This window comes from Zingiber officinale, chromosome 8A, assembly GCF_018446385.1.
Source record: "Zingiber officinale cultivar Zhangliang chromosome 8A, Zo_v1.1, whole genome shotgun sequence".
Taxonomy (NCBI): Eukaryota; Viridiplantae; Streptophyta; class Magnoliopsida; order Zingiberales; family Zingiberaceae; genus Zingiber; species Zingiber officinale.
In genome coordinates, this window is record NC_056000.1 from 8434360 (window position 1) to 8506448 (window position 72089).

At 39.7% G+C, this 72089-nt stretch overlaps 3 protein-coding genes and 1 pseudogene across 3 annotated transcripts in view; 2 read left to right on the forward strand and 2 right to left on the reverse strand.

Moving 5' to 3' along the window:
- Positions 1-6933: 6933 nt before the first annotated feature.
- On the forward strand, positions 6934-9106 carry LOC122010484 (annotated as a pseudogene).
- A 1854-nt stretch (positions 9107-10960) lies between these two features.
- LOC122008134 lies at positions 10961-15552 on the reverse strand. The gene is made up of 5 exons (XM_042563737.1): positions 15280-15552; positions 14412-14473; positions 12219-14336; positions 11778-11886; positions 10961-11652 (listed from the first exon to the last, which is right to left on the reverse strand). Exons 1-5 carry the CDS (start codon positions 15398-15400, stop codon positions 11042-11044), a joined length of 3021 nt encoding a protein of 1006 aa, XP_042419671.1. The 5' UTR covers positions 15401-15552; the 3' UTR covers positions 10961-11041.
- Positions 15553-18173: 2621 nt separating this feature from the next.
- On the forward strand, positions 18174-19962 carry LOC122012900 (60S ribosomal protein L18a-like). Its single transcript, XM_042569566.1, has 4 exons — positions 18174-18327; positions 18601-18716; positions 18826-18889; positions 19455-19962. Exons 1-4 carry the CDS (start codon positions 18235-18237, stop codon positions 19794-19796), a joined length of 615 nt encoding a protein of 204 aa, XP_042425500.1. The 5' UTR covers positions 18174-18234; the 3' UTR covers positions 19797-19962.
- Positions 19963-70688: 50726 nt separating this feature from the next.
- Positions 70689-72089, reverse strand: part of LOC122007953 (L-lactate dehydrogenase B-like) — a 1530-nt gene continuing 129 nt past the window's right edge. The window contains exons 1-2 of the mRNA XM_042563490.1: positions 71538-72089; positions 70689-71325 (exon numbers count right to left, since the gene is read on the reverse strand). The exon at positions 71538-72089 is cut by the window's right edge and continues 129 nt beyond it. Of these exons, the coding sequence (XP_042419424.1) occupies positions 70861-71325; positions 71538-72089 (1017 nt within the window). The 3' untranslated portion in view covers positions 70689-70860. The remainder of the gene's footprint in view (positions 71326-71537) is intronic.

Sequence of the window (72089 nt, forward strand, 5' to 3'; positions counted from 1 at the left end):
CAATTTTGCAAAGGATGGTGCTTGGCAATAAATTGACCAAAAGCTTGGTCACTTTGTCATTTGCCTCGCACCTTTGGACTTGCTCCGAGCTCCATTTGCTTTTCTTGAGAAGCTTGCCCTTGGAGTTTGTTGGCGCTTCAAATCCTTCCATTAGAGCAAACCATTGCTCTATCTCCATCATAAGAAAATTTTCGATTCTTGATTTCCAAGAATCGAAGCTCATGGAAGTGTATGGTGGAGCCACCCTTGTGTCAAATCCAAGTCCATCTTGGAATTGCATCTTGAAGTTGAGCTTCTTGAAATCTTTGACTTTTGATGAATTTGCTTCAACTTCTTCACCCTCTAGCTTTTCTTGTTATGCTTGACCCTTCCGGCGAAGATTCTGGTGAAGAGCAACCTCGCTCTGATACCACTTGTTAGGACCAAAAGTAGCTAGAGGGGGGGTGAATAGCTCGTTGCGTTCGCTCGGTGCTCGGCGTTGCTTGTTCCTTCAAAGATGTGCAGCGGAAATACAAAGAAACAAATCACACAACGCTAACAAGGTTGGTTTACTTGGTATCCACCTCACAAGAGGTGACTAGTCCAAGGATCCACACCTACGCACGCACCCTCCACTAATAAAACTCTCCTTTATGGTAACTACCAAGGGCGGAGAAGCCCTACAAGACTCAGTACACGAAGAGAGGGAAAGGATACAAGAAATACAAGCTTACAAGCTTACAATGAGTACAAACCCTAACCCTAGCTTCTCTTCTTGACTTTGATCCGCCTCTTGACTTGGAAACCTTCCAAGATCCTTCAAGAACTGGCGATCTGAGCTTTGCAAGTGCTGTGGAGAAGCTGGCGAGAGATCTGGAGTGAATCGGTGAAGAGATGCTGCAGCCAAGGCACGCCTGCAGCTCAAATACGACGCAACGGTCGGATCCCGATCGATTCGAATATTCCCAATCGATCGGGGAGGCTTTGGATCGATCCACGGATCGATCCAGAGCGCCTCTGTGCTATGGAAAAACGCCTGGATCGATCCACGGATCGATCCAGCGCTTATCGCGCAAAGCAGCCGCGTCCCAATCGATCCACTGATCGATTTGGACATCTGGATCGATCCACGAATCGATCCAGAGGCTCTCTGTTCGCTAGGAAAGGCCTGGATCGATCCACTGATCGATCCAGCACTTGGTTTTTGCCCAAAACCAAGTCCCAAGCCTCTCAAACCAACATCCGGTCAACCTTGACCTGTTGATACATCATGCCTAGCATCTGGTCACTCCTTTGACCTGCTAGGACTTCCCACCAAGTGTCTGGTCAATCCCTTTGACCCACTTGGACTTTACTCGTCGTGCCAAGTATCCGGTCACTCTCTTGTCCTACTTGGACTTCCACCAGATGTCTGATCATCCTTGATCCATCTGGATTTTCCCTTGCCTGGCTTCACTCACCAGGACTTTCACCTGGCTTCACTCACCAGGATTTCCTTTTGCCTAGCTTCACTCACTAGGACTTTCACCTGGCTTCACTCACCAGGATTTCCAATCTGCCTAGCTTCACTCACTAGGACTTTCACCTGGCTTCACTCACCAGGACTTTCACCTGCCTAGCTTCACTCACTAGGGCTTTCCTTCTGCCTGGCTTCACTCACCAGGACTTTCACTTCTGTTGCCTAACATACCAGTTAGGACTTCCTAGTCAGGTATCCGGTCACTCTTGACCTACTTGACTCTCCTTCAATCACACTGATCAATCCCTGATCAGAATCTCCCCGCATGAACAACTGCACCTGCATTGTCCATGTGTCTACATGTATTGTCAAACATCGAAACTATGACCAAGACCCAAGCTTGGTCAACTCAGTCAACCTTGACCTAAAGGATATTGCACCAACAAAAGACTGGACTAGCCGGGAAGCGGATGTCCAGTAGAAAGTCCGGAAACGTCAAGTGCTAAGCAAAAGTCCAGTTGATCTGGAGGATCGCACTGGCAGCAGGTAAATCTCCTGAGTGGAGTAGGTGAGGACGCGTTCCCCGTAGAGGGAACAGAAGGCGTCGGGTCGACCTAGGATTTCCAGACGGAAATCCGAAGTCAGACCCGGACAATCTGGAGACTGTCATTACTCTGTTATCATATTTTCTATTGTATTGTGCTAACTTTGGTGTTGCAGGATATTGTTTGGGACTAACATGTCTTGCAGGTACAAAATAATGAAGTTTTCCCTCGGATGAACAGTGTCTGAGGCGCCTCCATGGAGCTTGGAGGCGCCTCGGGTGCAAAACCTGAGCTGGCTGTGAAGCAAGCTTAGAGGCCCCCTGAAGGAAGCCAAGGCGCCTTGGACAGCTTGATGAAGGCGCCTTGGAGAGGTTGGAGGCGCCTTAAACCTGATAAGGTTCGACCAGTTTAGCACTTATCTCCGCGGCTGACTCGGCTCATTCAAGGCGCCTTGGTGAACAGTAGAAGACGCCTTGAACACCCTTTATAAGGGATCTAGACCAGCAGCTCAGGACATCAAGTTCCAGGCTTTCCTTCTTCGACGTGCTGCTAACAAGATCATTCCGAAGTACTGCTGCGACATTCCGACGACCCGGAGCTCCGTAACTTGTGATTTCAATACTGTTGTCGGTATAATCGTAGTTCTTTCTATTGTACTTATTTGCAATACTTGTACTCTATTCGAAATTATAATTGTTGCCCACGGAAAGCGAACAAGGATCGCGGGACTTCGAGTAGGAGTCGCCTTAGGCTCAGAACGAAGTAATTCCTTGTGTCTCTGTGTTTCTTTATTTTATTTTCGCTTATTCCGCTGCACGTTTTCACTCCGATAGTTTTGCGATCCGAAAAATGAAATAGCCGCGAGCGCTATTCACCCCCCCCCCCCCTCTAGTGCTTTCTCGATCCAACAACCAGGACTTCTCCTTTCCTAACCTCCAGTTAGGACTAGTCATTTAGTAGACTTCTCTGATGTCTATCCTTCGGTTATGACTTACCCTTGCTAGTTATCTAATCCTAACTAGACTTCTCTCTTACAAACATCAAGTCCTGTTTGGATTCAACCCTTAATTAAACTGACCACACACTTATGTACATTGTCAAACATCGAAACCCTAGAGGTCAACATCAACTCCTTTAACTTCGATCCTTGTATTATTTTCCACATATAGCCATTTGTTACCAGCTACTACCCGACGGTACTTCACGTATATAGCTCGATCGTGAGCTACGTAGTTCGTTGCTCCTGAATCTATAATCCACAAAGGATAAAAATCAGCTAACAACACTAAACTAGCAACATAATGCTCATGAAAAGAAGTTAAACATGGATCTACCTTTTTTGACTCAGTACAACCCCGAGTAAAGTGGCCCTTCTTGCCACAATTACAGCAAGTCATCTTGCTTTTAGGCTTCTTTCTATACTTATTTCCTTTCTTCTTGATTGGGGCCTTGCCTAGCACCATCACTAGCTTCTTTTCCCTTTCCTTTTCTATTCTTAAACCATCTTTTTCTTATTTTAGGATCCAGAACTTTCAGCTACAAAAGTTTAACCAGATATCCTTGTGAATTCTATTCTCTCTGCCCCCAGTTCAACTAACGTGAGACATTAGTGAAAATCTTGATACTTTCACTATAAGTCAGATTCTATTTCATTATTTTCTAAGAATCAAGAAGGGAATAGATAACTACTTGAACTTGTTGTTCATTAGTCAACTCATGACCAACAATTTTTAGCTCTCAAATTATATTAGCCATTTTCCTCATATATTGAGAAATGGTTTTTGTAGCTGTTAAACTTTATTGTCAACTTACGAAGCTTACTTAAACTAACTCCACTGTACTTCTTTCTAAGGGCTACCTAGGCAGCATGAGCTGATGGAAATGACTCATACTTATAGACCAAGTTATCTACCATTGAACTAATCAATATTTCTTTAGCAGTGGAGTCCTTTTTCTTCCATGCCTTATAAGCATTAAGATCACGTTTATGCTATGACGTAGAACCATCGACAAGTTCTTCCATAAACTAATGAATAGTCTCTAGAACTTCTTGTTCCTAAAAAAAAAGTATATTCATTAAATTGAATTTGTTAACACATAACATAACTTTTTATAAAATAACTCTATTCGTACATAACAATAGAATTATTACACGACTAAAAAATAAAATAGACTAATACTGTTAGTACATAATGAGTGTAATAATAATGGAACTCTAATAAACTAGATAAACAACACCACTCCCATTATGACAAACACCAATGCAATGGTCAACTCAATCCCTTTCATCCTAGGCTCATTTAGGGCAATCTCAGATAGACCAACTTTAAGATTTTCCATTTGGTCTAAAATCGAACTTTCTTTAGAATCATCCTTAGATTCTTCAAGATCTTTTTTTGGATCCTCATATGGTTTTTCAGAATCCTTCTCAGATTCTTTAGAATCCTCCTTTGGATAGTTATGGTGAAGTAGCTCTACACACAATTCTACATATGAGATGCGTCATTCAAAGCACCCTCATATATGGTGTGCAACCACCTTTGGACATCCGGACAATGATTGAGTCAAAGTCCAGATCCTATAATTATCCAAGATTGAAAACTTTTCCTGTTCAAGTTTCCAGAACAATCGATCAAGTCGTCCAATATGTCCTCTGACACCATAAACTAGGTCGTACTCGATCTCCTGAATCTTGTCTTGTAGCTCATTTCGTTACACATCGCGACACGTCATCGTGCATATCATCCGTGACATCTGGAATTAAAAAATAATAATGTCAGTACAAAACTGACAAACCAGTAATAAAACTGATTTATTTCAATTCACACATATGCATAGAAAAATATACAAAATCTGTAAGAAAATAAGAAAAACTAATTTTTCTTTATTTGAGGAGCTTCAGTGGACTAACACACTGATCTAGTCGATTGAGAATCTTGATCCTAATCTTGGTTCATTGTCCACGTTAAAAATAATCTAATTGGACAAAGATATCTTACCTATGTTGTTCTTGTTAATACCTATGCCCATTTAACCAAATGGGGTCAATCTCATACTTTTTGATCAAACTCAGATCTATTTGATCAAATCAATGCACATTGGATTAAGTCTAACCTATCAGAATAAATTTAATCCATTTGATCCAATAGAACAAATCTGATTATGTGATCAAATCTAGTCCAAGCCCAATTAATTGCCCAGCCAGGTTTGATTAGACCAATCTGATGTAGCCCATTTAAGTTCAACAATCAATCATGAACCGTGAATTAATTGAACTTATTTTCTAATTAATTACCACACGCATTAAAAAGATAGACTAATTCTACTGTATGTGTTGCCATTAATTTCAATATGCATGAGTTTCAAACGTTTTTTTTTTTTTTTCATGCATTAATAAACCTTAGTTTAATGCAAAAAAAAACTTTTTCTTTCTGCCGAAACTTACATACGAAACCTACTGCTTCGGTACGAAACCTAATGCCGCTTTTCTTTTATCTATGGGTAACACCCATGCCATCATCACCTCCAACTCCTTTCGCCCGTCAAAATTGGAGGACTAACCTCCTAAACGTCCTTCGGCCAGAAATGGAGACAAACTTCGTGCGTATCGGGGTTCGACGATGACCGTAGATCATGACTGTACCTAGTGATGGACCTGGCAATGGTGGAACTCGACAGAGACTCTGTCGGTGATTCCTCCGGTGATGAACATGTGCAATCACAATAGATTATTCTCATGCATTTAGAACCTAAGATGCCCTGATGTCATTATTATTTTGAAATGCATGATATATACAGTATAAAGCCTGTAAAAACTTACAGTGATCTTTCACAAATCTTCTTCCTTGTTGTCGAAAGGACAATCATGATATGAAATCAAAAAGCCCTCCTTGGTTCACAAATAAAATCCTTGTCTGCCGTTCTTCTTTTCTTTCTGTATTTCTCTCTTGCTTTTCTCTTTCTCGATCCTCAATCCCCAAGGATAAATGAGTTGAATGCTTATATAATGGGAATCTATCAAGGGTAGTATGATAATTTGCTCTCAATTAAATGTGAGCAATGTGCGCACCATGGGCACCTCCTCGTTTACATGTTCCCATTACCAACAAAGTAAACCCTAAGTTGAATATCAGAGTGGCCCTGAGATCCGTTCCTCGCCCAATTTAACCTTCTTTTGGAGTGTCTTTTTAAGACCTTTCATTCTCTTCGACGATCTTTGAAGAGAAGTGGACATTAGTCCATTCGTTGATCGGTAACTTGACTATCTACAGTATTTGACTGAAACATTATTAATAACACTTCAAAATGAAAATCTTAGGTAGGATTTTCTTTGTCCTACATAATTTCTGTATTTGTAGTCACGCATTGCCTTTCAAGTGCTGCATGAAAATTATGTCATTTTTTTTTTTGGAAAAAATAAAATATTTCAACGAGAGTTAGATGAAACGGCATGATGACATAGATGGAGTGGCAGCTGGGGAAGCAGTTAACCACAAGTCCCAGATTAGACACGGAACAACTAACATTGGAAATCCAGGTCACCTGTAGATCTCTGCAGTGTTGCTTTTGCCCTTTTCCTCTGCCCAGTTCTGTTTCTTGGTTCGTTTCTCTCTAACTCCATCCTTTTGGTCTTGGCTGGCTCCTTTGAGAATACTCTCCCGATATATAGGATTCTAGAGGATTGGAGAGACATGGTGTTTGGAGGAAGCCAAACGCTCCATGCACCCTCTTTGAACTATTCTCCTCAATTTCCTTGCATCACTAAATCGTGAAACAAAGGTAGAAGACTGAAGTTTTCTTATGATCAAAGTAGAGGTGATATAAGATCCTTATGTCCATTCCTTTTGTTCATATTTTTTTTTCTCTTTGTAGGTATTTATCGTATGCTGCATTGTCTGAGACTATAGAGTTTGAGGAAGAGCAGTGAATTACAATTCATCTGGGAGAAAAATGTTCTCTCCACCACCAGATAATTCCTCATCTTCCTTTGGCGATTCATCATCCTCGTTGTCAGCTCCACCACCACCACCATCGTCACTAAATTCTCCACCTCCGTCTAATAGCAACTCCTCACTGCCGCCGCCACCACCACCACCCTTATTGTCTCCTCCACCTCCTTCAACCTCTAAGGAATTAACACCGCCATCTAAGTTAGATGATGATGATGAGTCTTCTTCACCACCGCCACCGCCACATAAGTTTTCATTGTCACCCCCCAAGGAATTAACTCTTCCTTCCAATCATGATGGTGAATCAAATCACTCTCAAGACCACCAATTTGATGTGAATATGCCGGTTCTTATAGGAATTGTGGCTGGAGTGGGACTCTTTTTTGTGCTAATGGTCATCATATGCATTTGTTGTTGCAAGAAGAAGAAGCGCCATAATCCAATTCACCACTATACAGAAGGTTCAACATATAATGGTAACTGAAGCGTGCAGATAGTTGATCGAGATTCATTCTTATTCTTGCTTTCCTTAATTACAGACATAATTTGCTTATCTATGCTTGTAGACAGCGGCGGTTTTTACAGCAGTGGGCTGCCACAGAATTGGCGCGATGAAAACAAAGGTGTAGATTATGCTGTGAAGGTTCCACTCCCACCGCCTCGAGGTTTGTCAGATGGAGTTGGGTGGCAGCCACCTTCTACCATAATGAGCACCGGTGATGCAAACTCAGCGTATTCAGGGCCACATGCCCCTTCCCTTCCTCCCCCTTCTCCTGCCATTGCACTCGGCTTCAACAAAAGCACATTCAGCTATGAGGAGCTTGCAGCTGCCACCAATGGCTTCTCCCATGCTAATCTACTAGGACAGGGAGGATTTGGATATGTGCATAAAGGAGTCCTACCTAACGGGAAGGAGATCGCGGTGAAGCAACTCAAGTCAGGGAGTGGGCAAGGAGAGAGGGAGTTCCAGGCAGAGGTTGAGATCATTAGCCGCGTACATCATCGCCACCTTGTTTCTCTAGTTGGCTACTGCAGTGCTGGTTCACAAAGGTTGCTAGTGTATGAATTCGTTCCTAACAATAATCTCGAATACCACCTCTACGGTGAGCACTCACTTGCAAAATCATTTGTTGAACGAGATGCTTATTGCCGTGGTGCTGTTCATTTTTCTGCATCTATTGTAGGAAAAGGGATTCCTGTGATGAATTGGTCCACAAGGCTCAGAATTGCTTTAGGCTCAGCAAAAGGCCTTGCCTACTTGCATGAGGATTGTGAGTGATTTGATAATGCTTCTCGTCGATTTAAATTATACTACTTTTTAATTTGTCTGGTCGAATTTCTCGGCAAGGCCATCCTCGAATTATTCATCGTGATATCAAGGCTGCCAACATTCTCCTAGACTTCAAATTTGAAGCCATGGTGAGTATTTTTGACTTGTTCATCCATTGTAGCCTAGATAACTGACTGATGAAACGTATTCAGGTTGCAGATTTTGGGTTGGCGAAGCTTTCATCTGACAATTACACTCACGTATCAACACGCGTTATGGGAACCCTTGGGTGAGCAAGATGTTTCGAAAGCGATCTTCAATCGAGCAAATTCCAAATAGCATTATTTTTCATTTCTTTCTTCTCCCCAGGTATCTTGCTCCAGAGTATGCGTCAAGCGGGAAGCTAACGGAGAAATCTGACGTCTTCTCATTCGGAGTGATGCTTCTTGAGTTGATAACCGGTAGAAGACCAGTTGACAGCTCGCACTTCGTGGAAGATAGCTTGGTTGATCGGGTCAGTACGTTCATTAAATTAAACTCTCTCGTTTCGCATGACTGACAACAGTAGGTTTGGCGAAACAGGCTCGTCCTATTCTGTCCCGAGCTTTGGCCGATGGAAACTATGATGAGTTAGCTGACCCCCGTTTAGATGGTAAATTTCATCCCACGGAGATGGCGCGCATGGTGGCAGCTGCCGCTGCCAGTGTTCGTCATTCCGCGAAGAGACGACCGAAAATGAGTCAGATTGTGCGAGCTCTGGAAGGAGATGTATCGCTCGAGGACTTGAACGACGGAGTGAGGCCTGGGCAGAGCATGCTGCTCAGGTCCTGACTATGAATCAAGCTTCTACCTGCGCCCCAAATGTGAACCACAACATCAGAAGAGTTGTAGTCGCAAGCCCTGAAAGCAGCGGCGAACATAGTGGACCGATCAAAGAAAACCAGCTCCTTCATTCTGCATCAAGAAGTGAAGATTTCTGTCCCCAAAGACAGGATCCCATCCGCATCTCTGAGGCGAGTTAATTAGTTTATTGCTTCTACGGGCTGTTCTTTGAGACAGGCATGGCGTATGTAACTTCTCGTTTGAATTTATTTATTCATGGAATTCATTCGTCCGTTAGGACTAGGGACTACTGTATTTTGTACAATTTTTTTTTTGAAATCAAGTTTAATTTGAATTGAATGGCCACTGCGCTAATTTTTACAAAGTTTATACGCTTGCTACACCGTTACTATATCTAAATTTTAAAATAAATGACTCACTTTATTAAATTTAAAGAATCATTTTACATCAATTATCTTAAAATTTACATCATCCTTAATTTTTTATTATTTTCTTCTCTTTCTTATATTTTTTATTATTATCTTTATGAAATAAGTGGGAGAAGAGAGATTGAAAATATTAAGTGGAAGGAAAGAGATTAAAAATAAATATTATTTTATTTTTAGAGTAGATGTTTCATTCCCTAAACCACTATTCATCAAATCTAAATTTAGAGAATGAATAGGATAACTGATGCAAACATTTTTTAGCTATCCTATCCAAAATTTAGAATAAAATTTTTAGATAGGGTAGCTAATATGGATGTTCTAAGGAAGTAAAAGCATTCATATATCTTATTCAAATATTTTACTTTAAATTTTGGATAGGTAGCTAAAAAACTTTTATACCCTAAATTTTGGAAACGAATTTCAATCTCTAAATATTATAAAGGAGAGAGAAGAAATAGGGAAGTTGATATATGGTGTATTGAAAAATAGATATTAAAATTTAATAAAATAACTTTTTAAACTTAAATTATGCATTTTCGATTGGAAAGCTGTTGTGGATGCTCTAAACTAGAAAACTGAGTAGCCACCATATGAGGATATTTACGTTGGCTTAGCAGGAATCAATCTTGGCCCATTTTTGTAAATTTATGTGATCAACTCGGCTATACCTAGTGGCATGGCCACTGCATCAATTATAATAAAAGGTTATTGTGTTTATCTCAGGCGTTCCATACAGTTCGCCCCTAAGTTTAGGGATGAGCAATCAGTTAAATCAAATCGACCGAATCGATTAAACCGAAAATTGAATTGATTAAACTTTTTCTGAATCAACCGAACCGACTAAACTTTTTTAAAAAATTGAATTGACCGAACCGATAAAACATTGATTAATTTGGTTTTCAACCGAAATATCCGATTTTTTTGGTTTGGTTTAGTTTGGTTCGATTCCGATTTGATTTGATTTGGCTTGATTAGGTTTGGTTTCGGTTTGATTAAGTTCAACTCATAATATTAGTTCGGTTTGGTTCCAGTTTGATTTGATTTGATTCAACTCATAATATCGATTAAATCGGTTTAATTGAAATTTGATTTTCAAAATCGAAATGGAACTGATTAATTTGATATTTTTAGGAAAAAATAAAATTTTAAATTAACCGAACTTTTAACTTCATTTAATTCAATTCAGTTTAATTGAATTTTTACTCCATCCTATATAATTATAGGAAGAGGATAAATTATATATTAATTTATAATCGACAATTAATAAATTAGATGGTGGGAATTTTTTTTTCTACAAGTGTCCCGAGAATTAAACAGACCCTTCTTGGATCATGACTCGGGACTGCGCTGTGCTTGGTCACAGATATGATGACCCTTTTACTTGTCACCAATATATCATCATGGCTATGCCTTTTTGTTATCGCTTCATATGTCTAATTTACTACCATTTGATGGTTAACACTTTTTCTAATAGATGTACACCAGCAGTAAATATTATATTGAAAACATGTGTCTTCGATATACCTAACTATTTATGAAACTTGCCCCCACATATTACAGACTTGTACCTACTTAACCTTTGTGGTTGTACTAATTAACTCTCTAGCTAACTCACTAATAAGTCCACTCAGTACATGCTTTTCTAAATCCCTTGTAATTTCATCTTTTTGGAGAGATGCAGCTATGATGCTGCTCCAACCAATGTCCCACATGCAGTTGATATCTGGCTTTCTGTTCTCAATGTCTCTCTTAAGAAGCAGATACTGAAATTCTGCGTTGTCATCACTAACTGTACTTTCGTTTGAAAATTTAAGACTCTCAAAATCGTTATTCAGCCCCTTCACTAGTGCATCAATATTAACATCTCCAGGTGAATAAAGAGGTTCCATGGCTCGAACGTTCCCTCTTCTCCCTTTCCTTCTTAATAACTCGTATCCACAGTCTAAAAGAACCTTATTTTCCTCATTCTGGCAAGCCTTGTTGCTGGTTTGAAGAACAACACCTGGAATTGTGATTTTGAGGAATGCCTGTGCCATGTCGAGGAAATGCTGATCGTTTACCAGAAGTTGCTTGAGGAGATTTTCATCCTTGGTTAGCAAACCTGGTCCATTTGCTTCACATATTTCCTGCTTCTGCCACTTTGAGTAGTTGCAATTGTTATGCTTGTTTTCAGTAGCGCCTGCTAAGGGATATTGTGAAGTTATTAAAATCTCCTCCTTCTTTTCTTGTAAATATGCTTACATACTTGAATAAATTAGATGTTTGTTAGACTGATATGTTTGTCAAAAGTGATATCTGATTTACCTTCTTGTTCCTCTTCTTCTAAATTGGATAGTCGTGGCTCTGTGTCTAAACTGAGTGAAACTTTTTGATTCTGTGATGCCACAGAATCTTCTTTAATCATATCATTAACCTGTGAAAAAGATATGAGAGCTAGCAGAACAATAAATAACATTTAATGCTAAGTGCTTCATTATGGGCCATAAGCATGATGTAGTCTCGTTTTTCATTCTAACATCACTTATTCACAGTGATTGAGCCAGGTCCAATGTTATATTCTTTCTCAATGATCATGTTTCTAATGCTCGTAAAAAACATCTAACGTTTGAAAATTTTCAAGTGTTAAACTGATTTCTTAGCGTATAGACAAATAATTAAAAAATAACAATTATGTATTTTCAGTTATCTTTGATGCAGATCAACTTAATTCCGTATACTAATTGGATAAAGGAAAGGATAACTTACATGTTCTTCTTCAACTGATATATCCTGTAGTATGTTTTTGTCTCCACCAGAATCTACTGGAGAATCAACTGAAAGCAAGTTCGATGCAGGTTTCCGTTCGTGATGTTGCTTTGAATCTGTCTCATGCAAGCTAACTGTGTGTACTTGATTTTTACTGGTTCTTTCTTTCCATCTCTTCTCCAGATCATTTAAGAAAGATGATTGAATTTTCTTACTCGGCGTTTCAATATCTGCAAAATTGTCTCCTAAGAAGACTCTCTGGCTTTTATCTCTGTAAGCCTTCACATTTGCTGCGTCTACCTTCTTTGCTGTTGGCAGTGATTTCTCTCTCTCAATTACTGGATTTTTTTGTAAGGAATTCATATTATCTGAGTTCTCATGTGTTGCAGTTCTATTTAATTCCCTGTAGTCAGATACTCTATTCACTATATTTTGCATCTCTTGTTTGCTGCTCTTTAGATGTTCTTTTGGTTGCTTTACATGCTCTTCATACCCTCCACGCCTAACTTTTGCTACGGAAGTTGCATCATCCACTTTAAGTTTGCTTAGTTTTAATGCAGATCTCTTTGATCTCCGTTCATCCTTTGTTGCTGTTGCGACCTTTACGTTGCTGTTACTCTCATGCTCTTTTCCTTCATTTTCAGAAACTGCATGTTTGGGTTTCACCATGTGGGTTATTAATTGGTGTGACTGCAGGGTTTTTATCTTGCTGCTTGCTAGACTAGACCGATCTCCCTCAGTCATCTTCTGTTTCAAAAGTTTATCCTTTTTCCCAAATATGTCATAGCGACTCCAGGACAACATTTTATGCTTGCTCTTTTCCAGGTCCTTTTCTAGTTTGGGGCTCATATCCTGATCAATCGTTTTGCTTCTCTGTTCTGTTCTTCCTACCTTCTCTTTTGTTTGGGCTGCTGGATTATAAGTCTTTGAAAATATTTGACTATGGCTCTTTTGTGCATAATCTTTTGATGTGCTCGTGCTCTGAATCTCCTTGTGAATTTTGGCCATGGTATCTCCAATGAGCTTTTCGTCTAAACATTTGTTCCCTTCATAACTTGGCATTAAGAGTGTTTGAGAAACCACCTTTCTCCCTGCTGCTGCGTCTGCTGTTATGATCTGTTTCGTACAGGCCAGGTCTTTTCCTCCAACTTTCTTCCCCTCAGCCTTTGAACTTGGAAATTCTTCAAGTCCCATTAGTTTAGCAACTACACTTGGCATTCTTACATTGCCACTTCCTTGCTTACGATCCAACTTCTGAATGTGATTTGAAGTTGAGTGTTTGCCTTTACTGGTTGAGGAGGTCTGGCGTTCAGTATTGTGGTCTTCATTGCAACCATTGCTTGGGAAAACAGGACTAGAACTCAGAGACCGTCTGTGTGCAGGAATTGTCATGGATGCAAGTGATGAGCTCTCATCATAATCTGTTGTGTTCATACCTTTTCTGATAAAAGATGGGGACAGCTCTCTCTTCCCTTGATTCATGGTATCATAATTTGCATTGAAGAAATGATCGATGGACCCATCAAAAGAAATCCTATTTTTGGAATGTGTATTCTTCCTATTTACTTTGTTTCTGGAGGATTCATCTTCTCCCTTGTCCTTTAACAATTTAATTTGCCTCCCTTGAGAGCCAACCATGAAATCTGAAGCTTCTTGTAGAGTGACAAGCATTTTCAGTGACTCCTCCAGATCCATGGCTCCTTTCAGAAGCTCCCTTCCGATTTTGATCGAATCCTTGTCAAAGTGTGAGCTGCCGGAACATGTTTCGAGGACTCTATTCAACTTCTGAACGCCTTCTGATATTTCATTGATTTGCAAGTTGGACAAGAATGGATAGTGACTGGAATGAATCTTCATATTGTTCAGCAAGTGTTCTCTGTACATTATAGGACCACTGTGGGTGATAAACTCATTGCCCAGTTTTGCTATGTAGTGAAGTTTCCCACTGTTACTCAGCACAAATGCTAGCGCCATTGATACATCGATAGAATTCTGAATGTTTCTGTTTCTTCCAACAGGAACAATATCGCGGGAAGTTAATTCTGAGACAGCTGCTTTGTTATGTTTGCTGGTGAGCCATATTTCTTTGGCTTCAGCACTGATCGAATTTCTGCTATTCTGCAGATCCCAACAAAAACAAAGTTAAAGTGGTCTGCATAGCTCAAGAAGTAGAGTTATGCTCAAAGAACTCACATAGTTTATCGTTGCTTCTCTTGTTCTCTGGTCGGTGAGCCTGAAGGAGTTTCCTTGGTATTCTGCAAACGAATTACAACCAGATGATCTATTTCAATAAGAAATATTATTTTCTGACCAGTTATACAAGCACGATCATCTTTGTTATTGTTATTTTTCTTTGTTATACAAGCAGATGAAGAGCAGGTTTCTATTCAAGTTGGCTCATGCCCCTTCCATAAGAAACTACAGGCCCGGTAGACTTTCATTTTTGCTGTGCTTTCTTCTCATGTAGGAGATTTCATAATCATGCTGGTTATTGAAGGGATTATTCAAATCAATCCATTTTTCTTCTGGGTAAATTTGAGGAATGGAAAAAATGCTTACATGAAATTAAAGGGACTGAAATTACACATTTTAACTGTCTGAGCATTCATAGCAGAAATAGTAGGGAGCTAAGCATTGATCCTGACATACTTAAGGATCGTAAATATGTGAATAACTATCTTACCTATAACTCTTATGTATTGTGAAAGGAACAAGTTACTTTATATGGCAACATATCTTGTTTAGTTAATTGATCTTCTAAATCTTGTGAATTTTTGCAAATTAATCTCGAACAATAATACTATTCCATACCACTAAATTAAGCATCAAAGAATTTGCAGTAAAGATTAATATCACATTATCCAAGGGAAGAACTATTAAAATGAGTTTCTATGATTTTCATAATAAATATCTATGATTTGATACTATATATGCTGTAGTTAGGTAGTATGCTGATAGCATAAAGACAAGTTGTTTAAAAAAAATGAGGTATTGTCAATTCTTCATCGAATCAATCACGCTCAATTTCATTTTCTTATCAAATTACAGAAGTTAAGCATACCAGGAGGAGGAGGAGGAGGATGAGTTGATTTTTGGCCTGGGGAAGTGCTGTATCCCAACTTCTCCTTCCTCAATCTCAAATCACTCAGCAGTTTCTGTGTGAAGTCCGATTGCTTCGCCATCTATATATCAAACAGCCAATGCATGCGCTCTTACTCAGTTACTCTAAAACGTTGCACTACTTAAAGGAGTTCTAAGCGTTCGCCAACTTACGAACTATAATGGAGTTCAGTTCAGAGTCGAGGCGCAAGGATGGCTATTTGTTTCCAATTGTGCAGGTAGGTGAATGCACTTCGTGCCCTCAGGTCAAGTGTCCATTTCATGGGAAAAGGAGTGGGCCTGGTTCTCGTTCTGGAAGTTTGTCTTGAACGCTAGATTTTGCAGTTGTTGCCGTCGCAGGAAGGTCTCAGACTTCTCTCCATTCTAAGCAAAGCAAAAGGTCTGCTCCCGAGACTTCTTCGCCAAGCTTCCACACGCAACGAAGCACACTTACGAAATCCTTGGAGCGCCCATCCTTGTGGATCCTTTAATGCATCAATTTGAAAAGCCTGAGCTGGTTGGAGTTGGAATTGGAATTGGAATTGGGTCACGTTTTTCTTGGATTCGAGCCGAAGGTTTTTGAGCAGCGTGAGCTCATTTAGGGTGGGAAGTCGTGGTAAAGGTGGCGCGTCTCATGATCCTTCTCAGCTAGAGCCACTTTAATTAGCGATAGAAGAAAAGGAAGAAAAAGGCTATGGATTTAGCTCACTGAGAATTCAGCGTGAAGGGCTCATCTCAACCACTTTGTGATGAACCACCAAGTTGATGGATTTGATCCTTGTTTGAAATGAACTCGGCATTTTAGAGGAGTTTGAGGTGACATAGTAAACATGATAGAGACTGACGAGTGCAGTTTAACTAGCGTGAAATGGAAATTTGGGGATACATTTTTTAAGAAAGTTTTTTTTCCCAAGCTCTCTCCAGAGTCAAGTGCGAGGACTTTGCGTCAATGGTGCCCATGTATATTGTTCCTCTTTGAGACGGCCAAAATCATCAACGAGCTGTCTTCGATATAAATCATATTGACACATTCGCCGAATAATGAGAGAAGGACGTCTGTCTGCAATGCCTGTGAGGTTGGAGAAAGAGCCCTCTCGGAAAGGTGCGGTGCGATGAGATATGAGATCTTATCGTATGAAATTTTGAAATTTTGAGATCTAAATTCGATGCATTAGAATATATCTTTCCTTATAATTTGATCATTTATATTAATGATTAATAGTCATCTGTAATTTATCTCTCCCATATTACCTAAGGACGGATTAACGAGGATGCTGGATGAGTGAATGACCTTTATCCACATGTGAGGCTGGAGAAAGAGAGAAAGAGAATTAAAATGGAGGTCGAGAGACGTCCTGATTTAGTCACTTCGATGTTTAAATAAGTTTCTGATTGGGAAGGTGGAGAAGACTAACAATAAACGAGAAGTGCTAATGGTTTGTGAGTATGTGTGCGTGTGTATGTGCCTTTATCCACGAAAGTGGGCTTCTTTTATATTCACAATGCGAAAAAAAAGAAATTATATCTCTCCAGGTATTAATTAATAAGATATCACACTTCGGTAGAGAAAATATTACATCATCGTATTAGAAAGTTATGTCGCCCAGTTTTTGAATTTTGAACTGTAGAAGATCGCGCATTATGTTGACCAAACTGCTCCACGTGTTTTGACAATTCGCGTAACATCCCACATACTAATATACTATACTAGCCCACATGTTACGTCAGCCCACATGTTATCACATTTGATATGTCAGCCCACATGATATTGAGATAGTTGGGTCAAAGAGTAAGACATGTTAAGTGGAGGAGTGTTGGATCGGCTAGAATGAGCAGTGTGTTCTGTTGGAGGGATCAAACGGGGAGTCTGATCAATTGGGGCGAGCAGTAATGAGCAGAGCGTCCAGTCCGAGGGGCCGAACAAGGCATCCAGTTAGAGGGTCCGAATAGAACGTGCAATTAGAGGGACCGAACATAGCATCCAGTTGGAGAGATTGAACTGGGCGTCCAATTAAAGGGGATGAACGAAAATGAACAGAGCATTCAGTCGAAGGAACCGAATCGGACGTCTAATCGGTGGGGGGCTAAGTGGGAATGGAAAAGCCTCTCGTCTCGAAGCAACTGAGCCAAACAATGAAACATCTCGTCTTAGGTAGGCCAAGTGGGGGTGATCCTATTAACCTATCTTGACTTTAACCTTTATCTCAACTTGACCCTTGACTTTCTTGGTAGCGGTGGAGGTTTAGGGTACTTCCATATCATATAACTACATGGATAACATCAAATCTTACCTCACGTGCGTAACCGAGTTGATACTCGGGCAAGGAGTTACCCCAATAGATTTTGGGTTCAAATTGTGAGATTTATCCTGTGCTAGATCCTCTTACTTAGGAGGCTACTTGGCTGACCAAATATCTTATAATTTATTCCCTTCAATATACTTAGGCCGGTCTTAGAGGAGCCGAGATGAGAATTATCACCTTTGCCACAGAAGGACAATATCAAATCTTTGCCAATTATGATTGTAGGATAGATTTTTTGTGAACAACTTTTGAGGGTATACAATTGTTTTAATTTCTTAGTTAAACAGAGCCTACTAATTTGATTGGTCAATTCAATCACAATGCATCTAATATTTCAATGGGCACGGATGCATTTGATTCTGGATCAAATACTTTGGCCGCTAATCCTTTGAATCTTCAAGGGATTGGAGCTTGTATTTATACGCGTATGTTTGATAATATCTGGCTCGTTAAATTGGAAGGGAACTCATCACAAAGTCGAGCGTGATCGAACAGAATTGGACTTAGTTGACTAGCTTAGTGGCGAGTTCGTAATTTTAACGCAAGTTGGTGTCAAATAAGAACGAAGGCTTGGATCTAGGGTTTTCGGCGGCCGAAATTGTCTCTGGCATTATATGAATTCATATCTGAGCATCCAAAAACGGCTTCCCGAGGGTTGCGCAGTGCGGCGTTGTAGGCAGGCGGCAGAAGCGATGGTCAAATTTAGGGTAAGTTCACGGCACTTCGCCCCATCGAACTCATTGTTTTTTTTTTTTACAGAGCACGTCTGTAAAGCGTGATTTTATTATATTTTCTACTGGATTATTCAGATCTTCCTTCATCCTAGTATTTTTCGTTTTTTTGTCGTCGTTCGTCGGAAATCTTGCAAGGGCATTTTCTTTTCTTTTCTTATATTTAATTATTGATCTTTTTGAAGTATTCAATTATGTTTTAGTGCAATATCAAGAATTTTAATTTGTTCGTGTTTTGGATGGTGGCAGTTTCATCAGTACCAGGTGGTGGGTCGAGCCCTTCCGACAGAGGGGGAGCCACACCCAAAGATCTACCGTATGAAGCTGTGGGCTACCAATGACGTCCGAGCCAAATCTAAGTTCTGGTAGTTTCTCGTAGATTTTTCCGTAATTCTATCCGCCCTTGAGCAATCCTACTGGACATTGTTGATAATTTTAGTTCTCCATCCTTTTTTTTTTTTGTGAGAATTTCAGGTACTTCTTAAGGAAGTTGAAAAAAGTGAAGAAGAGCAATGGTCAAGTTCTTTCTATCAACGAGGTTTATTTACTAGCTTCATTCTTTGTTCCCTTTGTGCTGTCCATTTATCATTCATATGAATTTTGTATCCCTTTGTCAATCATATTTATTCTAGTTTTGTGACTTTTGGTGCGATGACTAAGGGCATAGTTAAAAGGAATCGTTGTTTTAAGTATAATAAGTTAACCAAGGAGTTGATTCTGCTAACTGAAACAAAGATATACAAAGGCGGTATATCAATGCATTGGCACAGCTAACCATGGATTGATGGAAATTTAGCACATTATGATGAACGCAGAAATTAGTACTTTCTCCTTTAATAAAATAAGGTGGAAAATATGAACTATATAATTTGCTCATAACACTGTAATTTCTTGAAACACTGTAATTGGTAGTGCTTTATTTTTCAGAACACTGTATTTTTAATATGTGATTCCATCAATCTGCTCATTGAACTATAGAGCAGATTATATCTAGGAAATTCTGGTTGTAGCCATCAATTTTTTTTTTTTAAGTTCTGGCTTCTTATGACACATTCTATATTCATCTAGGATATCGAAACTTATGGGAACTGCTGTTTTGGCAGATTTTTGAGAGGAAGCCAACAAAGATCAAGAACTACGGTATCTGGCTGCGTTACCAAAGCAGAACAGGTTACCATAACATGTACAAGGAGTACAGGGACATCACACTGAACGGTGCTGTTGAGCAGATGTATGATGAAATGGCATCCCGCCACCGCGTGAGGTACCACGGCATTCAGATCATAAAGACGGCTACCATCCCTTCCAAGCTATGCAAACGTGAAAGCACCAAGCAATTCCATGACTCCAAGATCAAGTTCCCTCTCGTCTTCAAGAAAGTCAGGCCTCCCACCAGAAAGTTGAAGACCACCTTCAAGGCCTCTCGCCCTAATCTGTTTACTTAGACAAGAATAAGTTGCACAACAATTATTCGAGCTCTAATTGTTGTAATTTCAGAGTATTTTTGACGGATTAGATAAATGTCATGCTAATTAGTTATTTGCCCGTTAGAAAATTCTCAATGTTAACTGTTATTATATTTTTATTTTACACCTGTAATCTTTTAACTCACTCTTTTTTTTTTTTTTTTGTCTCTGACGGTTCAATTTTCTAGATTATCTTCAAAATTTCACTGCGCCCGTCCAGTTTTTTATTTTTTATTTCAACCTCATCCTAAAAATCTCAAACGCAGTAAGTGTTTTTTTTCACATGCCATTTTACAATTTATTTCTTCCTTATTTTGTTAAAGTAACCAAAAGGGGTAAAAAAAAAAAAACTTAACATTGTGGCATCACATCGCATTTAAACGAACCCAGCCGATTGTTTCATCCTAATCGTTCCTTGGTTCGTTCGTTTTTACCAACGTTGGTAGAAGTATACGTCATGATTTGACAAGGTGAAATCCTTGGTATTTCGCTTACGTCGTTGGACAGAAGCGCCTAAAGCTGCGTGACATCAGGGAGCATGAGTGCTATTCCAGCGAGCGAATCGATGCTTGTTTGACTCGAAGCCATGTAGTGTTCTTAGATCTTAGTTAAGGAAACTATGTCCTGTCCGAACGGCGCAATAAACTTGCTGCTCTTTCAATTTAACACGAGAATGGTCCCGAGAAGGCGATTCTGGATCCCTCTGCCCAGTCCTTTTTGCTCATGCGAATCCTTCCCTCCGAAAACAAACACAAAAACAGCACTCTTCGTCTGCTGGCTGTTCCTGTTTCCAAAGAATTAAAAATGCAGAAGGAAGACGACGACGACAATAAATCAGCATTATCCTGTTCGTCGTTAATCTTTCCTAGCTAGTTTTTAAAATCGGTTCTGTCTATATATATTTCGGTGAGGCTCCGTTGCCGCAATCCTCTCTACTACCACCGTTTCCAGATTCTTCAAAGGATGGATCCCAACGTTACTGACTGCGAGCAGCTGAATCAGTACTACGCCGATGCCGGTCTCCGCCGCACAGAGCCCGCCTGGTGGGGCTTCTCGCCGCCTTAGAGCCGCTCTTTGATTTCAATTTTTAATTAATCGCGCGGTTTCGGTCGGTTATGGCTATTGATGTCTCGATTCAATTAAGGCACGATGACGACTTGATGAAGCTGATCTGGGATCTCCAAACCGACGGCCCTGATGCAGCTGTAGATTCTCCGTTGGACGCGACTGATCCCCAGTTCATGGAGGCGGACGAGATGGCTGCGTGGCTGAGCGGCTCGGTAATCGAGGACCAGGGCGAAGCGACGCTGCAGGATCAGCCGCTGGCGGAGGCCTCGGACCTGACGCCACTAGCTGCGGTAGCGGAAGGGAAGCGGGCGATGGTGGCGGGATCTAGCCAGAGGTCGACGCCGTCTTCGTCCGTGTCGGCGGAGCGGGAGCGGAAGCGTAAGGTGCGCAAGGTTAGCCCATCGCCCCTTTTATATTTTGTTCGTGCCATGTTAAATCGAAATATATTATATGATTTTTTATAAATAAATACTTCTGCCTACATGTTGCTTTATGTCAAGTTAGAAACTCTTTAATAAGTTTGTAGATCAATATCATTTTTTTTTTGGCTTCTTCAAACATTAATAATGGTTTATTAGTTTCATAAAACAATTATAAAAATAAATATAATAAATTGTTAATATTTTTTCTGTATTAGTATCCAATTAATAGACTTATTTTTAAAATATAAAAATATGTTGAAGGAATTTTTGGGGGAAAATAGCTATGGGATTGTGCATCAAGTTAGCTTAGTTAAATGACCCATAAAGGGTTTATAAGAATCAAAGGTTGTAGAAAAGAGACTGTAGGAAATCAAAAGGAGGAAGATTAAACTTTATACATAAGATCATAAGTGACAGTTCCTTCTCTTTATACTGACTCTATAGTCCTTTCAGGATGTCTAAACGAGTATTAGCTTGTGGTCCTAAGGAGGGTAAGACATTAAAAAGATATCAGTTTAGACCCACCCTTTGGGAGGTTCAAGATGATATTTATTTTTATTCCTTACAAAGGTTAGCTTGGCAACAGCCTCTAGCCCTTTCAAGAATTATGTTTCAAATGCCCTTTAATTCCTACCAAGAGTTGAATTTTATAAATTCTCTTTGGATCAGATGAGGCTTAAACTAATGACAATCTGTGCAATTCCCATCACAAAATGAGTGATGTTGCCCTTCTTTGACTCTTCAATAACACTAGGTACTGCAAACGCCTATATATTGACATCTTTATTGCAACCACTACTTGCAAATGCTTTCACAGAGTTAAAAGTATGAGATAATAATTCGATTGAAGAAGAAAGTTCATAGTGAAAGAAAATTATTATTTAAGAGAGTAGTCAACGGGCCTCATAGATTGTGAAAGCCAAAAATATTGAAGAAATCATGCATCTATCCATCCCAAAGATCCTAATTAAAGGAGTTTTAAAAGGAAAAAAGAGGCAAAAGTTGTATCAAGATGGATAGAGGATATCAAGTGGAGAAAGATTTATTTTTATAAGCATAATCACAAGTGACCTCCCTTTACAACAACTACACAAAAACTTTCCCTCTTATAAGCATTGTGATGGAAGTATACTTTTTAAAATGTCTTAAGTTGTTGGAAGAAACAATGCTTCAATGTGTAAAAACAAGAGAGATTATTTTGATATGTTTGACTGTAGGATTTAAGTTAGGTTGATATGTGCATTAAGTGTGTAGGGATTTGACATCAGCTAGTTAACTCAATGCACTGAAATTAGTTTTTTGTTGAATGGATCTACGGGTTGGTATGAGGTGGACTTATAGTTAGCATGGAGGATAAATGGTATAAAGTGAGATCAAGAGCTTTGTGCATTGAATAGACCATAAACCTAGCACAATTTGAGCATGAAACATTGATTGATTGCAATTGGGATTGTAGAGATCATTAGATCAATAGCTTGATGACCTAGGACAAGGCGGACTCCTAGGCATAGAGGATTAGATGACATTAAGCATCAGGGTCATTGAAGATCTAGAGATATAAGATGTTAGAGATCAAGAGAGTGAATTATATTTTTGAGGTTTTGTAAATGATGTATTTAGTTATGTAGAGGTACACTACTTAATGGTTTATTATGAACCCTTTTATCAAGGGATTACCTATCCCAAGTGGTATTTATCAAACTTGGATTAGCCTCAGGACTTTGTTTAGACTTACCGTGTGTTGAAAGTCAAGTGAAGAAGGGACAATCAACTAAATTCAGTTGATTAGATGTGCTTTCAATCGATTAGACTATATTAGTTGACTAGGGAAGCCAGTTGAATGCAAGGGTTTAATGAATAAAATATTTTTATTTGAGTAATAGTTGATGGCTTCTAAACCAGTGAAGGCTTAAGCAGTCACATGGGGTATAGTTGTTGATTTCTAGTGATAATATTAACCTGATCAATCGGCCGAAGGGTATTTCAATCAACTAAAGGCACTTGAAGAGCTAATTTAAAACCTATTAGGGAGTTTCAAGCCTAAAAGGTTGCACAAAGAGATTCATAAAACTCCTCAAATCAAGTGTTAACGGTGCTCAAAGGTCTTCAAGGGTTTGGATCAAAGTTGAAAGCTTTAATTCAAGCTCTGAGGATTGAGGCAATGACTGTATTTGTAGCTCGTGGATTAGGAGTGAGGTCTTCTAACCATGTTAAATATTGTATTTTAGCATTGCACTTGTTTCTATAATATTTCCTTTGTGTCTACACTTTACCAACAATAGAACACAGATGAGAAACTTTGAGATATTAACTCTTTAAATTGTTTTTGTATTGTGTGAGAATTACAATTCATAGGTGTTCCCCTTTCACACCCTTCCCTTCTAGTTAGTCGTTTGTCGATCCTTAAATAAGCAAGCAATATCCTATGGCCTTCAAGATAGTATGACGGGTCAGTATCAGATAGACGATTTGGATGAGGCGAGGGAGAGGACGAATAGCTGAAACCTTAAAATAAAATTCTCTTGTAAAAACATAAACCCAATGCAAACTTATTAGTGGAATGAGTATGTTTGTGTATGTTTGGCTGCTAATGATAGGTATAGATTCAACAAAAATGATAATAACACAAATACAAATAATTTTAACACGTTTATTTAATGTGGTTTGAGACCTTGCCTCTAATCCAGGACATATGTCGTGTCTAATATATTTACGTCGGCAAAGGTTCTACCAAAACCACCATGGTGTCAAAACAAGAATATATATAAATAGATAATTAACTAAACTAACTATGTACATATTTTTGAAAAAACTTCGTTGGACCTATGCATAGATCTAAAAGAAAAATATAACCTAGAGGCTAAAAAATATCCATGATGTGAGCATAAAAATGTAAAATTAGTATTTAAGAAGGGTATGTATGAATTTAATCTTAATCAAGATATAAAAAAAAATTAGCTAAATTGTAATTTCAATTTAAACTTTAATCGTTATTTTTTTTTTTTTTTTGCATCTTTACATGTATATAATCAATTATTTTTCCTTCTAATATTTTTATTAATATTTAGATTTACAACTATTATTATTATCTTTTATCACGATTGATGTCTCCTTTTTTTCCATCTGTTGGGGCTCCTCCTCCTCCACAACCTTCTTCATTCGAGAGGATGATGGAATCTGAGAGGATAACACTAGTTAGAGTCGGGCCGACTCCTCTGGTGTGACTCTTTGACGCTCAAGTCAGTCATCAATCAAGAAAATAAGAGCAAAATAATAGAAGAGGGAGGGGGAGGATTTTTAGAGAAAGGAGTTGCCTCCGCTTGTTAGAAGAAGAAAACTCTCGTACCTTGGGATTACGATTACTGATGCTTATATAGCCACCAAAAAGGGAATCTTCATGTCATCTTCCTTCGTGCCCCTTTCATTCTTCCCACCAATGTCGGTGAAAATGTAGTTCTGATGATTCATTATCGGACGACCTATCCGTGACTGCCACACAAGATGAAGAAGTTTCAGAGACACCCCTTCTGACACTCTGCATCTTTTCCTTGTTCGTTGATCGCCATGTATTCTAAGCAAGGGATCGAGGGAATTGCTTCTAGCATCCTTTCCTTTGATGACCGTCTTGTGGTGATAATCAAAGGATTAATAAAGAGGCATCATCTTAATGGTATTGTCCTAGAGGATCATAGGTTATTGCCCTCTTATTATTTGACCGACCGAATGATATTATTCGACATGTCTTGAAAGATGCTACTCTGGGATTCATAAAGGAGATTGCCCGATCAATTCATAAAGAGTATTACCTAGATGGTTCATAAAGAATATTGCCGGAGGCATAATGAGAATCTGCGGAACACTAAGGATATTGCTCAGATGGTTTGTAAAGAATGTTGCCCGAAGGCTTAAGAAGAATATTGTCCTACTGCCCTTAATAAGAATTCTATCTTGTTGGCCTTAATGAGAATACTACCCCACTGACTTAATACGAATATTGTCCAGTTGGCTCATATGAATATTGCTCTAGCTTAACAAGAATATTGCCTGGCTAATCTATATGAAATATTGTCTGACTGACCTATATGAATATTGCTCTGCTGACTTAACAAGAATATTGTCTGGCTAGCTTAATACAAATATTGCTCGGCTGGTCTATATGAATATTGCTCTGCTAGCTTAACAGGAATATTGCGTGGCTAGCTTAATACAAATATTGTCCGGCTGGCCTATCTGAATATTGTCGTACTGACCTTAATAAGAATAGTGTCTGACTAACCTATATAAATATTGCCCTGCTGGTTTAACAAGAATATTGTCTGGTTAGTCTCTAACACTCCTCGAGTGAGTCTGCTTACCATCAGATGTCCTCCCTTCAAGTTAGATTGAAGAATGAAGTCGAATGAAGTTTGATTATAAAAAGAAGAATCTCAACTATCATCAGATATCTCTCCTTCAAGTCAGATTGAAAAGTGAAGCCGAATGAAGTCTGATTATAAAAAGAAGAAACCCGACTGTCATCAGATGTCTTCCCTTCAAGTCAAATTGAAGAGTGAAGTTGAATGAAGTCTAATTATAAAAAGAACCCCGACTATTGTCAATAATTTAAAATAATTTCTAGTTATCAGTTTTTATTCAATAAAGCTATCAACAATACTATATCTCTAATAAAATTATAATCAATAAATCTTAAAAAGTAAAGGGCAAAAATTAGAAGAACATTCTAATTATGCAAATCATCAAAAGAGGGTCCCTTTTCGAGAAAAAATCAAAAGGGTGGCCCACCAAATATTTTATCCCTATAATACACTTACTTCCAATGTTATTATAACAGCCATGACTAATTGCTAGAACGTGTAGAAACCACTCGATAATTATTACAATATGTAATACTTAATATATTATTATTGTAGCATTGTAGTAACTACTTAGTGTCTTTTATACTTTGTAGTAGGTACCTACTAGTTGCTTCAATTATTTTCAAGTGATTTTAATCCATTCAAAATAATTTTGATAAAGTTTAAATAATTTCAACTAAATTGGTAAATAATATTGTGATATAATAATGTTTAAACTTTATGATTTAGGGTTTAAAATTTTAAAATTTGGAATTTAGTGTTTATGATTTAAAATTTAGCTACAGCTGATTTTAAAGTGATTTTAACTAATTTAAAATGATTTTGATGAGTTTAAATAATTTTAATCAAATTGATAAAAAGTATTTTAATATAATAACAATTTGTTTGTAGCAATTTTGATTAAAGTGAAATAATTGATTTTTCATATTGCAACAACTACTAAGTAACTTCTATATGCTATAGCAGTTACTGAGTATATTCTACACATTGTAATAGCTACCTATAGTTGTTACACATTTGTACTTAAACATTAAACCTTAAAACTTTAAACTCTAATCCTAAACTTTGATTCTATTATATTAAAATACTCTTTATCAACTTAATCAAAAACTATTTAAATTTTATCAAAATTACTTTAAATTAATAAAAATTACTTTAAAATAGTTATAATACTTACTAGCTTCTACAAATTGTAATGGTTAGTCATAGATATTAGAATATCATTGGAAGTAAGGAATAACATTATAATCATTTGACGTTATAGTAATTATCAATAGCTGCTACAATAATATTGGATGAAGAGTATTCTAAGGATAAAATATCTACTTGGGTGCCTTTTAATTTTATTTTTGTAAGAAAGTGGCGTCATTTTAATAATTTGTATAATTTGAGGTGTTTTTTTTTTATTTTTACCAAAAATAAATAGTTAAAGTCAATGCCCTTAAACTATAATAATATCATTTCACGTATTAGCTAAAAATCATAAATGATGATTTACAATAATATAGTATTTTTGCACAAATAAACACTCTGTATGCGACCCCTCATTATGACACGCTCCTATTGGCTGTCAGATACTTTAATATAAGTCTAGTGTCAAAATTTGCACTTTTTAATATTTTTCTATATTTTATTCAAACAGTCCTAATAGAGTATAATTATTGAAAAAAAAAGCAAAACTTATATATGCATTCATTGACAACACAGAATTCTGAAAAAAATTATGTGAATGAATTCTAAAAAAAAATAAGATAGTAGCCTAGTATATATTCAAATAATTAAAAATATATATAATGATGTAATCATAAGAATAAAAACTCCAAATAGATTAACTAAAGTATTTTTTTTATAAAAATAGAGTTACTATAAATCAATATTTTTTTTAATACTAGTCATAGATGAATTAACTGAACTTATCTAAGATACATTATCATGAATATGTAGAACTATAAGATGGACCAACCTGGTAAGGAATGTCGGCTCATGGTAGGCTAACCATTTGGTTGGGCGAGGTGGACTAACCCGTCATCTTGGCGGGTTGGAAAATCTCCAACTCAACCCAATCCAAGACGGGTTGTGAGTTAGACGGGCCAACCCGCGAGTCCATCACAAATATTTAAAAATTTTAAAAAGATTTTATATCTTCAACATTTTACTTCGGAAAGATTTCATCAATTAAATATATTCAAAATATGATCTTTAAATGTAAATGGATACAAACGAGTACTATTTTATAAAAAATATTATTTTTATTTTAAAATTATAACAAAGAAAGATAATAAATTGACATAAAACTTAGCTTACATGTATGTCTCATCCCGCGGCCTAACCCAAGCGCGACCTGCGTAGGTTGGCCCGTGATTGGTTTGGGTTGATGAAATTTTAATCCAATCCGCTTAAATTGTTTGGTAGGGTGGGTCAACCCAATAGGTCAAATCCAAATTGACGACTCTATGCATGTGTTAGGACATGTGCAAGTTAGAGGGGGTGAATAACTTTGATCACTTTATCTTGATTGTGGTCTCGTCATTTGTATGTGCAGCAGAATACTTGAATCAAACTTGACGTCACATACAGAACACATTGGTTTTACTTTGTATTCACCTTTTAAGGTGACTAATCCAAGCTCTAGTTCTAACGATCTATCTCCACTAAACCTTTTCCTTCTCGAAAACCTTCTGGAGGAAGAGAAGGTTCTTACAACACCGGTTATTACAAAGCAACACAAAAATGAAATACAAGACAAATACACAAACACAAATGAAAGCTACAACTTTACAAGTGAACTTTGCTTTAGATTGTTGTTTGCCGCTTTGGATTTGTCTCTTGTTGGTTGGAAATGTAGCAACACTTCATTCTCAAACTTCTAAGAGCCGGCCGTGAAAATTTTCTCAAAATCCCTCTTTTTAAGCCTTTAGGTCGAGGCTAATTTCCGCTTATCACTTTTACCCATCAATTGATTGATATGGTCTCTGACACTGTTCTTGCCATTGAACGACCTTTGAACCTTCTAAAATCTATCTAATTTTGTCGATTATTTGAACATCAATCGACTGATTCATCCGATCAATAGATCGATATCAATCAATCAAATCTCACAATTGAATTAACCTACTTATGTTCAACTCCTGATCGACATCAGTCAACTGATATCAACTATCAGTCGATTGATGTAATCAGTTGAGTAAAACGGTCGAATCGACTTCCCTCTATTCGATTTCTAAAGCTATCAGTGAATTGATATCAACCATCAGTTGATTGATGACATCAATCGAGTTGAACAGTCAAATTATAAAGCTTTTGGTCGATTTTTGAAGCCATCGATTAGTCGATTGTATTGTAGTAAAATATTCACTATTACTATAGTAGTACTGCAACAACATTTTTGAGGTTTTGAGAGTTTAACATCCATTAGTCGATCGATACACCTTATCAATCGACCAATGCTCCTATTTTAGCCTTATCAAAACCGAATTCTCATCTTGTCCAGTATCCACTTGACCTCAAACTATTAGGACTTCCTTTGCCCAATATCTGGTCAACCTTGACCTGCCGAGACTTGTTGTTGCCTAATATCTAGTAAATTTTGACTTGTCGAGACTTCCTGATTGTCTAAAATTCAGTCAATCTTGACTTGTCGGGACTTTCTCATTGCCTAACTTTGGGTCAACCTTGACCTGCTGAAACTTATTCGTTGTCTAACATCTGGTCAACTTTAACCTACCAGGACTTCACGTGTCACGCCAACTTCTTGTTGGATGTTTGACCGTTAAATGTCTGGTCAACCATAATCCACTTGGACTTTCTTCTGGTGCTAACTCCATTTTGGACTTTCCATCACCCAGTATCAGGAAACCGTGATCCACTTGGACTTTCCATTTTATCAAGTATCCGATTAACTTTAACATACTTGACTCTTTCTCAACCAACTAATATATTGGTCGATTGTCAAGTATTCAGTCAACCTTGACCTACTTGATGTCTCGACCAACTAACATATTGATCAAATATCAAAACCCCAACTCGAGTCAACTCGAGCTTGGTCAATTTGGTTAACCTTGATCAGGAGTCGATTGCACCAACAACATGTTATTTATAGATGATATTATTTTGATGAGACATGTGAAGGAGTAAATGTTAAACTCGAATTTTGATAAGAAACATTGAAAGTAAATGGCTTTAGGCTTAATAGAGCAAAGATAAAATATATAAAATTTAAGTTTAGCAGTATTAAACGTAACAAAATAAATATTAAATTAGGAGATGATAAGTTACCTATAAGTGAGAGATTTAGGTATAGAAGCAGAGCTAGGATCTTGATTTAGTATAGGCAATAATATAATATAATTAATAAAGAAAAAATAATATAAAATTTTATAATAATAAAACATCACAAAATAACTACCTACAATTATTTTTTTCTTCAAATCTTCATATTTTGAAACCTTTGTACAATAATTTCATTATTAATTATTAGAAATATATCTTTCTCTACATAAACAATAAACCTATCATTCATCTAATCATCACTCATTCGATTACACAACCTTTCATAATTTTCATGACAAAAAATACTCTTTATAGTTGCAGTCGCAACCAGTAGAATTAATGTCAATGTCAAAAGCTTATAAAATAACAAGTACACTATACTTTTCTTTGACACAACAAACTTTTCTAAAAGATCACCAAGGTCTTTCAATCTTTGAAATGCCTTGTTAGAACGCATAACACATATAAATTTCTCGTTGATCATCAAGTACAAAGAGATCAAATCTTGAGAAATCTTATGGATAAAACTCAGCTAGTTGCATCAATTTTTTCTTGTCAAAAGTCAAAAATGAGTTTTGTGGACACAAACAACCTACACAAAGGAGTAACTTTGTACCCACATCTGAGAAACAATCATTAACTCTTAAAGTTGTATATCAATAACACCATAGGATAAATCAACATGATAGTGATGCAAATTTGTCACTTGTGGTGAATTATGATGGGAACAACCTTGTGGTGCCCAACATGTGAACATATCGTCCATTTTGAGAACATCAATATAATGTTGCTGACAACAATAATTAACCTTTTCTAAAATTAAATCTCAACCATCATGATAGAGTCAAAGAAAGAGAGCAACAATCTAATGATATGGATCATAGTCAACCCACTCTAGCATCTCTTCTACTTTAAAGTCGGTATTTGCATACTTAAACTAAATCTAAAAAATATTTTTTTTGTTGCCCACACTCGGCCCATGTAAGCTCCTCCAGTGTTTAGGTATATATGATCATTTTTACAAAAAGGTTAAAAAGGTTGATAGAAATGTTTAACATAGAATATACTGGGATGGTTAAAATTGAGGATGACATTATATGTTCTTTGTGATCATAAGGTACCTCTAAAACTTAAAGAGTTTTTTTATCAAATGATAGTTAGACCCGCTATACTATATGAAGCTAAATATTGAGCTATGAAGCAAGCACACGAGCAAAAGATGAAAGTCACAAAGATGAGGATGTTAAGATAAATGTGCAAATATATAAAAATATATAAGATAATTAATGAAAACATTAGAAAGAAAATTAAAATTTTATTAATTGAGAAAAATTTTGAAAGGCACGTATAAGTGTGTATGCGTATATACTTAGGTGTTTAATAAATGTCATAATTAGGCGATCTGAGATCATGACAAGTACATTCATTAATAGAACATTTTAACCTCCCTTATGTGTTAGTCACTATTCCAAAGATTAGTAGTTGCCCGTGATTTTCCTCCTCCGTGTTGGTCCTGGGACGGGTTGACGGGGGCGCTGGGGGTGAGCGTATTCGCCTTTTGCCATCATTAATAGAACATTTTAATCCCCAGTTACAACGTATTTACAGAGATTTTTTCTCCAAATGGGGCACACAACCATGAGATATTGGGCTTTTGGGCCTCCCTCCGTGAGCGCTTTCTGATTTACTCTAGCGGTCGGTGAAAATTTTCCTTGAGACATGTTCGATAGCTTCGGGTTTAGTGTTACCTATTTCAACATTAATAGATAAAAAGGAAGTCAAAAAAGACTTTATTAATAATAATAAAATTAGATAAAATTTATTTAAATATAAATAATAATATAGTGAGGAATCAAGCACGATTACATAGGAAGATTCTGATAGTCGACTTCATATAATGAGATAAAGATTTAGTTATTATATTACAATAGTATTGTTAAAGTTTTATAAGGTCATCTAACATATAGTCAAAAGTCCTCACTAGTGAATAAATATTCATTGCGGATAACCCCCCATGTTCATATTTTAATATTTTTTTCTCTATTTAAAATAATGATTGTTTTATTGTAGATCTTTACACTATATTAATTATACTCTCATTTTACATGAGATAAATTAGTTTAAACACTAACCTAGATTAATATTTTTATTATCAATTATGCTAATTTATTATATGTTAGCATGTGGTTATTGGGTATGAGGTATATATAACCTACAACACAAGTATCACATCTAAATCAACAAGTAGTAAAGGGGTCCAAACAATTTTAAAGACAAGTATTATAAAAGAGTAAGACAGAGCATCTATTTTAAATTTAAAAAACCCTTTCGGATATGAAACTCACACATAAATATGGAAAAAAAAAGTTAATTATTTATCCCTTGATAGTTTAATTATTTTAAAACTCATTTCATTATTTTTAATTTTATTTTTCAAAAATAGTCATAAAGATTATATAAATTTGGGCACTAATTAAAAGGACACCCTTATTATCATTCTGTTAAAAGGATTTTTTTTCAAAAAAAACCAAAACAATGCCCTCGATATATTTTTCATTATGAAAATATCCTTATTCAAGCACTATTTTAGCAATTATATCAATAGCTCCTATAACATGTTAAAATAAATCGATTAAATGTTTTTTAAATTTAATTTAGTCAAAATGACTATGCATAAAGTACTTTCATATCATAATACTTTTTACCGACTTAGTTAAAATTATTAAACTTAATTAAAATTGTTATAGCAGCTATATTGTAGCTACTAAAATAAGGATGTAGCAGGTATCATGAAACATAGATAACATTGTAGCAAAAAACTAAGTATGATCCAAATAAATATTACTAGGTCATGCTATCAACTCAATAAAATTTGATGAAAATTAACCTACAAACAACACAGAAAACATTAAACCAATTATAATTGTATCTTATTAAACATAATTGTAGTCTATTTAAAAGGAGAAAAAAACATATTTTTAGCCATGGTTAAATGTGTTTTGAGGTGTGAATCAATCACACAAATTTGAATCTCACCAATATAACACCCATCCTCTTCATTTTACAAATGTAACTTTCCCTTACTTTGTTTTTCTTTTAATATAATTTGACTTGACTATATGCCAACTCTTTCACACAACCACTCCATTTTTAATGATTTTCTCTTACGCATTTGTAGAAAGACTTTTATATTTTCCACTTAGGAGACACAAGTCAATTAAACCATAAACTTCTCCATTAGAATTAAAGAGAATTTTCCCTTTAAGGATGAATTTCAACACTCTAGCTAGAGAAGATCGATTGGAATGACCCATAAAAATTTACTCATGGAAAATTATTATTTAACTCTTCATTGAGTATTTTTCTTTTTGCAATCCTATCACAAAATGAGTGTTGTTGTCCTTGTTGACTATAAAATCCTTTATTAATCCACAACAATAGATGTAAACACTTATTGAGATCTTTAATATTGCCTCCACTACAATTGATTTGAGAGGAATCTCAAAGGTTATGTAAGTAAAGAAAAAAGGAAAAAAACATGAGCAATTACGGATCAAATCAACCCTAGAGATCCCAATTAAAAAAGTCATTAGGGAATAAGAAGAGACAAAGGTGTGCAAGAAGGCTATAGCAAATCAAAAGGAGAAATATGAACTTTATAAATAAAATAAAAATGACAAATTAAAGAGCCCCTCTTTTATACCAATAACACACTGTCTTTGTTAAAAACATTGTAATGGAAAAATGTCCAAGCAAACATTAGTTTACTACCCTCAGGAACATAAAACGTCCGAATACATATTTTCTTTGATCCTTAGGAGGGTGAGTTCGTCTAGGATTAGGTTCACTCTAATATCTAAAGGACTATATTTGATAAAATAGTTTAGATCTTACAAGGGTTAAGTCTCACAATAACCTTTACGTCATGTAAAGGTTAAGCTTCATGACAAATTATGACCTTAATAATGATTAAGATTGATGATGGATCTTGCCCATATGAGAGTTGAACATAACAAAGGATTTTCATTAATGTTTGACACAAATTGTGCACACCACTAATTTATACTATGTAGTAAGTATCTTATGATACCATGAAGACCCAAATTGTGCACACCATTAATGCTCGGATGTGCCGAACTCCAGACCTCATGTGGTAACATCCTATATCTCAACCATCGCACCGTCCTAAGGAAACGTCGGGTGTGACTCCCTAGATGAAAGATCTTGTGGTTCAAAGCCTAGAAATTATTGAAGGAATACACATTTGGAGGATCTACTATGTGAATTAAGGTTGGATAGCCATTAAGGCTGTTCCCTATTAGACTTTTGTATGAGATACATACATAGTTATAGACCATTACCCCCAAATCCATTAATAGCCACCTCTTGATAAAAAGCAATGGGCAATCCTTACACAACTAAAATTTGTTTACAATAAACTCTCCTCTTTCAAACATAATGAATTATTTAAGCTGAATAACAAGAGATTATCAAGAGTTTGAGTTGAAAATTTTGCCCTTAACTTAAGACCTTGGAGACCTTTGAATTAGAGTATTTTTCATATAACCACTTGTGCCCAAAGCTCTCCAAGAGTTTATATAATGAACACTTATTTGGATCTAGTTTGGTTACCTTGAATTATTATAAAAAAGGAGAAATATTATAGTTAAAAACCAACGACTATGTCACCGATTGATTAAATTTCATCTCCAAGAAACCACTCAAGCCTCCAATCAATTGTTGCTCGAATAAAATCAACACTTGCATTTAGTTAACTATGGAGTCTACTAATATGCTCTAGTCGACTAGTTAGTTGATTGGAGTTTAAGTGATTCCATCTTCACCTATAGATGCATGAGAATGAGCTAGTTGGCAAACTACTACTACGTGGGGTAAACAGTCCTTTGGTTTAAGGTTTCACAACCAAACCACCAGGTAGTCTAACTCTACCTAGCTATCACACATCATTTACCATGATGTTGTCAAAATAAAAAAGCTTCAAGATTCAATGTTCAAAATCTTAATTCGTGCTAAAGTTTTAGACTTTTTTTTAAATGATAACATTTTGGTACCATATACCATATCCATATTTTCAACATATGGTGTTGGTAGAAAATTAGAGGGGAAAGAAGGAAGTAGATGAAAAAAAAGAGAACACCATTATTTACCTAATTTTAGATTTTGTCTACAATTTGGAATGGTACAACTTTGTCATTTTATTGCATTGACACAAACTACAAAAAAATAAAAAATAAAAAAAAATAACATTATTTCAATTCATCTTCATGTTTTTATTGAGCTAAGCATGATTTTAATATCAAAAATAAATTATTTTCTACTGGATTAATAAAAAATTTCGTGGTATATGATTTCTAAAGATTTTTTTAATTTGACCCTTGTGAAATCTAAAATATGAATTAAGCCCTTCGTAATTCTTAAATTTTAAATTTCGAAGAATATTTAAATTTTCACATGCATAGTTATTCTTCAATTTTTTTATTTGTGCTTTCAATTTTTTATTTTTAATTTTCAAATTATCAAACATTACTAAAGGACATGAATTTGCTAAATTTAATTTTAGCTTATCATTTTCATCTTCTAATTTTAGCATATTTTTGGAAAGCATTTTAATAAATTTAAAAGATTCTTCAGGAAGTAAGGCTCGTACCTCACTTACCTTATGGTCCGATGCTTCATCTTCATTGTTGCTTTTTTCTGAAGATCCTCCTTCGTTGATGCTCATTTCTGAGGAACTTTCGTCGTTCCTCTGGTGGTTTGCCCTTAGGGCTAATCAGGCATTCTCTTCTAACTTTGATTCTGATGACGACGATTTGTCCCATGTCATCTTCAGGTTCCTATGCTTCGATCTTGTTGGTATTTTGCCCTTGTTTGTCTCTTTCTTCTTTAATTTAGAGTAGTCATCCTTGATGTGTCCTTCTTCTTGATAGTTGTAACATCGAACTTGCATTTTGCTCCGAAGATGGTTCTTTGCCTGCGACTTATTAAATTTATTCGCTTTAAGAAATTTATTAAAATTTCTTACCATTATGGCTATCTCTTCTTCGTTGATTGATGCTTCAGAGTCTGGATCGTCCGTTCTTGCCTTTAGGACAATTGTCTAACTTGGCTCCTTTAATTCTACACATTTAGATTCGAAAACAAACTTTCTAATAAACTTACCTCTAGATCCTTAGAAATGTAATAAGAGTCAACTATGGGCGTCCATTCTTATGTTCTAGGGAAATCATTTAAAACATACCTTAGTGAATCTTGGTTTGTAACCTTTTCTCTTAGATTCATGAGTTCGATGATCAGCTTCTTCAGTTTGGCATGCAGTTGTGCTACTGACTCTCCTTCTTTTAGCCGGAGGTTTGTCAGTTAGTTCCGGAGCAGATCCCGTCTCGCGAGCTTTGCTTCGGATGTTCCTTCGTGTAACTTCAAAAACTTCTCCCAAAGTTCCTTTGCTATTTCATAGGTGCTAATCCTACTGACTTGTTGAGGTGGCAACACGCTTAGCAGGTGGAATTCAGCTTGTCCATTTGTCACAAAGTTTGTTTGCTCCTTTTTATCCAAAGGTACTCTTCTTTTTCTTCACCTTTTTGATCTTTTAGAGCTACAAACCCGTATTTAATTATTATTAAAACCTTAAAGTCGGTTTTAAAAAATACCTCAATTCGCTTTTTCCATGGGACAAACTCCCCCTCGAACTTTTACAGGTAGATACTTGGTTTGACCATTATCTTATTTGTTCGATCGACGGTTAATTTTTTTAAAGCGTCTTTGCTCTGATACCACTTATTGGTCTCGATGCGGCCTGCAAAAGGGGAGGAATAAGGCAACCCCTTTCTCATCTTTGGACTTTAATTAGTAAGCACAATTAATTTAAATAAAAAATAAACTGAACAACTAAAATAAAGAAGAGACAAGGAATTACTTGGTTACAACCTAGGTAGTTGTTAATCCAAGACTTTGAAAATGCTCTACTAGAAAAACTCCTTAGTTGAAGGCAGAGTAGCCTTTTACAGACGTTGACAACTCACAAGAAAGATTAGGAAGTGATTACAAGACTTGTAGTTCAATTTTTTTTTGTTAAATTCCTAACTCCAGGGGTACTTTTTATAGCCCCTGAAAAAACCTATCAATTGCTCGAAGACACCTCCAAGGAGATCCAAGACGCCTCCAACAAGATAAATTTTATCTGCTGAAGATAAAACTTTATCTTCAACTAACGGCTATTGAAGGGGCCTCCAACAGGCTTAAGGGTGCCTCCATGAGCTCGAGGGCGCCTTCTATATCATTGAAGACGCCTTCTATGACCAAGTATTGAGGGTGCCTTCCTTCTTCTTGAAGGCACCTCCAGCCGCTTTTGTTAGACTTTAAAGTCAATTTCAGAGTAGACTTTTCTTCGTGCAGGAGATACTCTGGATGTCCGGAGTTGAGCTCACTCGAAGCCAACTCCGACATTCTCCTCGTGCATACTTCCTCCCAACTTCTCGTCCCTCAAACGTCGTGCGCATTATTCTCATCCATCGGTGTACTCTTCTGCAACATCTCGTCCCTTAGATGCACCACCGAGTATGTCGACTCGCTTCCCGTGTCATCCTTCTCACTAGTTACGTCTTCTGCTCGACTTCTTATGCTTTTAAGTTCTTGTACACTTAGATAGAAAAGATATCAAACACAAACAGGACCTAACTTAACTCGATTGACCAAATCAAAACTACCACAAAATACTTACAATAATAACAATCACTCAATGCTCCATGCCTTAGAGTCCTCTAAGCTCCTTCAAAGCTCCATCACTTTATAGTCATTGAACCATTAGGTAAAATTTAACTCTGACCTCAATGAGTCAACAAGATTTAGGAGCTTCATTTGCATTATTCTAAGTCCATATTTAATGCATATCTGAGAAATTTAGGCAAAATTTAAGTTAAACTATACTATAAATGCATTAAAATAATATAGTTGACCCTAACTACACAAAAGGATTGTTTCCCCAACAAGATCTTTAGTATTGCTAGTCTTGCAACTACTTTTAGAATTTCAAACTAGAGATAGTGACTTAATTAGAGATATAAGTATATAGTAAAATGAAATTGTTATTTAGGGGACTTGCCATTTAGCCTTGGAATTTGCATAATCAAAAAATGCCTAAGGGGTCAAGCATCAAATCAACCCTAAAGATCTAAATAAAAAGTCATAAATGGATAAGAAGATGCAAATTAAAGGTGTATTAAAAAAGGATATATGGGCATCATAAGGAGGAGGAATCAACTTTATGAACAATATTACAATTGACAACTTATAGCTGCAGAGGTGATAAAAATCTTCTTATGTTCTTATATCCATAAGAACCTTAAAATTATTTGCATAGTGCGTTGAATATTTTAAAAATTTCCATAATAAAAAAATTACTAGATCATAGAGAACAAGTCTAAGGAAATTCAACTTTTAGAATTAGCCACATATAAAATCTTAATAGTCTACTAGTGCCAAGGAAAAAAAATGGAGATGAATACGTAGAACATACACAAACCTAATTACATATAAAATGAATAATAAAATTATAAAGCTTAAAATCCTTGAGAAGAACAAAGTGTCAAACCCTCCTAGAATGATCAAATATCAACCTATTGAAGCTTAAACACCTTCCTCTAATGGTCCTCAAGCGACAAGGGAGGCTCAATAGGTAAAACTTAATAGGTCATGCATAATACTGTAAAAGACAAACAAACAAAAGGTACTATGTTATTAACCATAAGGAAATAACATAAAAAAGTGAAAATTATCATAAGGGATAGTCGGTCATCTGAAATGGTGTTATGAAGTAATTTGAAGATCTTCACAATATCTGCTTCGTCTATTAATCTCCTCCATCTTTCATCTTTTTTTTCTCAAAAAAACTTTACATCCTTGCAACATCTCATAATGTGAGTTTTCTAGTCCACTATAGTTAAATTCATGGTATCTTTGAATATTTCCCTAAATAAGTTTATTTCTTCTTGTAAATTGCTATTTCTGGATTCATAGTGATGCATAGTTTCAATCAAACAATCAATTAGTATTATTTTCTACTGCAAAAATTGATAAAACAAACCAATATTATCTTACTGAAAGATAATAAAAAAAATAATAATGTAAAAATTAATGATTAATTGTAACCCACATTGAAAAAGAAAATTCATCAGAAAAATATAAGTTGAATGATGAGAGCAAAATACAAAAATGACACAGATATATCTTTTGCATACATCAATTCATAAGAATAACACTAGTAAGAAACTTGGAAAGACGCAAATCAGATAGGTAGCACATTTAGTCACACTTTCAAATTAAATATGATACCAGAACTTAACTAGAGGAATTAAACTTGAAGAATGACTTGTGTTTCTGAAGAAAATGAGTCCCTTAACCATGTAGTTGAGTTGATCTCCATCATCTCTAAATAAACAAATCAAAGAGTTTACCTTGAGCAAATAAGCATATGTCCTTCATTTCAGAACAAAAGATTGATTCTAACTAAATAGATCTGATTACCTTGCACAAACAAACGTATGGCATTTTCATTTACATTCTAACTAAATAGTTCAAGTGCAATTTGACCATCAACACATGAGGGAGGATGCCAAGAACATAAAATTACAGATATGATCTTTAGTTCAATAAACAGAATAATTTTTTTTTAGAAGAGATATGAAGGGATCTCGTTTACTAAAGCAGTGAAAAAAATTGTAGTCTTTCATGTTATCTCTTTGCATTTGCCTGTGGTCTATTGAGCTGGCATTCATATGTGACCATTTTCTCTATGAAAAAGGATCCTGAAGCTAAACATAGTGGCAGAAGGAAACAAACATCTGAAAATGGACGAGTGAGAAAGCTACGAGCCTCGGAGATCCACAATCAGTCTGAGAGGGTGCGCTCTTGAACCAATTTCATATTCTTTGCCTACGTATACCTGCAATTCATTTCAGCATGAAGGGTTCCTTCTAGCTTGCAGTATTCTGATGGTATCAGTTGCTTATCTACGCAGAATCGTCGGGATAGGATCAACTCCAAGATTAAGGTCTTGCAGGAAATCATACCAAGTTGCAAAAAGGTAATCTCCCTATAAATTCTACCTTGATCTACCCATTCCTTAATAATTAAAGCTCTTTGAATACTTTTAGTGCTTAATATGTTAATTATAGAGTCAGACCTCCACTAGTTATCCTATTTATCATTTTCCCAGTTTCTTTCCTCATTATTGGGCGAGTTTACAGGCTCTATACCCAAGTTTGATCTGGCTGGACTATGATGGTTGATGTTTAACTATAATTCTAGCTTGTTAACATGAATGTATTAACGGGTTGTGTTTTCTTAAATTTTCTGGAAGTACTAGTAATCAAATTCGAACTTTAACATTTTAAATGCATATTCTGGAGAATCACCCACTCAATTTTGGTTTTCCTATGATTTCAGCCTGACAAAGCATCAACACTAGATGAGGCCATTGAATATATGAAATCCCTTCAACTCCAACTCCAGGTATAACTTGAACTTTACAGTTCAAATATCTTTTGTTCGGTTATGACTTATGAGGGCTTGAAATAGGATAAACTGTTAACCTTCGCGCTGATTATGATTTATGACACATAATGTTATAGCTTCCTTCCCTTTGCTTGACCAAGCATATCATAGCCCGCTTCCTATTCTGTTCTCATTCTGCTGATATTTATTGAAAGTTAACAATGAGAACATAAACAAGAGCTACAGCAATAATTTCAGCTGAAGGTGAGAAAACTTATGCCAGCATCTTAGAGCCTCATTCAAGAATCAAGATTTAATTTGAAAGCTCGTTTGCTTGCTGCTTGGAGATAAGTTTCATATCAGCCATTTCAAAGTAAACTAGTTCACTTTTATGCACCATATCTAACTTGGGGCAAGTTAAATGTAAGTCAATTGATTGGCTGGCCGATTGATACGGAACTTGTCATGATGCAACTTTACTTAATTAGGCAAACAAGGTTTCCTTAACACAGCAAGCTTTGCATGCCTCCGGGCATTGAAATAAAGTTACAAGCAAGAGATTGTGAAACTACTTGCATTTAGATAAAATGTTCTTACCTTTTTTCTCTGGCTCGATCGCAGACTTATTAATATTTGTGGTTTTCAACTACTACAGATGATGTCTGGGGGATGCAACGTTGGTCCTCTGCTGTTTCCAGGTATCAAGCCATTCATGCCTCCCATGGGACTGGGAATGCATATGGGACTGGGCATGATGGATCTGGGAATGAATATGGGCGTAGAGATGGCTCATGGCTGCCCAATGCCTCCTTTTGGACCTCCTCCATTCCCATACTCAGCTATTGCAGGCCATCCGCCGGCACAATTAGGCCCTGCACCTCCCTCCTTACTGTTTCAGGCGGCTGCGCCAACAATCAATCAGGTCAGGGATGAACCAATCAATCTGCTGAATCTTTTGCATTATCCCGGAAGAAGTCCAGATGCTGCTCAGATCCCACCTATTTCCGAAGCTTATCCCTGGTTTATCGGCCCTAGAAGCACTCTTGCGCCACCTCAGGTAAATAGTTAAGGGCCATCGCTGTCAAATTATTTTTTATTATTTTCTTTCTTAGTGATGCAATATTTACTCGATCTTACATGTAGTTTGTCATAGATTTGAATACAATAAACAGTGTCTTATTCTTACTTGCTTGGAAGTTTCAGAATCCAGTACCGTCTGAACCCGAAACCGACGCAGGAGATTCTAGTGCCAGCCACAGCAGCAGGTAAGGTCGCTGCTATCTTATGAATGATGAATGCAAGAAATATTGTTATTCGTCATCTGTGCATAATCTGTTACGATCGCATGGAATTCAGTGTGTGTTCTATGGCTTCAGGTTGAAACGTTGAACCAGCAACAGCGCCAAATGGAAGTCAGAATGGGCACATCAATTTGGCGACAAATAAAATGGAGTGCCTTGAAGTTTTTGTAGAATTTGTATATATGTAATGTAGTAGTTTAGTAATCTGTCTCCGAGTAAGGATCGCGGAAGGGGAACCCTTCAAAGTCAGGGAATATACTATTTATCTTGTGCTTAGTTGAGTGTGTGGACCATGTTGTAATAAAATGTTGTATAGTCACTAGGTAATGCTGGGCTCTGTTTACACGAACAGAGGCTACTGTAAAAGATGAGCTAATGTAGCCAGATAACTAAGAGAGAAATCACAAGTTCCATTTCCTAGTGGAGAAAGAAGCATAGAGAATTATCTAGTCACAGCAAGATGTCATCTTTGTTAGGGAGCCCTTCAAAGAAGGCGGTCACGGGCAACGGCGTCGGCGTCGGCGTCGGCAGCCGATTGCGTAAGCTGGGAGGCCTCAGCGTAGTGGATTTTGGAGAGTAGCGGACGGGCATAGGTGTGGTGCTCGCTACATCGGCGCAGGAGAAGCGAACAGCGAGTTGGAGCCCTCGATGGGTGCACCACTAGCAAGGGGTAAGTGTTAATGTACAACCGGTCCGTCTGTAAGGGGAGAGGCGGATCCGTACTTTCCCAATGAGTCGAACCGAACTCTTGAATATTTGAGTTTGACTCGTTTATAATTGAGCCGAGCTCGAATTTTATTTAACGAATATATTCATGGCTCATGAGCTTATTCGAATTTTTATCGAACCTAAACGAGATTAATAAATATAAATTATAAATTTAAATATTCATTAAAAACTAAATTATATATTTAGAGAAAATTCTTATTAAAATTTATAATTTTATTCTAATAAATAAATTTAATATATTTGTTTATATATTTCATAAGTAGAGTGTAAAATCTATAAATTTAATATTAAAATTATTTTTTTATTTAAAAGTTGATTTATGAGTTTAGCGAACATGTTCACGAGCTAACGAGCCGAATATTATGAAACTTGAGCTTGATTTGTTTATCTTAACGAGCATCATTAAACGAGCTCAAACGAACTTTTAATTATCGAATCGAACTTCGAATAGCTCACGAGCGACTTGGTTCATTTACACCCCTAGCTACACCTCCTGAAAGTGGGAGATCGCGCGCCCAAACCACGTGCACGTATAGGTATTCCATCTGCTCCACAAGGTCATACATAGATCTCAACTGGTCACGTCCACCGCCACATCCGCCTAGTGCTTGAGCCCCTTTGAGCAAAGTCGTGGTTTCCACTTAGAGACTTTAGTAGAATTCTTTACTGGTCAAAGGTTGACTAATTTAATATGACAGAACACTTAAGTAAATCAAGATTGATTGGATATTTGACTGAAAAAATCCTAACTTGAGGCTAGGTAAGGATAAGACTAACGAGATGGTTGGTAGAAGAAGAAAAACTAAGTGAGTCATGAAGGATTAGACACTTTATGTGAGAAATCCCGATGAGTGAAGTCAAATAGCTAGAAAGTCCTAATGAGTGGAGTTAGGCAGTAAAAAAATTCTAGTGAATGTAGCTAAGTGGAAAAATCCTAATAAATGAAGCTAGGTAGAGAAAAGTTTTGGTGAGTGAAGTAAGACATTGAAAAATCCAAGCGGGTCAAAGATTGACCGGACACCTGGTGTTTGGAAATTCAAATGAATCATGGAAGACCTAACACTTGATACGAGAAGAAAAGTACAAGTGGGTCAAAAGTTGACCGGACACCTAGTGTTTGGAAGTCTAAGTGTGTCATGAAGGACTGAACACTTGACACAAGAAGAAAAGTCCAAGTGGATCAAAAGATTCACCGAACATTTGATGGAAAAATCCCAACAGGTCACAATTGACTTAATGTTAGGCAAGAGAACCTTACACATGAATCAAGCAAGTTAGGATTCGGCAATTAATTGCCTCTAAGCTAATCAATTATGAGGTTCTTGCGAGAATACAGAAAGGACCCAAATCGATTGGGCCTAGCCAAATCGATTAGGGTCAGGAGATTCACGAAGAGGAAGTCGCGAAAACAAAACTAAATCTATTGACTCAATCGATTCAGCCACTGCTAATTGATTGGGGCAATCGATTATGCAGTGTCTTTGTCACGAGGAGAGGGAATCGATTGGGTTAATCGATTAAGGCATTTTTCCAAGTGAATAGAGAGTTACGAAATCGATTAGATAATCGATTAAGACTCTCTGAATCGATTGAGATGACTCACCAATCGATTAGGGTTCAAAAAAAAGTCGTTATGTAGGTATTGGACAATCGGATAACATGATAGTCGATTAGGGAAAAGTTAAACCTATTGGGAGGTGTTGAAGAACCCTAGAAAAGGGTTTTCATGGATATTTCGTAGGAAAACTCTCGCTCACAACAACTCAACCACATATAGCAAGTTCTTGGAGACTTAGAGTGAAGTGCTAGTGCATTTCCAAGTTAATCAAGAACTGGTTTTAAGCAAGAAGAGAACAAGCTAGGGTTTTATTGTTGTAATCTTGTAAGATTTCATTTGTATTAGCTTCTCATCCAATTCTTCATGTATTTATTCGTGGTTGAGCTTGTATGAGGCTTCTTCACCTTTGGATTATTTCTGAAAAGGAACTCTTTTATAGTATATGTGTGTAAGACGGTTGGATCCTTGAATTAGTCACCTCAATGAGGTCGATACCAAGTAAATTAAGGCATTAGCATTAGAGAGTTCTTCGCTTCAAGTATTCCGCTGCAAATCATCTTCATTGAAGTGAGCGAGCGATCACCCCCTTAGCTCCCCTTGGTATCAACAAGTGGTATCAGAGTGAGACCACTCTTCACCGGACTCATCATCAGAAAGGGCAATGAGCTAGAGGAAGAAGAAGTTGATGCTCTAATTTCAACAAGTCAAAGATTATTATCAAGGAAGCTCAACTTCAAGATGGATTTACGAGATATACTCGGATATGATATTAGAGCACCTCTAATATTCATTTCGGCAAGTTTCAATCTTTGGAAATCAAGGATCAAAAATTTTTGGATGATGGAGATAGAGCAATAGTTTACTCTAATAGAAGACTTTCAAGCTCCAACAAATGACAAAGGAAAGATTCTCAAGAAGAGCAAATGGTGAGAGGAACAAATCCAAAGATTTGAGGTCAATGACAAAGTGACTAAATCATTGGTCAATTTAATGTCAAGCAATATGTTGAGCCAAATTGGAGATTATGAAGATGCCAAGAAGCTATGGAGCAAATTGGTGAAGCTCTATGAAGATCCATCCTCAATTGAGGGCAACGACAAAGGCAAAGAGAGGAACTCTTTGTTTTATTTACATGAGGATTCAGAGGTTGAGAGATACTCAACATCCGAGGATGAAGATGAAGAGGCATCCACCTCAAGGATTGAGTATTGGTACAGGAGCAAGAAGAAGCCTCTACATCCGAATCGAATGAAGAAAGTGTCACCCCTACATGTGAATGTATAAAAGCTTAAGTTTTAATAATAAAAATCATTTTATTTGCTTTGGGTGTAGAGTGTTGGGGTTGCAAGGTTGCAAACATAGTCCCATATTGAAAACACATGGAAAAAGATCATGGGTTTATAAGAGAAAGATATCTCCATTGGTATGAGGCCTTTTGGGTAGAGCCCAAGAGCAAAACCATGAGGGCTTAGGCCCAAAGTGGACAATATCATGCTATTGTAGAGATATCTAAATTCTTTTGGATCCTACAATTGGTATCAGAGCCCGGACTGCCAGAAGGTTTAACCGCCGACTGTGCACAAGAGATATGATCTGATTGAGCCATGTGAGTACAATATTGACCTTGAACAAAGAAAGTGGGGGTTCCTATGTTCGGATCAAGAGGACCAGACACCAGGCAAGAAGTCCTAGTAGGTCGGGTGGACCGAGGGGCAGGAAGTCTTAGTTGCGGCTAGGCAAGGAAGTCCTAGTAGGTCGGGTAGACCGAGGGGCAGGAAGTCCTAGTAGGTCGGGTAGACCGAGGGGCAGGAAGACCTGGTGGGTCAAGGATCGGACGTGGGAAGCCCATGGTCCTTTGTTTGAGGGGGGGGATTGTTGGGGTTGCAAGGTTGCAAACATAGTCCCATATTAAAAACACATGGAAAAAGATCATGGGTTTATAAGAGAAAGATATCTCCATTGGTATGAGGCCTTTTGGGTAGAGCCCAAGAGCAAAATCATGAGGGCTTAGGCCCAAAGTGGACAATATCATGCTATTGTAAAGATATCTAAATTCTTTTGGATCCTACATAGAGAAAAAGGACATTATAAGAATAAGTGTTCTAAATTGGCTAAGAAGAAGGTTCAAATGACATCCAAAGTAAAGGAGAAGTTAAAGAAAACACAAGCCTTGGTGTGTAAAGGCAAGGAGAATATTTGATGCTTCTCTTGCAAACAAAAGGGTCACTATCAAAATCAATGTCTAAGGGGGAGGATTCCAATCAAGAGCCAAGTAGGAAGCGTAATTCAAGGGGAAGGTCTTAAGAGCAAACTTAAGGTATCATTTATTGATGCAACTCCTTTAAGAAATGATAAAAAAAAAATATACTAGAAAAAATTTATATCATTTTAATATTATTTATCATGAAAATAGGAAGCACGATATAATTAAAAAAAAATGTAGTGTATCATACTAGAATTACCTTATCTAAAGATAGGAAGGTAGAAAATGATTTAGGTATGAAATCTAAGAAAATTAGATATATTCCTAAAAAGAAAAATTCTCAAAAGATAAATGAAAAATCTAAGTTTGAAGATTTATGGAAGGAAAATAAAGTCTTGAGGTCAAGACTTAGAAAATTAGAGAGAACTCTTAGAAAAATGACAAATGAAGAAAAAAGGGTCCAAGAACAAAAACCTAGGTCAAAATAGGCAAGAACCATCCAATGATAGCAGGTGTTTGGGATAAAAACCTAAAGCTAAAAAGGATGTACCTTCATATCATAGAATTTCATATAGTTATTTGATCCGGTTGTAAGAACGGAGGCCCCCGTCCGGTGGAGTCAGCGCCATGTGGAAGTCAAAGTGGGAGGTGGCCGGCCGGAGAGGGATGCGTTCGACCGGCCGGGCGGCCGGCCGGTGTCTAGTTGATAAGTCACCCTGTCGAAAGTCAGGGTTCCGGCGCTCAGAGGATAAGATCGTAGGGCCGAGCGGACTGCACGCTCGGCCAAAGCCATAAGGTAGCATACTGCTAATAGTCTCCACAAAGCCCGATTGAGAATCTCCCCAAGTAAACCACCGTATATGTCCGTCCGGATGTCGCGGAAGCTGGCCGGCCGGCCGACCTCCAGGGAGAAAGGCAAAATGACAAGTGACATCTTTTTCTAACAGCGGGTATGCTCCACATGCAGGCCATACTCCAAATCTTATGACGGGGTTCCACTGTCCCATCGAGGACATGCTTGGACTGTAACAGTATGGGTCAGGTAAGCTTTCTGACAGACACATACCGAGGTATGGGCTACGGACACGTATGTGTCTCGGTGGACGTGCAGGAGCTTTTTCATCGCTCTATATAAAGAGCCTCATACTTCGCCGGAGGTACGCGTTCTAATATTTCGAGAGTCACTTTGTCACTACTTGCTTGCCTGACTTGAGCGTCGGAGGGTCGCCGCCGGGAACCCCTTCCCGGCCCGACTTCTGTGCAGGTTCGCCGGAGCTTCGTGCAACCAGTCGAAGATCCACATCAGCAGCCGGGGAGCGCCACGTGCCCAGCGTCCGTTGGTTCAACATTCGGACAGGATCAATTTGGCGCCGTCTGTGGGAACGCTCCTGCATCCAAACGGAAACAATGGACGAGACTGGACGACAACACACGGTAACGCTCTCCACGGAGGAACTCGGCGCTCTGATCGAGTTGAGGGCCGCTAAGCTTGTGGAGCAAAAATAGAAGGCAACAGCCGAGCGGCCAGAGCAGCAAGCAACCTCAGCATCTGGTGGCCGAGCGGAAGCACCTCAAGCCACCGTTGCATTCCACCGGGCCCTATTCCGCACCCCCGAAGCCACACCCACTCGTAGAGATCGAGGATCTTCTTCAGATGAAATGCCGAGATGAGATGACAGAAAAGGAAAAGCCCCTCGAGCGGACTCATCGCCCGAGCGGATTAATCGCCAATTTTCAGAGGCTATCCTATGAGACCCTCTGCCCAAGCACTACGTGCCTCCGACGATCGGCGAATACAATGGAACCACCGATCCGGATGATCATTTGGGCAAGTTTGATAACACGGCAACCCTGCATCAATACACAGATGGGGTGAAGTGTCGAGTTTTCCTCACCACCCTATCTGGATCAACTCAACGTTGGTTTCGGAGGTTGCCGGACGGATCCATCACAAGCTTCAAGGACTTCCGGACGGCTTTCCTCCATCACTTTGCAAGCAGTCATCGCTATCAAAAAACCAGCGTTAGTCTGTTCGCCATCAAACAAGAAGCCCGTGAATCGCTCCGAGCTTACATCCAGCGGTTCAACAAAGTAGTCATGGATATTCCAACGGCCACCTCGGAGACCATGATGAATGCCTTCACACAAGGCCTCGTGGATGGGAATTTCTTCCGATCGCTCATTCGGAAGCCGCCCCGAGACTACGACCACATGCTACACCGGGCCAACGAATACATCAACGTGGAGGAAGCGCAAGCGGCCAGGAAAAAAGAAACTCCAACCGAGCGTGCTCCTCCTGCCGAGCGGAAACAGCACGCCGCTCATCAGCCGCCCAGAGGACCGAGGGCCGAAGCAATCCGCTCCCCCCATGCCAGGTCTCACGTGCAAGAGGTAGTTGCCGCTCGGCCCAAGCCAAAGAAGAAATAGACCCCGATGTTCTGCTCCTTCCACCGGACGGATACGCACAACACAAGGGATTGTCGAAGTCTTCCCTTCGTGGCTCATCCCGTTCCTCGGAATGGCGGCCGACGGTCTCCCTCAGTCGACAGGCGACAGAGAACTCATGAAGCCGATCGGACGCGAGCTGATAGGCGACAGCAACAGACTCCCGATCGTCATCGCTCTCCAAGGCAGGAGAATCGCCGAACGTCAAGAGAACGATCTCGACCATCCGCTCGGGAAGAAGAAAATAGAAGTAATACTTCCTGAGGCGAGATCAACATTATCGCTGGCGGGCCGACCGGAGGAGACTCCAACCGAGCAAGAAAAACGAGCTTCCGGCAGCTCCAGATCCATGCAGTCGGCTGCAGCCGAGAGCGGGCGAGTGGACCTGAAATCAGTTTTGGGCCCAGGGACTTGGAAGGAGTTGAAGTGCCCCACGACGACGCTCTGCTCATCAAAGCGGTAATAGCCAACTACACTATTCACCGTATTTTTATTGACACAGAAAGCTCGGTCAACATAATATTCAAAAAGGTGTTCGATCAACTACAAATTGACCGCGCCGAGCTGCTGCCCATGGCAACCCCCCTCTACGGGTTTACGGGCAATGAAGTCCTTCCGGTCGACCAGGCAAGAGAAGGACTCGGACAGTGAACTTCGTGGTGGTAGACTCTCCCTCCTACAACGTCATTCTGGGACGACCGACGCTCAGTGAGTTCTGAGCGGTCGTCTCTACCTTCCACCAGAAGATCAAGTTCCCCATCGAAGACAAAGTGGGAGAAGCATGGGGAGATCAACTGGCATCTCGATGATGCTACGTCGAAATGGTCCGAGCAGAAGCAAATTCCGCTCGGAAGTCGCCACGGATCGAGGTGAATGCTATAACTGAAAAGCCTCCCTCTTTAGTTTATGAAGAAAAAGAGGAAGTGCAGATACACCCGACCCGATCGAAGGCCACGACATTCATCGCATCCGACCTGGAGGCGAATCAGAAAGAGGAGGTGATCCAATGCCTCCGGAGAAACCATGATGTCTTTGTCTAGTCGACACATGAGCTGCCCGGAATTTCACCAAGTATAGCGCAGCATGAGCTACACGTCCGACCGGACGCACGGCCAGTAAAGCAAAGAAAAAGGGACTTCAGCGCCGAGCAGAATTCCATCATCCGAGCGGAGGTGGAAAAACTCTTGGAGGCCGGCCATATCCGCGAGGTGCAGTTCCCAAGCTGGCTGGCGAACGTAGTATTAGTCTCCAAGCCGGGCAACAAGTGGAGAGTATGCATAGATTTTCGGGATCTCAACAAGGCTTGCCCGAAAGACTTTTATCCTCTGCCCCAGATAGATCAGCTAGTGGACTCTACGACCGGCTGCGAATTAATATGTATGCTCGACGCTTACCAAGACTATCATCAAGTGCCGCTCGCCCGTGAAGATCAAGAAAAAGTCAGCTTCGTGACGGCCGACGGCACCTACTGCTATAATGTGATGCCGTTCGGATTGAAGAACGCAGGAGCCACTTATCAACGCTTGATGAACAAAGTGTTCAAGGAGCAGATCGGGCGAAATCTAGAAGTTTATGTGGACGACATTCTCATCAAGTCCGTCCGAGCGGCCGATCTCTTCAAAGACATGGAGGAAACCTTCCGAACGCTACGCAAATATGGAGTCAAGCTAAATCCCCAGAAGTGCCTGTTCGGAGCAAAAGGAGGGTGTTTCTTGGGGTACATAGTGACCGAGCGGGGCATCGAAGCAAATCCCAGCAAGGTGAAAGCTCTACAAGACATGCCGCCTCCAAGAAATACAAGGGAAGTGCAGCGTTTGACCGGTCGGATAACTGCTCTGTCCAGATTCATCTCCAAAACCGCCGACCGGAGCCTTCCTTTTTTCAAAATCTTGCGCAAGGCCAATAAGTTTCATTGGGACGAAGAATGTGATCGGGCGTTCGAAGATTTGAAGGCATATCTGAACTCTCTCCCAGTATTAGCCAAGTCGACTGCGGGTGAGCCACTTTATATGTACTTGTCTTCAACTGAGCAAGCAATTGGCTCGGCACTAGTGAGGGCGAGCGGAGAAGAGCCTGTGTATTTCCTTAGTCATATTTTAAAAGATGCTGAATCTCGCTACACTGGGCTCGAGAAGCTGGCTTTCACTCTGGTCCTCGCCGCTCGGCGCCTTCATCCATACTTCCTGGCGCATACCATCATTGTCAAAACCAATAGCCCGCTCGGACGTGTATTACTAAATCCAGAAGCGTCCGAGCGGCTCATCAAATGGACGACGGAGTTAAGTGAATTTGACATCCAGTACCAACCCCGCTCGGCAATCAAAGCGCAGTCCTTGGCAGATTTTGTGACTAAGGTGCAGAATTCAGAGCCAGAAGCTATGTGGAAAATATTTGTGGACGGATCATCCACTCGGCTCGGAAGCGGGATTGGAATACTGTTGCTCTCCCCTCAAGAAGAAAAGATGCACTTATCCGTCCGGCTGGATTATAAAGCTACAAACAACGAAGCCGAGTATGAGGCCCTCATAGCCGGATTGCAGGCAGCACGACATGTGGGAGCCCGTCGGGTAACACTCCATTCAGATTCGCAGTTGGCCGCTCAGCAGCTCTCTGACACCTTTGAAATCAACAGCGCTCGGCTCAAGGTTTACGCTGAAGCCTTTGAGAAGATCAAAGCCAATTTTAGAGAAGTCATTGTTCGGAAGATACCCCGATCGGAGAACCAAGCGGCCGATGAGTTGGCCAAACTCGCAAGCTCAATAACGCCGGTCGCCATTCAGCAACCGATTGAACAAGTATTGTTGGTGGCGCACGTCGACCGTATGGAGGGCCTCACGTTTCCGAGCGACTGGAGGACACCCATCACAGAGTTTCTGCGCTCGGGCGCCACACCGTCCGATCAGAATGAAGCTCAGCTGCTAAGGAGGAGAGCCGGTCGGTTCACACTCATCGGCGATCATCTTTACAAGAAGGCTTTCTCACGCCCGCTGTTGAAATGCGTAAGCTCGGAGGACTCGGCTTACATCCTCCAAGAAGTACATCAAGGATCCTGCGGAGGACATCCGGGCGGACGATCGCTGGCTAAGAAGATCCTGTTGGCCGGGTACTTCTGGCCAACCTTACAAGCAGACGTTGCTCGGACCGTGTCGACGTGCCTTTCGTGCCAGAAGTACCATAACTTCTACCACCGGCCGGCAGAGGAAATGAAGGTATCAACAGTCTCATGTCCGTTCGATCAGTGGGGAATGGATATCGTTGGTCCATTTCCTATGGCGACCGGACAGCGGAAATTTCTGCTAGTGGCGGTCGATTATTTTTCCAAGTGGGTGGAGGCCGAGCCGCTAGCCAGGATCACCGAACAGATGGTCAAAAAGTTCATATGGCAGCACATCATCTGTCGGTTCGGCATCCCTCGCCGACTAGTTTCCGACAACGGACGGCAGTTTACCGGAAAATTGCTCGAAGATTGGTGCCAAAGCTATGGCATCGAGCAACACTTCACGTCCGTAGCATACCCCCAAAGCAATGGTCAAGCTGAAGTAGCTAATCGAGAAATTCTTCGTGTTCTGCGTGCTCGGCTCGACCATTTGGGAGGAAGTTGGGTGGATGAAGTGCCGGGCGTCTTATGGGCCATCCGAATGACTCCAAAGGAAGGGACGGGTGTCACGCCTTTCCACCTGGTGTATGGCGGCAAAGCGGTTATTCCTGTCGAAGTTGGAGTCGAGTCCGCTCGGATCCAGAATTATGATGACAACAACGCCGAGCGGAGGAACATGGAGCTGGATTTGGTCGAAGAAGAGAGAGCCAAGGCATCCGTCCGGCTGATGGCGTACCGTCAGAGGATGAAGCAGAATTACAACCGGCGAGTAATTCCAAGATCATTCTAGGTCGGCGACCTTGTCTGGAAGAAAGTGAAGCCGGTCGGCGACGTCGGCAAGCTAGAAGCTCCGTGGGCGGGTCCTTTCAAAATCATCGAAAAGCTCCGCTCAGGCGCTTACTATTTGGAGAATGAAGACGGACGACAGCTGGATCGGCCATCGAGTGCCAATCATCTCCAGCCTTATAGAGATGGGTGAAAGGTGCACTGATGTAACTCATTTTTGTGTATTTACTAGTCGCCTATGTCCTTGTAATGCAGGAAGCAAAAAGATAAAAAACGCATTGAGCATTATCCGCCGAACGGCCTACTGTGTGAAGACCCCGTGTCGTTCGGCCGAGCGTATAATTATACGAGCCAAATGCTCGAAGGCAAAGACCCCGTGCCATTCGGCCAGGCATATAAATTACACGAGTCGAAGGCTCGATGGTAAAGACATCATGTCGTTCGGGAGTATATAATAAAAATTAGCCTTAATAGGCCGTCGAGCTTCAACGTTAAATATCGAGAGACGAGCCGGCGTCTATAAACCCTCCGAGCAGAAGGCCGTCGAGCTCCGACGTTAAATATCGAGAGACGAGTCGGCGTCTATAAACCCTCCGAGCGGAAGACCGTCGAGCTCCGACGTTAAATATCGAGAGACGAGCCGGCGTCTATAAACCCGCCGAGCGGAAGACCGTCGAGCTCCGACGTTAAATATCGAGAGACGAGCCGGCGTCTATAAACCCTCCGAGCGGAAGACAGTCGAGCTCTGACGTTAAATATCGAGAGACGAGCCGGCGTCTATAAACCCTCCGAGCGGAAGACCATCGAGCTCCGACGTTAAAGATCGAGAGACGAGCCGGCGTCTATAAACCCTCCGAGCGGAAGACCGTCGAGCTCCGATGTTAAAGATCGAGAGACGAGTCGGCGTCTATAAACCCGTCGAGCGGAAGACCGTCGAGCTCCGACGTTAAATATCGAGAGACGAGCAGACGTCTATAAACCCGCCGAGCGGAAGACCGTCGAGCTCCGACGTTAAATATCGAGAGACGAGCCGGCGTCTATAAACCTGCCGAGCGGAGGATGCCGATAAAAAGGATGCAATGGCCCCGAAAACTCGCCTTCAATATTGTTAGACCGTCTCTGCGTTCCGCTCGGCCCAGCACCCAAAGGTACTTCATCGGTATCTAGCAAGCGATATCTGCTATCAAAGCGGAATATTAAGTAGTCGAAATATTACATATTAAGCTGGGCGGAAGGGCAGTGCCGAATACTTAGTAAAAATCCCTTTCGAATACCAGAGGGGTGATAATAGGCGAGCGGGCAACACACATATTCACCATCGAAAGGACAGAGTACAAGAAAGAAAAACATTGCATTAAAATTGAAACTTTAGGCCGAGCGACCTAAGTACAGAAAAGACCATTTTTTGGGCCTAGCGGCCCGACTACATTTACCGACAGTCTACTCAATGTAATCATAGAGGATCTTGGGGATGTTATCCAGAAGCGCCACCTGATTGCCGGCCGGAATATTAGTGGACTCCGGAAGAAGGCCCTTAGACTTCAGATATGTCAGGGTGGCGGTCATAGCCAAATCAAAGGTTGTGTACATCCGCTCGCAGATTTTCTCCGAGAATTCGGGCGAGCGGATGTAACCCTGTCTCAAGGCGGCGGCTCGACTCGGCTCGGCATCTTGATATTCTTTGAAAGCCGCCTGGGAGCCAGTAAGGGCCTCATTCAGATTTTGAAGCTTTTCTGCGTCGGCCGAGCGGCCCGCCTTCTCTCTGTCGAGCTGCTCCATTAGCTCTTTTACCTTCAGCTCCAGGCCTCGAGCCTCCACATTCTTTTTCTCCAGATCGGAGATGGCCATATTTTTTCGAGTGGTGGCCAGGGTTAATTTTGTGTCGAGCGACTTGACTTGTCGCTCGGACTCGGCCAGGGCGTGGGCCTGATCGGCCGTCTTCTTCTGCTCGGCCGCCGGCATATCTTGAGCCTTCTTAAGCTCCTTCTGCAGCTCGGAGTATGACGGGCCTTGAGAGCCGGACGGACCGCACGCCACCTTCAGTTGCCTTAACTCCTCATCCACCATGGCTAGGCGGTTGGAGACTGCAATCTCCTCCACCCATCTCTGGCAAAAGAAAATTAGAGTTGTTAGTGGCCGATCGGAAAGAATGCATACAAAACTTCGGAGAAAGCGAACTTACCCCCGTGGCCTCCTGCATGTGGCTATTGGCCAAGTTTTGGAGGGGGATCATTGCGATACGCGCCCGAGCATCGGCCCACATCTCAGCTAGGGGCCCTTTCAAGGTAATGGTGTGCTCGGGCGCGGTGGGTCGGGCGGCCTCTGGCAACAGCTCTTCAGTCGGGAGATGAAGAGTAACCCGAATCGTGCGGCCATGACCGGGGGTCGTCCGACCGGCAGTCGGAAGGGGATCAGAGGCCGGCGCAGAAAACTGGGAATGAATGGTTGAGCGCTGGACTGAGTGACGAGCGGGCAGAAGAGCGCTAACCGGAGTAGCCTCAATTGGAGCAGCCAGCTCGTCCCATTCAGAAGGCGTCCGGTCGGACGAAATGGTTTCGACCTTTGGCGCCTTGCCCCGAGCAGTCTCAGTGACCCGCTCGGATGGTTGGACCGCGGAGGTAGCCGACCGCAGGGGAGTCTCCACTCGGCGCCTCTTTTGTAGGGGCTGCTCCTCCTCCCGAGCGGAACCTTCCTCGGGGGCAGTTGGTTCTCTAGGGGGGGTGGCTCCGCTGGCCACGTTTTGTTGAGAAGCTTGAGCAGCCGACTCAGCCTGAGTCCCGCTCTCTCCTTCATGGGATCCAACCGGCTGGATACCCAACGCTTCCATTTCTCTGGTCGCCGCGGCTTCTAGCGCTGCCGCCTTTCTCTTCAAAACGCCGGCCATCACCGAATCCATGACGATGTCCGCTGCAAGGGAAAGAAAAGAAATCAGTTAGCAATTAAAGCAAATGCCCAAGCAAAATTCTTACCGAAGCCGGTCGGAAGAGGAGTCCGTATGGGACTCAGGCCGAAGATGTACATCACTCCTTTGTGAAGAAGCTTATTGATGTCAAGTCGTAGACCGGCTAGTATATTTGCAACGTGGAGATAGTCCGGTCGGGTCTTGAATTTCTTCAGCTCAGGAGTGGGGGGCAAGCCGACCTGCCACTTGGTCGGGAAGTTGGCCTGATCGGGCATACGGATATAGAAAAAATAATCCTTCCAATGTTTATTGGAAGTAGGTAGCTTGTTGAAGAAGACTAAGCCGGGTCAAGCTTGGAACATGAAGGTGCCTGGCTCGGCTTGCTTGGGATAATAAAAATAAAAAAGACCTCCGGTCGGAGGGGGATGTTGTGAATCTTGAATAAAACAACAACACCACAGAGGAGACGAAAGGTGTTGGGTACCAGGCTGCCGAGCGGAACACCGAAAAAATTACAAACGTCTATGATGAAAGGATGTACAGGGAAACGCAGACCGACAGTAAACTGGTCGCGGAAGACACAAAAAGCTCCGCGCGGCGGCCTGTGCGACCGAGCGGAAGGATCGGCTAAAAGAAGTTCAAAATCTTCGGGAATTTCGAAATTATCGGTTAGAATGTCAAAGTCACGCTGATCAAATCGTGACTGCATGGTAGTGTACCAAGGGCCGAGGGACTGGTCTTCGGGATGGGAAGACCTAGCCATGGGCCGATCGGAAGGAATCAAAAAGGCGAAAAGGCAGGAGAAAAACAGCAGCAAACGAAAGGAGGTTTCAAGGATTGAAACTGGGGAGAGAAATACGGAGTAAACACCGGAAACAAGAAAGAAGAGGTATAGAGCCTTACTGCTAGGAAAAAGGATCAAGGAAGAGGCGCCGGGGAACGTCGGAAAGCAGGAATGAAATCGCCGGAGCACCGAAACACCGGAGACAAAGATAGAAATCGCGAAGGCAAGTGAGGGGAATAGGGGAAAGCGAAGATTTTATATAGCGGGGGCCGGGCGGCCTCCGCCGTTGGATCCAGGTCACGGGAATCAAAGTGCACATCGCGCCATCCATTTCGAACCGCCTCGATCCCATCAAAGCACCACACCGCCGCCGCCGTACGATGACGACAGTGCGCCACGTGGCGTTCGATCATTCGATGCATTTAATGAGCGCATGCTCAGCCTTAATGTCGAAGATTGGCACAGGTTACGAGGAGATCCGAGGAAGGTTGCTGTTGACTAATCTTTTTTAAGGCCATCCCTGTGAAAAGCCGAGCGGATTAGCGTGCCTGAAGGCGCCGCCTGGCTAGGCTAACAGTCCAGTCAGTCGGACTAATCTCCTCCTTCGACTAGACTTGAAGGGGAGGCAAGTGATCCGGTTGTAAGAACGGAGGCCCCCCCGTCCGGTGGAGTCAGCGCCACGTGGAAGTCAAAGTGGGAGGTGGCCGGTCGGAGAGGGATGCGTTCGACCGGCCGGGCGGCCGGCCGGTATCTAGTTGATAAGGCACCCTGTCAAAAGTCAGGGTTCCGGCGCTCAGAGGATAAGATCGTAGGGCCGAGCGGACTGCACGCTCGGCCAAAGCCATAAGGTAGCATACTGCTAATAGTCTCCACAAAGCCCGATTGAGAATCTCCCCAAGTAAACCACCATATATGTCCGTCCGGATGTCGCAGAAGCTAGCCGGCCGGACGACCTCCAGGGAGAAAGGGCAAAAGGACAAGTGACATCTTTTTCTGACAGCGGGTATGCTCCACATGCAGGCCATACTCCAAATCTTATGACGGGGTTCCGCTGTCCCATCGAGGACATGCTTGGACTGTAGCAGTATGGGTCAGGTAAGCTTTCTGACAGACACATACCGAGGTATGGGCTACGGACACGTATGTGCCTCGGTGGACATGCAAGAGCTTTTTCACCACTCTATATAAAGAGTCTCATACTTCGCCGGAGGTACGCGTTCTAATATTTCGAGAGCCACTTTGTCACTGCTTGCTTGCCTGACTTGAGCGTCGGAGGGTCGCCGCCGGGAATCCCTTCCCGGCCCGACTTCTGTGCAGGTTCGCCGGAGCTTCGTGCAACCAGTCGAAGATCCACATCAGCAGCCGGGGAGCGCCACGTGCCCAACGTCCGTTGGTTCAGCATTCGGACATGATTTGGGATAAAAACCTAAAGCTAAAAAGGATGTACCTTCATATCATAGAATTTCATATAGTTATTAAACTAACTCTAGGTCTAGGAGTCAAGTTAAGACAACAAAGGTAGTTATCCCTAGAAGTAACCTTGAAAAGACTAGTATGACTAAGGTTTCAAAGAAGCCTAAGAAAATATTAAGGAAAGTTATCTCTAATGAGTACCTAGAGCACCCAAGAAGCACCAATAGGTTTGGATTCCTAAAAGTGTGTTCTCTACATCCTAGATGATGAGTTTAGAGAGCATCAACTCAAATTGGAAGGATAATTAATCTAACCATGGTGAAGTTGACACTTTAGGGCATTTTCAAGGTGTTGAAATTCTTTAAAAATGAAACTAAATTTCTACTCTTGAAGAGTAATATGTGTCAATTAAAATATTTAAGGAATTGAGCTTAATTAAATTGACACAACTATAATAGAAGACAAAATGTGATAAGTTGGGATTTTAGCCCATTTAATGAAAAAGGAGACTTTTAGGTCAAATAAGACTTAACTTAACAAAAATAGATTAAGGACAAAACTTAGATAAAAATCTAAAGATTCTTATTTATGCTAAAATTATCATGATTGTGTGTCCATCATATGTCATGACATCATATTTATCATTCATATATGTTTATAAAAAATATCATATGTCATGTCATACATACATCATTATTCATTATAGTTTTTCTTTTGAAAAATATACATTTGATATATGTCATAATCATTTTCATGCATTAGTTTAAATTCCTTATAATTAAGGACAATAACAATTAATCCTGTCCGAAAGTCGATGAGATGAAAAACTGAGGATGTGGCGCTCTTACTGACCGCTTGTAGACTCCACTCTGACCTGCAACACAGACTACGTCAGTACCGAGCTAGGGAAGGAATTCCCGGCGTTGGCCCTCCAACTCTCAACTCAGTCACCGGCGGTGAAGTAGAAGGCAGAGCAACAAGAATGAACAGTAGTGAGAACAATGTCTATTAGGATTGTAAACAAGCCAAGCTGAGCCGAGCCGAGCTTTGGGGTGTTCAAACTTGTTTGATAAGGTAACCGAGCTGAGCCGAGCCGAGCTTAAAATGAACCAAGCTTTTGAAATGAGTGTTCAAGCTTGGCTTGATTTATTTTTTATGAGCTTGAGCTTGTTTGAAGCTTGGCTTGAGCTTGGTTCATTTTGATGTTATCAAGCTCTCAATTCAAGCTTGACTTGAGCTTGGTTCGAGCTTGGTTCATTTAGATATTATTGAACTCTCAATTTAAGCATGTTTGACTGTTTAAAACTTTTAGTTGTTTGATTGATTATTGAGCTTGATAATTTAAATTTATTTATTTATTTAACATATTTAAAAGAGTTTTATTAATAAATATGGTTTATGAACATTGTTTACGAACGTTGTTCACGAACATTGTTCACGGATGTTGTTCACGAACGTTAACGAGCTGAACACATATGTGTTTAAGCTTATTTGTTTAGCTTAACAAGCTGTTCAAGCTAGGGGTGGAATCGGGTAGGGACCCATCCCGTAACCATCTTACCCAATTCCCGTCCCGATAAAAATTGGGAATCAATTTTTCTCCCGATCCCGTACCCGACAAGTGTCGGGACCCAAATGTTCGGGAACCCGTCGGGTAGGGAGATGATATCCCGAATGTTCAAATATTTTCATTATACAATAACATTTTGAGTCAAATATCAGTTCGATCAAATAATAAGAGTAGATTGCTTGGAATAAGAAGAGTAGATTGCTAGGAATAATAAGAGTGTTTTGAACATCGGATGATTAAGTTCTGGAAGAAGAAACATCAAAACAAAGAAACAAACTAATGTTGCATCTCTCAAGTCTCAATTCAATCTCGTTGACACAGTGCGAGAATTACAATCACAATCAATTGCATGTGTCAAGAAGCAATGAATTAAATCATTGCAGAGTGAGAATCTAGCCATGATATAATGTCCTGAATAACACTTGCGATTCTTTCGTCTGGCTCTCCTTCTAGGATGGCATGATAGCCTTCTTCGTACAGCTTTATGGTTTTATCTTTTGTGCTAGCTTTGCTGTAGAGGAACTTGCTAACTTTGGGGTCTGTAACTTTGTCTGCGGCCCCATGGAGAATGAGCAATGGCGAACAAACCTGAGACATTTGCTGGGGTCAGTTTAGAAACTTGTTTTTGCATGTAATCATGATTCACTTAATCTAGTCCTGTGTCAGACATGCTAAAGGCAAATATAATAACAGAAACAAGTCGACAATTTAGAAAATTGTATCAAGTGAAAAGAAGTATTGGGATAAGGCAAGTATATTGCCCTTTTGGATGTAAGCATTGATCAATATTTGCATACATCGCCGACACGGGTTGTTTAGTGACACACTGACACTGATAGAGAAAAATAGTAAATGCATTAGTTTCCTAGTCTCTAAATAAACATTATTGGGTAGCATGGATGACTTAGAAAGTGCGACAGGGAAAGTGGGAAACTACATTAGATACTTGGGAAGTTTCAACAATCAAATCTGGTGAGGGTTCTATATAATTTACAAGCTTTTCTCTTTTTCTCTACAAATGCAGTATCTTGCAAGTTCAGTCAAGGAATATGTTTGTGACAAATATTAAAGTAAATGAAATCTTGAAGGACAAGTAACAAAAAATTTACCTTGTCCAGTTGTGATTCGATGTCATGTGTAGCCTTTATTAGCTCAACAACTATTCTTAGCCACATTTGGTCACAATATGAAATCACATTAAATCCTGCCTGAAAAATCATTTGTCTCCAGGCAAACAATTTTTAAGAGAAATAGTACAAAGTAAAGAAAAATCTGACAACCATACGCAATTACACACTAGTTTTCTATTATCAAAAAATTTCTCAGGAGAAAGATGTAGCAAATTAACAAAATCAGATACATTAGAAAAAAGTTGAGAGACAACATTATTAAACAAACAAAAAAAGAATCAGGAAAAAAGGTGTATCCAACAATCTAATTAATTTAGTAAATGAGCATTTAGATTTTTCACAATCACTTGATATGGAAATCATTATATACAATAATCAAAAACACTCAGATGCGGTTCAAATCCCCTTAATGAAAACATAAAAAACAAATTTTATTTCATTTTTCACAAAAAAGCCACCAGAATTGAGATCGATATCAAATGATATAAAACAGAAAACAAATTCAATAAACAAGAGAACAAGAACAAACAATACTCCAATGACCAGGCAAGACATATAAAATTAAGTGTTGAATTAAAATATTATAGATCACATGCGAGAATTAAGATATGGGAATTCAATTTCAATCACCTGAACTATCAAACTTCAAAAGAAGAGAATGCAAGTACTCATGTGCCTTAGAATCATTACAATGCATCATTGCAGCAGCAGTTGTGGCAGGTAATAAAAAGATACAAATGTTCATAAATGACTAGTAACTTGATTATGAAAATGTCAGCGGATAACTAAGTAGATGTCTTAAAGATCATCATTCACAAAACACTAGGAGGAGCATCATTCAATATCTGCCTTTATCTGGTAAGCAGGAGCATCCACAATTAAGCAATGACGGTACCTACAAATAATAAATATCATATAAGCATAATCTATATTCTATAGTATAAACCAAGATAAACAAGTTAAATATTAACTTACTTGTGACCACTTCTTCACAATCCTTATAAAAGTTGAATTCATCTTATGTCGGCTCCTTGTATAAGTTAATTTCTTCACCTCTAAGCCAGTCTAGTGCACACTAGTGCCTCCACCATTTTGGGATGCAATGATGCTCTAAATGGATCTACAACCCTCCTCCCAAGGCTAAAAGCATTCTCACTAGCAACAGTAGATGAAGGGATTGAAAAAATATACTTGGCAATCTTAGACAAGACTGGAAATGTCATTGTATTTCCTTTCCACCATTCCAAAATATCGAAATTTGAGCTCCATTTCACAAAAGGATCCGAGAAGTACTTGTCCACCTCATTGGTTATTTCTGCTTGTTTTTGAGCTTTTCTTAGTTGAGCCATTTTCAGATGATAGTTTAGTTCAATGGGATCATTCCTATACATTTCCATCAAATCTTTATCTACATCTCCATCATCAACCCATTAATATGATCCAAAGGTGAATTCCCTTTATACGCATGATACAACTCCATTAAACAATTCTTTAAACTGTCAACAAAGGAATGTATTTTACTAGCATCCAATTTCATATCTCCCAAATGGATCCCAATCATTTGAAGTTTATAACGAGGATCTAGAATGTGACCTAGGAAAACAAGCTTGTTCACCTTCTCAAGATTACCCCAATACTTATTGAACTTACTCTCCATTCTCTTAGCAACTTCTTGTAATGAAGGATCAGTAGTATCAAGTATTGTCTCATCAATGATCATCCTCATTGCAACTATTTCCTCCCAAATCAAGGGTGATGTAGTTTTCTTGGTAGCACTAAGTTGTAATGTAGTATCATGAAACCTCTTGAGAAAATTCACAAAGACTTGTGCCTTCTCCCAATCTTTTTCCATAGGAGGCCCACTCTTTTTTTCTTCTCCGAACTATCTACCTCTTCAAAGTATTCAACAAATTGAACATTCTCTGCCATCCTACCAAACACTTTTTTAAACTTATATGCAACAAAAAGCATTGTATAGGTGGAATTCCATCTCGTAGGCACATCCATTGGAACGGTTGACATTTTATCCATCTTCAATAGGATAGCACACTCTCTAAATTGGTCCAACCGTGCCCCAGAAGAGTGAATACATTTCACACAGTTTCTAATAGACTCAACTGACTCATTAAGAAACTTCAACCCACTATTGACAATTAAATTTATAATATGGCAACAACATCTCAAATGCAAGTATTTACCATCAAATAATAGAGTGCCCATTTCCTTTAGCCTTTTTCCCATGTACTCCACCGCTTTATCATTTGTGCTAGCATTATCAACTGTGATAGTGAAAACTTTATCTATCCCCCAATCGCTCAAGCACGTTTCTAAAACTTTGCCAATGTCATCTCCTTTGTGAGAGGTAATCTTGGTGAAATTTATTATTCGCTTATGCAACTTCCAATCATTGTCCAAGAAATGAGCTGTGATTACCATGTAATTGATATTCTGAATTAAGGTCCAAGTATCGGTCGTGATACTTACCCTTTGATCACCAATGACACTCTTTATCTTAGCCATCTCCAGTGCATATAAATCTCATACAAGAGATGCAATTTTCTTTCTGTTGGGAATCTTGAATCGAGGTTGAGCTTCCTTCATCATCTCTACAAACCCCACCCCTTCCACTACCCTAAATGGCATCTCATCTTTAATAACAAATGCAACAACCTTATCTTCAAGCTTTTTTTGGCAAAAGATGTGGGGTGTCAAAGCATTATTCATGGACGACTGTGTTAAGATTGGTTGAGAAGAACCTAACTTCACCGCATTATGAGGATTCTTTTTGCATTCTTCACATGCCCATCAATGCCGTTATTCCCATGTGTTTTGCTATGGGCAGGAACTTCAGCTTTGCAATAATTGCAAATAGCAACAACAGCAGTGACCTCATTTTTGTCATTTCTCCTTATAATTTTCTTGGCGTGTGACCATACATCCGCTACTTTTTTCCTTTTGCCTCCAATATCTACTATTTCCTCATGAATGATTGATGTTTTGGATGGAGAAACTGTGTGAGGTTGAGTGATGGAAGGAGAGCTACAACTTCCGCTAGATGCATCCATGAATGAACTTATGAACGGCTACAATAATATGAATATCGTTCAGAATCAGATAGCTGCACAGTTAGAAAAACATTCAAATATTACTAAAAATATAATGCTAGGTGAGCAAGATTTAAGAAAAATAGAAATACAATAACATCAAACATAAGTTATTACAGTAATACTCATACTAGTAACTTGAACACTAGTCATATAATAACAAAAACAAATTGACCAGGATATTTCCATAAACTACCATAACCATACAAAATTCAACATGATCTAGGACCAAAATCCACAGGCAATCTGATAACTATAAGCAAAAATTGCCCCAGGATCCATTTATACTTATTGGACATATCACAATGAACAACTAGAAATTACATTCCTATTCACTATATCTTGGATTCATTTTAAAGGAAGAAAGGTTACCAAGAATACATTTTAACCACATCAAACTAAAAACATTAAAATGATTAGACTCCAATATAAAAAGAAACTATAGAATCCAAAATTTATTTGAAATTTTACTGATGCAACAGCTTGGTATAACTCTACTGATGCATGATGTTTCATAATATCTTCTACAATAGCATCCACTTCTATGCCTACCTTCACTTTGGCTTAAACATTTCTAATTCCAGATACATAACCAAAAAGGGGTTCAGATACATAACCTAATAACCATCATGAGTTTTGGCAAATACCTTTATAGATCAATGTAGCTCTTTGCTGCCTTGGCTTACTGGCTAGTAGAGCACAGACTAAGAGAGGGAGGGTCCGGAGGGAAACGTCAGCCGTGAAGACCTGATACGGGAATGGAGGAGGCAGCGCGGCTTGGACTTGTTAGGGACACTGTAGCCGAACACACAGAGAAATGGAAGAGATAAGAGAGCTCTCGAATGGACAGGCAGAAGCAGCGGATCGAAAAGGAGGTGTGGGCGTGTGGCGGTGTGGGTGTGGGCTAGGGTTCAGTGGAATAAGTCGGCGAACGGCGAAGGGTGAAGGGCGAGGGCGAGACCGCGAGGGCGAAGGGTGAACGATGAAAGGGGAACGGCGAAGGGCGAAGGGAGAAGGGCGAACGACGAACGGCGAAGGGTGAAGGGAGAAGGGCGAACGGCGCGAAGTGAACGAGGACTCGAGAAGTGAATGAGATTCTGAGAATTTGAGATGCGCTAATCCTAGTTTACTGTTTATTACTTTACTTACTTTCCTTTTTTGTGTGTTTTTTAAAATCATACTTCTGTGTTTTACTGTTTTAGATATTTTAATTTTTAAACCTAATTTTCTATATTATTTTTTTTTAAAAAGGTGAATTAAAAATTATTATTAATATATTCGGGTCGGGTCGGGAATCCCATCGGGTAGAACTTATGTACCCGATCCTTTTCCCGAATATGGGTCGGGTCGGGAAAAATCCCGACCACACGAGTCGAGAAATGTTCGGGTCTGGAACAATTCGGGACGGGAACGGGTTGGGAGTCGGGAAGGGTCGGGAATTTTGTAAAAAATTCCAGCCCTAGTTCAAGCTTGTTTGTTTAATCAATTTTGTGTATATTGAACGAACATAAACAAGCTCTTACCAAGTCGAACACCAAGCTTGTTCACGAACACTTGGTTCATTTACAGCCCTAATGTCTATCATATATTGCGTACCTCCACCGATGCTTAAACCCCCTTTATATAGAGCTCCTATAGCGTGTGTGTACACTTCCCAAGGTGAGCATGCTTCCCAAAGTTTCTCCTGAAAAGACTTGTCAGTAAAGTGTCCCTGACATAGTACATTAACAGGCCGAACATATCTCTGAAGTGACAATGGAAGTTTTCACCGTACGATCTTCTGGTTGTCCATGCCCGGTGTCAGTGGCACTAACTCCCAAAAGGATGTCGGTGGATACCGGAGAGAGTACGAAGCTAGGCCGAGGGGGTTGGCCGCTCAGCCAGAACTTCACTGTTCCTATATCTCGTCCACTCAACCGACACTCCACTGTGTTTGTGTCGCGTCCGCTTGGCCGGAACTATACCGTACTTGTGTCACGTTCGCTCGGTTGGAATTCCGCTCTGCCAATGTCGAGTCCTGCTGCCTGGCCAAGTGGGGTAGCCGCTTGGTCCGGCTTCTACACATCATCTCCTCCCTCCGGCGTCTAATACTCCATTGAGCGTCAGTCATTTGACACCTCCCTGTGTCGAAGACGGGATCAGACCGGGACTTTCTCCCCCCGGTCGGGGCATGCTCACCTGACCGACCGATGCTATAAGCGTGTTGACCGCCTTGACTTTGACATCCACCGTGGCCGCTATCCTCCGCGAGGTGGGGCCCCTCCTTATCACCGCATCAACAATAATTATCAAATGACATCCTAGGTGGATGATCAAAATTTAAAATGTCTAGTTCAAAATGCATAATCCCTCATATTAGGAAAAATCAATATCTACATCTCACAAGGATAATAAGTTGATTTTTATGTGTTTTGATGCATATAGATACAAGTAAGATGTTAGGAGGATGAACAAAACTTAAGATGTTGATTTAGTGCATCTATTTGAGTTTTAGTTTCATTAAAACACATAGATTATGTGTTATCCAATCATGGGGAAAGCAATTGTATAAGTCATGTGCATTTAGCCTAAAGATCATAGTTGGAAATTGGTTTTAAAGAATTATTTCAAAAATATTTTTGAAAACCTTGGTGAAGACTATTTGTTGATAGCAATTACCATTGAATAGTTAAACACAAACTTGAGAGAAACATTGAAGTTTTCAATGGTTTTCAATTACGTGTCAATATTTGAAAATCGGGGTTATTTTTATAGAAAACTATTTTTCCATGATAGTATATTACACTAGTAATGTCTACCCAAAGTTTCATAATTTTTAGAATTTTATAGAATTATTTATGTATTTTTAAAATTCGGTCTGAAATTAAAATCAGAAATTTAGTTATGGTAATCAATTGGATCGATCGATTACCACACCTCAATCGATTATGGCAATCAATTGGAGTGAATTTTCGCGATCACAAGGACTCATGGAATCAATCAACCGATCAATTAAAATATTGTAATCGATTGAAACGTAACTTCAATCGACTAAGAGACGTCTGAATAGATTAGTAGTTGAAACCAATCTATTAAAAAGTCTGATTTTGGTTTAAATGGCTTGATTTCAGTCCATTAAATCACGTTTAGTCATGTTAATCATCCATAACTCTCTGAAATGCATTTATAAGTATTTAAGAGAAGTTTTCTTAATGAAAATAAGAACGAAATTGTTAAGGAAGACTAACTTGGAGTTTAGGAGGAGATTTAGTTTTCAAAGTTGAATTTTAAACCTCAAAACTTCAATTTTTGATTTCCTAAAGATTTAGGAATTATAATTCATTATTAGTGCAATAATAGAAATTTAGAGCATATTTTGAGGGAGAATTTCTCCAAAAAAGCATGATTTAGATTTTTTTTTTTAATGGAATATTGGAAATCTTCATTGAAATGAATGAATGCTCTAGGGTGAGCATACAATATATGTTCAAGGGTGAGCATATGATAAAATGAAGGGTATGAGACTTTCATTGAGTTACTTTGAAAAAATTAACTCTTAGGGGAAGAGTTTTAATATTTGTCAAGGGGGTATTTGGGGGGTTTAAGTTAGAAACTCACATTCATGCTTCGAGCATAGGATGAAGTTTGAGTTGGGCTAATATGGGCTAACCTAACTTAAACGTATTGTCAAACATCAAAAAGGGAGAGATTGTTTGGTGTAATTATCTCTGGGTCAAAGTTGACTAGTTTGACTCAAGTTTGAGTTTTGATGTTTGACAATATATGAAAATTGTAGGTGCAATTGTTTATTTGAGATATTATTGATGTAATTCTCCACTGGTCAAAGGTTGGCCAGATTGATATGAGAGAGTAGTCCAATAGGTCAAGGTTGACTGAGAAAGTCCTAACTAGAGGTTAGGCAAGGACAAGACCCCCTAGATGGTTAGCAAAAGAAGAAAAACCAAGTGAGTCATGGATGGCCGGACACTTGGTATGAGAAGTCCCGGTGAGTGAAGTCAGGCGGTTGGAAAGTCCTAGTGAATACAGTTAGGAGTGAGAAAACCCTGGCAAGTGAAGCCAAGTGGGGAAATCTAGTGAATGAAGCTAGGTGGAGAAAAATTCTGGTGAGTGAAGTATGTATTAGAAAATTCAGGTGGATCAAAGATTGATGGAACACTTAGTGTTTGGAAGTCCAAGTGGATCACGGAGAACCAAATACTTGGCATGAGAAGAAAAGTCTAGGTGGGTCAAAGGTTGACCGAACACTTGAAGTTTGGAAGTCCAAGTGGGTCATGGAAGACCGGGCACTTGGCATGAGGAGAAAACTCTAAGTGGGTCAAAGGATTGACCAAATACTTGGTGAAGGAATCCCAAATCGTCATGATTGACAGAGTGTTGAGCAAGGGAACTCTAGACTTGTATTAAACAAGTTAGGGTTGGACAATAGATTGATTGACCCTAAGTTAATCGATTAGGTAATCGATTAGGAGGTTCTTGCGAGAATACAGAAAGAGTCCGAATCGATTGGGCTGAGTCTAATCGATTGGACCGAGCCTAATTAATTGGATCAATCGATTGGGGCCACGAGATTCATGAAGAGGAATTCACGAAAAACATAGTTGAATCGATTGACCCAATCAATTTAGCCACCACTATTTGATTGAATTAATCAATTAGGAAGTGTTTTTATCGCGAGGAGAGGGAATTGATTGGGCTAATCAATTGAGGTCTTTTTGCGAGTGAACAGATAGTTACGGAATCAATTGGATAATTGATTAAGACTCTTTGAATTGATTGGGATGACTCACCAATCGATTATAATTCAAAAAAAGAGTTGTTCAATAGGTGTTTGATGGTTAGATGATGTGATAGTCGATTAGAAAAAAGCTAAATCGATTGGGGGGCATCGAAGAACCCTAGAAAGTTTCGTGGACATTTCGAGCAATCCCTCTCGCTCACAATTTCTCAACTACACACGGCAAGTTCTTGGAGACTTAAAGTGAAGCATTGGTGCATTTCTAAGTTGATCAAGAGGTGGTTTTAAGCAAAAAAGAGAGTAAGCTATGGTTTTATTGTTGTAATCTTGTAAGATTTCATTTGTATTAGCTTCTCATCCTCTTTTTCTTGTATTTCTTCGTATGTGAGCTTATACGAGGCTTCTCTACGTCCAAATTGTTTTTGAGAAAAAGCTCTTTCATACTGTATGTATGAGAGAGGGTTGTATCTTTGAATTTGTCACCTCAAGGAGGTGTATACTAAGTAAATCCTTATGTTAGCATTGGAGAGTTCTTCGTTTCAAGTATTCGGCTGCAAATCATCTTTATTGAAGCGAGCGAGCTATTCACCCCTCCCCGCTCTAGCTCCCCTTGGTCCCAGCAAAAAATTCACCCTTGGAATGTCAACCACCTAAAACCTTACTTTTCTTAAAGACAATTTCGTTATCCTTGAAATTATTTCTCCTAAGTTTATCTATGCTTTATATTTCTCTTATCGAATAAATAGTTATTTCTCTTTTAAACTCAGGTCCAACCCAAACTCCCTCGACTAGACTTGAAGGGAGACTTGTGATAAGGGAGACTTGTGATCCGGAAGGTAATATAAGAGGGGCACGTGGATAAGGGAGATTAGTAGTCTGGTTGAAGTGGCAAGGGAAAAGCTAAATCAGCGCCAACCTCGGGTGTCTTTGGCATCCCGTCTCCTTGACTCATCAATGTCCCGTCTCTTTGGTGTCTTGACTCCTCTATGTCCCGTCTTCATGACTCCTTGATGCCCTATCTCCTTGGCATCCCGACTCCTCGGCGCCCCGTCTCCATGACTCCTTAACGCCCTGTCTCCTTGACATCCCAACTCCTCAGCATCCCGTCTCCTTAACTCCTCGACGTCCTGTCTCCATGACTCCTCGACACCCCGTTTCCTTTGCATCCCGACTCCTCGACATCCCGTCTCCATGACTTCTCGATGCCCTGTCTCTTTGACGTCCTAACTCCTTAGTGTCCCTTCTCCTTGACTCCTCGATGTCTCGTCTCCTTGACGGGTCAACTCAGAATTCAAGACTATTTCAAAAAAAATATAACACTTACATGGATTTCAAGATTCAGGACTATTTAAAGAAGAAGATAACAGTAATGTAAATTTCAGGATTTAGGACTATTTCAAGAAGAAGTCAACACTCACGTGGATTTCAAGATTTAGGATTATTTTAGAAAAAAGACAATGACATGAATAAGTATTTGATTATTTAAAGAATTAAATAATGATAATATGTAAATTAGAACATAAGGAAAAAGTTTGTCTTCTCCCTATAAAAGGTAGCTCCTTTAAACGTTTAAGGTACACGAGGACATGCATACAAACCCTAATTACTGATCCACTTCTTTTTTATTCCCTAACTTGAGCATCAGAATGACTAATAAGAAAACTCCTGACTATCATTCTAATTGTTTCACTTTAGTTTTCCTTTATGCAAGCTCCAACAAATCTCCTCGTCGATCCTCGTTGTTGCTAGACTATTAGCGATAAATTAACATCCACGTTAACTCACTGATGATTCGTTCATCGAGAACATGATCAAATTTTTAATTTTTTTAATTAACATTAGTTATTCATTTTATACCGATTAATTTTAGAATGATTGATCTAATCCTATAAAAAATTTTTTATTTATCATTAGAATAAATCTAAAAATACTCATAATAAATGATCCAGCAACCTAACATTATTAGATAATAGTCCATTAAAAAAATTATTAATTTATCAAAATTAAAACGGAATCCTTTCTCATAAATTAAGAAGACAACTTGCTGGTGTACTATATTGCTCGGGGCAATTCATTCTCTTTCTTAGTTTGAATGAACAAAGCTGTCTTTTTTCATTTATTAAAAGGGTTCATGTTTTTTTTTTCTAAAAAGGAAATAATAAAAAAAAAGATATCTAGGACAAGAATAATCGTTGATTTATTAATCAATCAAGAGAGTCAAAGATGTCTGATGTATTAATCAATCAATAAATCTATTTGGTCACAATCGATCAGAATTGATTTATAATGTATACATATAATTAATATATAAAAATAATATTATTAAAATATCTTTAATAATAATTTATAAAATATATTCTAGCATTCTAGCCATTCAGCTCCTTAATCAATAAAGAGAGTCAAAGATACGTGATAAACAACAAATTCACAATTAATTAAATTAATAAGACTTTGCTAAATTGCTCTGTCAACGTAATTGTAAAATTATACACCATAAATTTATAATTACTGTTACCATGATTTTAAAATTATACATCATAAATCTTTAAAGGTATTTTTGTATATAAATATATATATATATATATATATATAGACGTATTTAGTAATAACAGCAACAACAGATTTTTATTTTATTCACTTCCTCCTGTTGCTCGTCTTTTCACTCAGGATTTGACTTTCAGGTCCAGTTGCTGCTGCATCTGCCACAGCGTGTCGGCGGAGCTTCGGAGCCGATTCTCCTCCTCCTCCGTGAGTTCCAAGTTGGCAACGCCGAGCACACCGCTGCTTCCGAGCTTCGCCGGCAGGCTGAGGAAGACCTCTCTGTCCTCAGGGATGCCGTAGGACCCCTTCGCCAGCAGCGAGACCGGGTGGACACGGTGTAGGTCGCGGACCAGGGAACGCACCAGGTCCGCCACCGAGTACCCGATCGCCCACGACGTGTACCCCTTGAGATAGATCACCTCGTACGCGCCGTCCACCACTGACTTTCGTATCTCCTCCAGCTCCTCCGCCGCCTCCGCCGTCTTCTTTCCGTTCGCCAGGTGGCCTAGGCAGATCGGGACTCCCCCGACGCTTATGCTCGACCACAGCGCGATCGAGCCGTCTCCGTGCTCACCCACCATGTACGCCTATTCCAGATTTGTTAGTATTAGTTCAAACGAAGAAAAAATTTAAACGCACGGGACGCCCACCAAGTGTTCGACGAAATACCTCAACGACTTGCAATATCTAAAACCGAGTTAACATGGTGAAATAAGAGGTTGATTGACATCGACAAGACAGGGACATAGCTACTCAAACAGAGCTCCCTCGCCCGCCGGTTAAGTGTTTGACGATATACCTGAACGTCTTGAGCGTTGACCTGGAGGCGTTGTGCGAGCTGGAAGCGCAATCTCGAGGAGTCGAGGTTGGTCCCTGACCCGATGACCCGATTGGAGGGGAAGCCTGAGAGCTTCCACGCGATGTACGCCAGCACGTCGACCGGGTTGGAGACGACGAGCAGCAGGGCGTCCGGGGAGTGCCGCGCCACCGGGGGCACGATCTGCTTGAAGAGAACGAGGTTGCGCTGGAACAGGTTGAGCCGCGTCTCTCCCGGCATCTGCCGGACGCCTGCGGTAATGATGCAGATGTCGGAGCCGGCGGTGACGTCCAGCTCCGTCGAGGAGAGGATGCGGGTGTGGGGGAGAAAGGCGGCCGCGTGTTGGAGGTCGAGCATCTCGCCCCGGAGCATGTCGGCCTTTCTGTCCACGAGTGCGAGCTCGTCGACAAGGTGCTGCGTGAGGATAGTCTGCGCGATGGCCATGCCGACGTTACCGGCGCCAACCACGGAGATCTTAGTGTGGCGCTTGGCGGGGTACGGTGGTGCGGAGTCCGGCACGGGGTGGAACAGCTG

Excerpts from the sequence above, each read along its gene's own strand:
- LOC122012900 (XM_042569566.1), top strand. The coding sequence starts at position 18,235 with ATGAATTCATATCTGAGCATCCAAAAACGGCTTCCCGAGGGTTGCGCA. Across the intron at positions 18,328-18,600 it reads AAGCGATGGTCAAATTTAGG|TTTCATCAGTACCAGGTGGT; the intron begins GTAAGTTCACGG and ends GGATGGTGGCAG. Across the intron at positions 18,890-19,454 it reads AAGTTCTTTCTATCAACGAG|ATTTTTGAGAGGAAGCCAAC; the intron begins GTTTATTTACTA and ends CTGTTTTGGCAG.
- LOC122008134 (XM_042563737.1), bottom strand. The coding sequence starts at position 15,400 with ATGGCGAAGCAATCGGACTTCACACAGAAACTGCTGAGTGATTTGAGA. Across the intron at positions 11,887-12,218 it reads TATCAGTTGAAGAAGAACAT|GTTAATGATATGATTAAAGA; the intron begins GTAAGTTATCCT and ends TCTTTTTCACAG. Across the intron at positions 11,653-11,777 it reads AGAAGAAGAGGAACAAGAAG|GCGCTACTGAAAACAAGCAT; the intron begins GTAAATCAGATA and ends ATCCCTTAGCAG.